This window comes from Marmota flaviventris, chromosome 5 (assembly GCF_047511675.1).
Source record: "Marmota flaviventris isolate mMarFla1 chromosome 5, mMarFla1.hap1, whole genome shotgun sequence".
Classification (NCBI taxonomy): domain Eukaryota; kingdom Metazoa; phylum Chordata; class Mammalia; order Rodentia; family Sciuridae; genus Marmota; species Marmota flaviventris.
The window spans coordinates 5,554,965-5,627,053 of NC_092502.1; the positions used below are offsets into that span (position 1 = coordinate 5,554,965).

General features: G+C 40.9%; 2 protein-coding genes and 1 pseudogene across 2 annotated transcripts; all 3 read left to right on the forward strand.

Annotated features, from left to right (window-relative positions):
* The first annotated feature begins 35,170 nt into the window (after window positions 1-35,170).
* LOC139705861 (olfactory receptor 2T33-like) lies at window positions 35,171-36,097 on the forward strand. The gene has a single exon (XM_071612759.1). It carries the CDS (start codon window positions 35,171-35,173, stop codon window positions 36,095-36,097), a length of 927 nt encoding a protein of 308 aa, XP_071468860.1.
* Window positions 36,098-44,404: 8,307 nt separating this feature from the next.
* LOC139705862 (olfactory receptor 2T33-like) lies at window positions 44,405-45,340 on the forward strand. Its single transcript, XM_071612760.1, has one exon. It carries the CDS (start codon window positions 44,405-44,407, stop codon window positions 45,338-45,340), a length of 936 nt encoding a protein of 311 aa, XP_071468861.1.
* Window positions 45,341-58,618: 13,278 nt separating this feature from the next.
* On the forward strand, window positions 58,619-59,560 carry LOC139705638 (olfactory receptor 2AJ1-like; annotated as a pseudogene).
* Window positions 59,561-72,089: the final 12,529 nt, after the last annotated feature.

A 72,089-nucleotide genomic window follows, 5' to 3' on the forward strand; every position in this document is an offset into this window, starting at 1 on the left:
GTTCAAATCCTGCAGTTATTTATTTGAATGGAGTTTTGCCAACATGCTAAGGGCGTCAATTTGATGCTGAGTCTGGCATTGAACTTGTGAGCCTCCTGACTTGGGTTTTTTTTTTGGAAAAGAAATTTCTAAAAGAAACTCTCCCTACAATGTACTTTATCAGACTTTAGGTGATGGTTGAGTGGGGAAACGATAATTTGCTGTTCTTGCCAGATGCAGGCTGTATGTTTACTTAAATTCTTTTAAGGAATTTGTGGTAATTCTTTCACAGTGATCACTTCTGACTTAGGAGAGTGAGAGGTTGTTTTAGAAAGTAAGATAGTTCCCATAATGATTTTAATATTACATGCAGAAACGTGGATAAGATCTGCTGTGTGCACTCTGGATCCAGTGACCAGGGTCTCACAAGGGGATGTGAGGCCACTGTCCTACGTAAGAGAGGGGCTGTCTGAAGGGCTACTGAAGGCCACACCATGCTCTCTGCTCTCCGCTGCTCCTCATGACTCTTCCTGAGGCTGTGGTGAACTCTTCAGGGCTTTGGGTCATGATGAGTTTCTTATTCTGAAGGTTCTGCTTGTGTTTCAACTTTTCTCTGGAGGTTATGTATGTGGAGCACTCCCTCTCCCTGGAGCCATCGTCATCTTGGATATAAATGACTTTCCTTCTTCACAGGTCAACTGAGTACATTCGTAGGAGTTTATTTTGGGTCTCTATTCTGTTCTAGTTTATGGCAGTCTCTTGGCAGTTCCAGACTCTCGGTTCTGTTCTATTTTATGGCAATACCATGATGGTCCCAGACTCTCGATTCTGTTCTATTTTTTGGCAGTACCGTATTGGTTCCAGACTTCCTTTTCGGTCATTTTGATGTGAGTGTTTATCTTTTTCTTTGCTGCTCATCATTTTTATAGAATTATTTAGGTTTTTCTTCTGTAAAACTAAATTTCCACTGGGTGAATTGATGCATGCTTCTAATCCTAGCAGCTGGAAGCTGAGGCAGGAGGATAACAAATTTAAATGGTAGCCTTAGAAACTCATGAGGCAATTAGTGAGAAAGTTAGTGAGTACTGTCTCAAAATAAGAAATGTGCTGGGAATGTGGCTCAGTGGTTAAGTGCCCTGGGGTTAATCCCTGATTTTTTCTTTTCTCCACCATAATCAAATAAATGAAACTAAATTTCTTGTACATTTCTTAAAAGTGTTTTAGTCTTTCACATTTGGATGTATAATAAATGGACTTTTGTAGAGGAATGTAGTGCCTTTTGGCACCTAGATTCCAGTTTGTCTGGACCATCATTTTGATCTGTCTCTACAACATTAATCTTTTTATGCTGTGAAGCCCAGCCAAATAGTCTCGGTCCCTTGCTAACATCTTGTTATACTGTGCTCTCAGGAGGTCACATGTTTAAGTCCTTGAGTATGCTTGTGTGTCAGGGGCCTAGGCCAGTCTGGTAGGTGATCTTGCTAGCTGTTCCATTGCTGTGCAGACATCATAGCATGCTCACAGATGTCCATAGAGTAGCCTGTTTCACTCCCAGACTCTGTCAGATAATTGAAGTTTCTGGGCTGCAAACCTGCTGCTTTACCACACTCTGGAAGAACTCATGTGTTGGTTTACTTGCACCAGCATTACTACAGGCACTAGGAACCTCTTTCACAGCAGACAACCATCACACATGGGTCACATCCTTGATGAAAGTGTCCTTGAACAGAATATGCCTATGTGGCACATTACTACTTCATGCTAGGGAGCTGGCTGCTCTTCATAAGAGTTTGACAATCATTGGGCATACATTGTTGCCACAGTCTGGCTGGGCACAATATAACCGGGAGGTCATGAGCTACTTGTAGGTTCAAATAGGAACTACTTTATTGCCAGAACCCAACAGGAACTCTCTCGAACTCCATGGAAACTCCGCAAGAACCAACGGGAACTCAATGGGAACTCAACGGGAACTCCATGAGAACTCAATAGTAGCAGGCACCCGAGGTAGCAGGAGCTGCCTTATTGCCAGACAGCAGAGGTTTATATACACAACTGAATACACAGCTTGTTTCAATTTAGCATCATCCAGTTATAGCAATCAGTCATTATCTTAATAATTATACACAGCTTAACTTAATTATCATCATCTTAATGGCTCACTGGCATTACTTCTCAACCACTGCTTCTGGCAAAATGCCAGGCGCCATCTTGACTTGGTTGTGGCTCTCAACACATTGTTGCTATGAGGTTTAGAAAAGTAATTTCTACTGTTGATTAAGGAGATTATGAGACTTATAAAATGTTGTAAGAGTGTTATTTGGACAATGTGACATCTTGGGGTCATTGAGTTATTTCTAAGAAAAATGGCATCTTTCCACTTAGCCCATCTTCTTTGACATTAACCACAAGAAAATATCAAATTTTTTGTGTTTATTAATCTTTGTTCTTATTTACTAGTTGGCTAAATTTGTTCTATAGTAAAGCAGCTAGAAAAGTCTAGTTACTATTTTAGTGTAATCACACAGGATGAGCTCAGTCCCCAGTTAACACCTTGTGACAACCTGTGTGAAAGGTTGCCTAAATGTTGTTTATGAGGGAAGCTCCTTAGTGACCCCATGCCAAGAGGGTGTTTTGGGAGAGCTGATTCTAGGCATTTATTTAAGAATGGAGCAATAGACTTGCAGAAGGAAACAGGAGCTCAGTAAATACCATGTTGTTATCATTAACTGTGTAGGCACAGTGAACCACTGTGGTTAGCAGGATCTGTCCCAACTGATGAGTCTCCTAATTTCAGCAATTTCCTACTCAGTCAAATTTCTTTTCTAAGGATAAGTAATATCTGGGGTGCTAATATTATCTCTGTACTGCACACAAAGTTCCTAGGATGTGTAATAGAGGTGCAAACAACAAAGAAGTTATCAGTGATCAGGAAGCCAGTCTTACTTCCTATGAACTCACCAAAAGAAGAGTGTAAAACACTATACTGTTTGCTTTTTTAGTGGGCCAATCCTAATGTTGGAATGGCTATGTAGAATTAAGTGTAGTAAATATTTGATGGACCAAATCATGGAATTAACTGGAAAGCCAGAGAATCATTGAACATCATGCATGTTGAGTCTAGATTCCTCATGCTGTCAATCTCTCTTGGCTTCCACTACACTTATGTGGGATATCTTAGATCTTAGTGACCCTTAATGATGTGGCTGTGAACTTCACCCAAGAGGAGTGGGCTTTTCTGGATCCTTCCCAGAAGAACATTTATACAGATGTGATGCAGGAAGTCCTCAGAGACCTGGCTTTTATAGGTAATAATGATGTTTTTTATAATTAATCCAATTGAGAACTCCCGTTTATTTTGTTCATTTATGTAGAATGTAAAAAAGGAATCATTTGATAAATTATTGCAGCATGAAAGGCACCTGGAATTTGGCAAAATTTTGCTAGGTCCTAAGAATTTATAATGATTGTTCTGGGTTGGTATTTTTAGGAATCAAATGGGAAGACAAGGGCATTGAAGATCAAATTGAAAGTTCTGGGAGCAATCTAAGGTAATTGTAATCAGAAGTGGAAGCAACACCCTTGAGGGATACTGAGAATGTCATAATTTTTAAAAGAAACTAACCAAAGAAATATGCACAACTTGTATTTATTCTTATAAGATTGTTTACTAGAAACATATACTTAACTGTAACAGATAGTCTTTTCAAAGTACGTGACATGCAAAACATACTATGAAAATGGATATGGACATATCATTATTTGGATAATAGTCATAGGGAAGCTGTTTTGTAAAGTATTGTCTCTTTCAATCTCTTTATTTTCAGGAAATTTGAATAAGTCAGAAAACCTAGGCTTTACCTGCTGTTGGTAGAAATGTTAGCCTAAGACTTATTAATAAATAGAAAATCATGAATGAATCAAGCATTGATAATGTGCTGGTCATTCATCAAAGAAGTCATATGGTAAACTTGAAAGGTAAAGAAGATAGTGTGGGGAAACTTTAAGTGAGATTCCAAATCTTAACCTGCCCCCCCCCCCCAGAAAAAGCAAACATTGTAAATCCATGTTACTTTATGACTGTATTATGTGTGCAAAAGACTTCATATGTCCTTCATTCCTTCATAGGCACATCACATCTCACTCTGGACACAAACAGTACAAGAATGAGGAATGTGAAGAAAATCCATGTGAATTTAAACAATGCAAGAAATCTCTGGTTTCTCTCAAAAATGTACAAACACAAATGTTAACACAAATGGGAGATGAACCTTCTAAAATTACAGTGCGTGGGAAAGTCTTCAGTTGTTCCAGTTGTATTCAAGGACATGTAGAAACTCATTTTGGATGGCAACCCTCTGAAGGTAAACGATGTGGTGAAGCATTTTCTTCTCTAACAGATATTCAAAGATACATGATAACACCCAGTGGGGATAAAACTTTTAAGTGCAAAGTCTGTGGAAAGTCTCTTATTTCTGTTCCTTATTTAGAAGACATGAAAGAACTCATTCTGGGGAGGAAACCCTATTTGTGTAAACAAGGTGGTCGAACCTTTATTTCACTCACAAGTATTCAAAGTCACATGGTCACGCACACTGTAGATGCATGTTTTAAATATAAGGTATGTGGGAAAGACTTTGCTTATCCCAGTTTATTTAGAATACATCAGAGAATGCACACTGGAGAGAAACCCCATGAATTTAAGCACTGTGACAAAGTCTTCATTGAGTCCTCTACCCTTCATTCACATGAAGAAACTCATAGTGGAGAGAAGCCCTATGAATGTAAACAGTGTGGGAAAGGCTACACTACTTCCTCTTACCTCCAAATACATGAACAAATTCATAGTGGAAATAAGCCATATGAATGTAAGCAGTGTGGCAAAACCTTTACTTGCTGCTCTAGCCTTCACTCACATGAACAAACTCATACTGGAGAGAAGCCCTGTGAATGTAAACAATGTGGTAAATACTTTGCTAAATTCAGTTATCTTAAAAAACATGGAAGAACTCATACTGGAGAGAAGGCCTATGATTGTAAACAATGTGGAAAAGCCTGTACTTCATTCAGTCAGCTTTACTCACATAAACGAATTCATACTGCAGAAATACTGTACTAATGAAAGCAATTGGCCAAGTCATCTGTTATTACTGTTCTACTCATAAACATGTAGCAAGGTTACTGGAAGAAAAAACTTTGAATTTAAACTGTGGTAAATCAATATTTTCTGTCAACTTTAAAGACAAGAAAGGGCTTAAACTGATATGTATGTGTGTGTGTGATATGTATATGTGTATATATATATATATATATATATATATATATATATATATATATATATACATAAACATACACACACCTCTCCTATCTGAGTCTATACCCAAGGGTCTATACCCAGGAGTGTGCGGTGTGGCGGGAGACTCCCCTTGTGCTGTAGATTAGTGGTCCAGGTGTGTAAGGACTAGCAGGGAGCTCTCCTGTGCTGTTGAGCCCTGGCACACTCTGCCCCTAATCTGGGTCCCCTGCCAAGAATAGAGAGGGTGGCCTCTAGGAGAGACCTTGTGTTCTGATCTGTTGTAAGAGTGCTATTTAATTGACCTTTCTCTCTGATACCAGGTTTTTGGTGTATCACGTTTAGTGTTCATTTGGAAAGGCAGGTCAAAAGATGGTGTTATGGTGCTTCTGTTTTTAATAATTTGAGCTTAAGCTATCCAGTAGCACTTAGTTTTTAAAGGAGAATTTTGGAAGCTTTCAAGGATTAATGAAAACTTTCTTTCCTCATAATGAGACAGTCTGGCAATTTCCTAGTTTTATTTCTTTGATTCAGTGGAAACATTGCATAGTGGTATGTAACCACTTGACGCAGAGCCAGGATTTATCTAATAAATCCATTTGCCAAAGGCAGGAGTTACAGGTTTGCTACTGGCAAGTGTGAAACACATGAATGAATGCAACTGTCCTGAGGTGGGGGCATGCTCTGTAGGAGTTCAGTCTTAGTGAGTATATCACTGCTGAAATCAGACTCTTAGGAGGGCCACAGTATCTCCTGATAGGTCCTGCCTACTAATTCTGGGCAATAGTGTTGTTGTGTGAGGTGGAATGTGGATGGCAACCTTCTGATATATTGCAGTGAGTAACTGAGCCAGTAGGGAGGAGGTACAATGATTAAATGAGAAATAAAAGATTCTTCACTAATGAAGACATGATTTGGGAGCCAAACAACATATCTAGTAACCTCTTGGACCTTAAGACACATATTTCCCTTCAAGTATGCATTTTCCCACAAATGATACATGATGTTTTTGTGTAATGAACTGAGATTAATATGAAGAGGATTTATTTAATGGTATAGTGTACTGGAAATTTTGAAAACCTACAGCAGTCTGAAATTCAAACTCTTGTTACAATTTTATAAAAGATTGTGAAATTCTCAAAATGCTTACAAATCACCAGGTGTGGTGAATCACACCTGGAATCCCAGTGGCTTGGTATGCTGAGGCAGGAGGACTGTGATTTCAAAGCCAGCCTGTACAAAAGAGAGGCACTAAGCAAGTCAGTGAGCTCCTATCTCTAAATAAAATACAAAAGGGGGCTGGAGATCTGGCTCAGTATTTGAGTGCCCCTGTGTTCAATCCCCAGTACTCCACACCCCAAGAAAATGCATATAAGTCATGTTTGAATATACAGTGGGACTGTCCATTATACCATTTTATTCTTTGGATTCTCAGGAATGGTTTGGCAGTGCAAGAACTCTATACAATTAACAAATTCATCAAAAAGCAAGCATATGAATTTTTGAAATAATGATATAACCAGGCCCATGAGGAGCAGTGTCCTTCTCTAGGAATCCTCAATAATTATTGGTTATCACAAGTAGCCATGGTTTTCTTATCATGAAAAGAAGTTGTGAAAGCCTCTACATTGGAGAAATTTCTGAAGGTGCTAAGAGTGTCTGCCTGTTCAGAGTCTTTGGTGGAAGAATCCCATATGGGCCTGCCCTATTCGTAGACACCATCATCATGAAGATCATGTGAGACTTACAAGTGAGGAACACATTGCAGCTTGGTCCAGTGCAGCCTAAAAAATGTCAGATTTGCTTGTCTTTAAGGAGTGTTTCAGGGATTCTTGGAGGAGGTTGTCTGCAATGTAAGTTCAACTCTCTGCTCCTGTAGAAAGGGGGATGCAGCAAGTCCCATTTCAAGGTCACATGTGAAAAACTGTTGAGTATTCTGAAGAAAGTGTTCATTCCTTTTAGAGGTAAGGACAATTTACAATAGAATGGCAATTGAAATATAGACAACAGAAACTATTAGCCAAGTCTTTCTAATTTTAAATGTAGAAAATCAAGCTATAAATTTTCCTTTCAGAACTGTCTTCATACAATCTCAGATATTTAGTATATTGTATCTCTTCTCTTATTTGTTAAAAAAAATATTTTTTGCCCTTGATTTGTTGTGGGGCAGGTCACTCAGAAAACACTCCAAGTCCCAGTTTTGTCAAATTGAAGAGTCTTTATTTATCCAGCCACCTGCGACTTCTCCCCACAGGACCTATAACTGTTTCTGCAAGCAATTGGAGCCTGAGCATTTTAAGATATTTAAAGACAAAAACCACATCTGGGTTGATGTAGCTGCAAGCAAGCAGGTTCAGAAGCTGGACTGAGAAGTTAGCAAGACAATGCAATGGGTACATTGGTATTTCCTGTGGGACCTATCAGGTTTGCATAGGAGCAAGCAAGCAGAAGGAAGTGGGTCAAAGGGACCCTAGTTGAGTACAAGTTTGAGAAAGGTACTAATGTCTAGACAATCAATATCTGCCAGGGTACATTGCCGAGGAAAAATGGAAACCAAAGTCAATAATTTTACAGTGTATAAGAATTTCTATTTTGTGTTGCCATGTATGTTATGCTAGGTAAGTATTAATGGGTACACAGGCAGAGATTTCCTATGGGAGAACCTTTTCTTACATGATATGGAGTCTCAGGGTAAAATGGAGTCTGTCTGGCCATTGCTCTATAGCTTGTCCCACAACAGATATTTTTATGATTTATTCTTCTTTCAAATGTGTACAATGTAATCTTCAGGTGTTATAATGATTTTTGCTTTTCATCTTGTGGTTTTCTAATTTTATTCCATTGTGATCTGATCAGATGCAAGGAATTATGTAATTTTTGTGTTTGATAAACTTGCTTTGATCCCTAAATCATGATGTATTTTAGGGAAAATTCCATGTGCCTGAGAATGAAGTGAGAATGAGAATGAAGTGAATTTGGATGTCAGAGCATGAACTATTTGATGGATGTCTGTTGGGTCCTTTTGATTAATAATGCATTTTAGTTCTGAAGAGTTTTTACTCAGGATGGCCTATCTAATCGTAATAGAGTTGTCTTGAAATCACTCAGTATTGTGTTCTCTGATTCTTTATATTGAGAAGGGTTTGTTGTATGTATGTAGTTACATGGATGTTTCAAGTATAAATATTTACAGTCCTTATATTTTGTTGCATGACTTACTTAACCAGTATGAAATGGCCTTGGCTTATGTTAAAAGTGCTACCATAAGGAAGGGAGTGCAGGCATTTCTTTGATATAAATAAATTCCTTTGAATATACACTCATTCCTGTTGTTGCTGAATCCTCTGAAAGTTCTACTTTCATTTTCTAAGGAACTCCCCAACTTTTTTTTTTAAATAATGGCTATACTATTTTACATTCCATCCAGGAAGGCTCCTGTCATCCCAGTGGCCAGTACATGAGAATGGTCAACAGAAGTCCATGCATCTTTCTTCCATTTCTTGTAGGACACAGTGCACATTCAAGTCTCCACTCTCCTACTGGGTGAGAAACCTTCATTGGAGTTTCTCACACCTGCTCTCCTCCTGTGTGCAGGTTATGCTGCTGGGATGGAGATTTGAGGAAAAAGCAAAGCAAGTAAAAATGTTGTAACATGGGCTTCAGGCAAGGTACCTACAGCTGTTTCAAGGGATAAAAAGTAAAGTGGACAAATTATCTCAATTTGACTTATTTTTACTTGAAAAATATGTCCTCACATTATTGAAACAAATGCATGAGGAATAAGGCTGCTTCTGTGTGAGTGTAGCCTCTATTTTATTAACAACTTCATATGATAGTTGTATGATTTTAGCAGACTGGAATATGGTAATGAAATAGATGTTGTGTTGGCTTTTATGACACACAAGCAAAGATATCAGATGTATGTGTCATTCATTACTTTTCTTCCATTGTCTTTTTTTGAAAATTTTAAATCAGGATAATTTTGGCCATCACATGGTAGGTGAGTCATGGACAGTTCTGTAAAAAACCAGAAATTATTATAGTATTAGTTGATTTCAAATAGTATGTTTTTACTTTCTAATAACTAAATTACTTAAACATCATGATACATGATGTTATCAGTCTAATCTGCTTGTTTCATGTTGATTTGAAATGGCATTTAAGGGATAATTTACTCTCCTCAGTTTTTTTTTTTTTTTTTTTTTTTTTTTTTTGGGGGGGGAGACCATCCTTGCACATGATTTGAGTTTCCTCCCTGGTTGGGTGTGAGGCACTCAGTCACTTTTTAATGTGGCAAAGAGCTTTCCCCACCCTTCTTAAGTTCGAGAGCTTGTCTGTGTGGAGGTGTGTCTCACCACTGCCCCAAAGGTCCAATCATCACACCTGACCTTGCCATACTACCCCCCTTGACCTTCATTGGATGGGATTTCCTCCAGAATTCTTTGTTCTCCAATAAAAGCCCTCTCCCTAGCATGCTTGCTCTCTCTCTAGCCTCTGCAGTAAATCTTGTTACCCCCTAGGGTAGCTTGAGGCTCAGGATTTGAGGAGCTGATCCAGAGCTGGTTTAAAGGTAAAATGGAGTCTGTGTCTTTAATTTAAACTCCCTGAGATTTTTCCCACGTGATTAAACCATTCACACTCTCTGTGCTGGCTTTGGATTAAATTTTTTCTTTTACAAATTATCAAAGCTCATACCATAATTAAACATCAATTGCTCCATGAAACCTCAGAATTCTACCTAAATTATCTTAAAATACATCTGTCCATTTACATTTAGAATAACTGAAGTTCATTTAAAAGTTTTGGCTTTTATATTAGGATAAAGATACAAAAGATATAATGAAACATTTCAATCATTTTTTAAGTGCATAATTTTGTGCTATTAAGAGAATTCACCATCTTGGGGACAGTGGAGGAGATGTACATCATGAGGGAGAGCTGGCTGAGGAGAAAGTACATGGGGATGTGGAGCTGGGCATCCAAGAAGATGAGGGCAGTCATCCCTGAGTTCCCCAAACAGGTGAGAACAAATATAAATAGGATCAAGTGTAAGAGAAGTAGGCTAATTTAATTTAGAGAAAACAACCCCCAGTAAAGTAAAATCATTTGATGTTTCATTCCATTTCTCCATGAAAATGTACTGCCTTAATTTCCTTTAAAGAAAAGTAAAAAGAAAAACCTAAGTAATAATCATAGTCAAACAGGAAAGGCGAATAATAGAAATTAAGTTTATTAGTGTTTTTTTTAGAGTGAATTGTTATTATTCCTACAACACTGCAGCTTACATTCAATGGATTTTTTTCAAACAAGTATCTTTATGCTTCAGATAATGAATTTTATGTGTAGCAGTAGCTAATATGTTTCTATTTCCATATTTTTATTGCTGCATTATAATTATACATAATGATAGTACTTGTCCACACACAAAATGTAACTATATAATGTGGCTTATATCCCTCTCTGGAACTGTCTCTCTCCCTCCTTGCCTCTCCCACCTGGTCCCTTTCCTCTACTGGTCTCCCCATGATCTTCCTGAGATTCTAACCCCTCACCTTTCTTTCTCTTTTTCCTCTGTAGATTCCACATATGAAGGAAATATATGACTCCTGACTCTGAGTTTGGCTTCTTTCACTTAATATAATGGACTCCAGTTCCATTCATTTCCTTCAAATAAAATGTTTTTGGTTTTTTTTTTTGGCTGAATATATTTCCATTGTGTAGGTGGGCCACATTATCCATTGATGGACAACTGGATTGGTTCTGTACTTTGGCTATTGTCAATGCTGCTGCTATAAGCTTGGGTACAAGTGGGTCACTGTAGTTTGATGGACTAATTCTTTAGGATGAATTCCAAAGAGTGTTCTATCTGGAGCATGTGGTTGCTCCATGCCCAGACTTTTGAGAAACCTCTAGTCTGATTTTCATCCCAACAGTGTAAAAGTGTTCCTTTTTATCCACATCCTCTCCAGCATTTATTACTATATGCATTCTTGATGACTGCCATTCTGACAGGTGTGGGATTAAATCTCAGAATATTTTTGACTGGCATTTTCCTGATAGCTAATGGTACGGAATAGAAGATACAGAGACAAAGCCAGATACCTGTAGTCACCTAATTCCTGAAAAAGTTGCCAAATCATACATTGGAGTAAAGACAGTCTTTTCTACAAATAGTGCTGGAAAAGCTTGTTCCCCATAATTAGAAGAGTAGAACAATACTCTCGTCTCTCACCCTGTGCAAAAATCAACTCAAAGAGGAACAAAGTCATAGGAATCAGACCAGAAACTATGCAATTCCTAGAGAAAACATGGGGTCAACAGTGGAGCATACAGGCACAGGCAATGACTTTTTCAATAGGAGCCTAAAATTCAGGTAATAATGCTAAACGTTTATAGATGGGATGCCATCAAATTAAAAAAGCTCCACACAAAGGAAATAATTACTAATGGTAGAAAATCTTTGCTATGTACTCTTCTGGCAGGGAATTAGTATCTAGAATAAATGAAGAACTCACAAAACTTATTAGCAAACATTAAACAACTCAATTAATAAATGGGCAAATGAATTAAACAGATGCTACTCAAAAGAAGAAACAAATGGCCAAAGAATATATGAAAAAGAATCAATTGATTTTAATATATGAATTGAATGTTCCTGTCTCAGTTCTCCCTTATAACCATCTTAATTCTAAATACAAAGTCTACTACCAGGTTCAACAAATACAAATGAAATGACCTAAGGAGTCCTTCCTAGATAATGCTGGTCAGGAGCATTCCTAGGAGTATTCACCAGACTCAGCCCTGGAGGAAGCCAGGATCCTGCTTTCCCAGCTCCCCAACTCAGCACTCGTGTTCACCACAGACATGGCCTGTGGGGCGCAGAAGTGCCCTGTGTGCTTGAGTCTGCATCCTCAGTGACCTCGCCTCTTCCACACCTTTAGTGTCTGCTCTCCCCTCCCCACTGGCACTTCGGCAGCTGAGTAAGCCAGGGTCTTCTCCCAGAGCTGTGCTGCTCACCTCCTAAACAGAAGCTGCTCTGCCAGCACTTAAAGTGGGCCACCATCCAAAGCATTGTTCTAACACTGTGAAGGTATCATGACTACTAAAAGATCACCCTAACTGTAACATGTTCCTTGGATATTGTTTCTTTCCTAATGAGGTTTCCATCTGAGGAAACTTTACAAGCTTAATATCAAACATGTAGGGTTTCTTATATGTTATCTTTTTCTTCAAGTAAGCAGATTACACATGATGAAATTGACAGAATAAAAAATATACAATAATTACATTCTATAGTCACAGTGGCAAGCTAGAAGTATGAAAACATTTTGAGAGCTGTCAGGTTGACAAGCAATGAGAGTGAAAAAGGCACCATCAGGAAGCCAACAGGAGTAGAGCATCACTGCACCTGAGGAAGTGATGGGATCACAGGTCCCTGGCATCCAGCATGGTGTAGAGACAAATCTCCTGAGCCTACAGAGAAAGAAAACCACGATGTCCCCAGCACTGAGATGCATTCATCCCTTCAAAATGTGCTCACTGCTTCTGTTTTGTGGCAGTGCTGCTGGGGTTGATTTGCTTTAGCAGTTCAAATACACAAGATTTCACATCCTGGAGTTAATCCTTAGTGGATTAACTTAGTGGACACAGACAACAGAGCAGCAGTCACGCGTGCTCTGAAGTGACCCAGCCATTCATATGGGAAAGACCAATAGAGCAGGGAGGAAGGACAGAGGGACATCAGCACTGAGCACCACTCCAAGGAGATGCTGCTGGAGCCCTCAGGCTCTGGACCACTCTGCACAGACTGAGGAGCAGGAGCAGCCCTGGGGGAGCCTGCCTGGGTCATCAGGGCAGCAGCAGGGACAAGAGGGCTCTGGAAGCTCAGGCCACAGGGCAAGTGTGTAGGGAGGGGAGGACTCAGACTCTGTTCTAACCAGATGAGAGGCCAGTGGGTGAGGCATGGGTCAGGTCCCTTCTGGAGTTCACACAGGAGGCTCTGGTTGAGGAGAGAGCTGAGAGGAGGAGCCCAGGGCAGAGACTGGGCAGTGGGCAATGAGGACAGCTGGGGCTACCCTGGGTTTAGCAAAGGAATCCAAGCATGCCAGGGACCCCTGAGGCCTGGGCACATCAGCATAGCTGGGTGCTGCTTAGGAACAGGGTGAGACACATTGAATCCTCTGTGTCTGGTCCCCATCTCAGGGGCTATTGCATCATAGGCTCTCAGCAGATCTGCTGATTAACTAAACCAAATGTGATCCTCAGGGTTAAATTAGCAATATAGATCAAACAAAGAAAATGTGACTAAATAATTTCATAAATCAATCTTTGACATACACACTCTGCAAATCAGGGCATGATAGACTCTCGGGTACTTGCTTCACTCCTCAGTTTAGTCCAAGTTTAACTTCAGAGGATGAAAGGGCCCAGCAGCCCTGGCAGTGCCAATCCTTGAACACACAGTCTGCTATACGTTCATGACTTCCTTGGGCCAGTCATTCTGAAGGCAGGCATTCTGCGGCATAGGATGTCATGAAAATGTGTTGATGGTAGTTACTACATTTTTTTTCTAAGTTGAAATTTTTTTTTTTATTTTGTCAGGTAATTGATGATCATAGTTATTTTCCAGTTCCTGAAAATCTAGGATTTGAAGTTTTTAGGATCTAGAACATTGGCTTTAAACATGGAACCTATTTTCACTGATGGAGAACAACTTTCTTAATTGAGTATGGGTCATTACTTCATGCATCAATATCCCATGAAACAGTTCCCTTTGGTTACATTATACCTTGGAGAATATTGTTCAGTGGCTACAAAGGGGGTCTAAAAATAGTGTTTCCATCAATTTGCCTATAAGGCACATTGCTCAAATATACAGAGTGGGAAAAAAGTCATTAGATAGGGCTTAATATAGTAAGCATAGCAAATGTTGGATCCCAAGTTTATCTTGCAAAGGTAAAAGTATTACCCAGTTTTATAAGTATTATGAACAACCAGCCCAAGTACAATAAGAAAATTGTTTGCATCTCAGCTAAATTAAACTCAAAAACATTTTATGAAAACTCTAGGGATGGAAGTAAGTGGGCTCTGTGTGTCTAGCACATACAGAGTTCTGAATGTGTGCCATTTCCTCTCTTCCTTCTATACTTTAAACATTGAGAATACTCAGAAGCAAAGTAATCACTGCCTCAACTAGGGTTGTACCCCTGGAGAACAGCACCTTGTAGAATCATACCAGGTTTACATCACTTCATGTTTATACTTTTAAATTTTATTTTATTGATTCTTCTTAGTTCTGCATAACATTAGAAACCATTTTGATAGTATTATACAAGCTTGGAATATATCTTATTCTAGTTAGAAATAGAGTGTGTGGATGTACAGTTACATTAGAGCAAGAATAATTGCCTTCTACAGTCTGGTCAGTTTCCAGAGGAAATTGTTGATGTTTCTGACAGAATTATATTATGCTATAAGAAGACACTTTCTTCTATTTGAGGAACAGTTGGTTCATGAAAATATAATGCAGTCAGCAATTTAACTAAAGGGGAAAGTAGACTCAGAGGTCTTTTGATAAAATAAGGACTTAGAGTCAGAGAGAGGAGTCCAGCCTGCCAGATCCACCCTGACTAGGAAAATGTTGAGACTATTTCATAAGACACTAGTTTTTTGCCAAATCTTTAAAACAAGAGGGACATTCTGTGACCTAGCTGGACATATGCATGCCCAATGTCTGCAAAGTGTCTGTTTCAGGAGTAGGAATGGACAGACATGACAATCTCTTATTATCTTACTAAACTACAGATTGGCAAACCAGAGAATGGTACATTTCAGGTTGTTTGGGGTACTTATCTGTGATATGGAGACTCTTATCATAGGAGGAGATGTCAGAAGATAACTTAATGATGTTGTACACATACATATCAGTGACCCATTATATGGAAATATGATGAAGCACAAAACTTAACAAATGAGTTCCATTGCTTCAGATTTCAGTTATAAACACACAGAGATTTTTCATTGCCATTGTTCATCTTTTGTGGATATCTCCTGTCTCCCCCTTATGCAGAGTTGTACCTATTGTGTTTATAGGCAAAACTCCAACCCAGCTAATCCCCACTTACAGCCTGCCACCAGGACTACAGAATCCATATGGGATAATGAAAATGACAGAAGAAGAGTACAAGCCTTACTGATGGATCCAAATTCAAACTTAGGAAAAAAACCCTCACATTTGTGCCTTTGGTGTGTCACGGTTATTTTCTTACTCTCTGAAATCTAGTAATGCAAGCCTCCTCTGAACTCCAGCCCTCTTCCAAGGGCTGGAAGTGGCCCTGCTCTTGCACCAATCCACCCGTCCACTTTTGCAGGGGTCCATCTCTTCATCTCCTCTTTCCAATGTTTCTCAGCTGGACTGTTCTCACAGGTGAGTAAATGTGATTTTTTTTTTAATAGGAAAAGTATGGGTATATGTAATTTAATACTCTTCTTCAAAACAATGTAAAATTGAAGACTTTAAGATTAGATTGAGTTTCCCATTATGTGGAGAAGAAAGTTCTCATCATAAGAAATGATGATTGATGAATAATGGTGACTGTTACCCGTTTTCTTTGAGGACACAGTATATTATTCCAAAGATTTCTGACTTTTAGGTTCTGGGCTTCGAAATCAGTAGAAATTCTCACTGACCTACCTCTAAATATGACCTGCTACTTTTTCTTGCAATTTAAAAATAATAAATCTATTCATATCCTGTTTACTAGGCATTTTAACCAAAGTGTGCCTTGGAGAGGATTTTTTTTTTTTTTAATCTTGCCTATTTGGGGTTCTGCATAGCTCTTGTGTTTGGATTTCTACTTCATTCCTAAAATTTGGAAATTTTAAAATGTTTTTTTTTTTTTTTTTTTTTTTTTTAGTGAGAAATTCATGCAATGATTTTGTTTGTATTTTGGAGTATTCTCCATATTTCTCAAATTTGGATCTTAATGCTATCTCAATGTTGAACACTTTGGTACTGGTCTCTTAACACATTTTCTTTGTTGTCAACTTTATTTTCAAGTTAATATGCTTTCTCTTACAGGCCTGAGAATCTGTCTTCAGCTTGATCTAATCTATCTGTGATGCTTTCAATGGAATTTTTAATTTGATTTTTGGGGTTTTACAGTTCCTGGATATCTGTTTGATTCTTTTTCAGGAATTCTATCCACACTGAAATGATCTTTCACTTCCTATATTTTCTAAGTTAATTTCTTACATCTTTTTTTAACTCATTGAACATTTTAACAATGAATTTTCAGGAATCTTCCTCTGACATTGCCTCTACTCTGTTGTCAATGGGATGCGTTGCTGAAGTCTTGTGAGCTGTTTGAGGTGGTTTGTTTTGTTTTTGCTTCACAATGTCTTTATGTTGACCCATATTTTTGGAAGATTATCACTTCTATTTTTTGTGGAATGAACTATTTAGGGAGTTTCTTTCTATTAATTACTCCAGGCAGGGCAATTATCCAGGTATTGATGTTTGCATTCAATGTGTATCTTCTCCTATTCCCAGTATCAACAACATTTTGAGAGAAGACACCAAACCCTATTGACTGTGAACATTTTAGAATATAATGACATACTCACAAACCTTACAAAACAACAACAACCAAATTTGTTGAAAATAATTTTTTATAGTTCCTCTAATCTTGGTATAAAATTGCAATAATATTCTGGAACAGGTTGAGAAATCATTTAGTAAAGATTATAAATTACCATTATAATATGTAGGGACTGGAAAGGTATGGGGAAAATAACAGGCAAAAAAGAAATAAAAAGTAGAAATTGAGATAAATAATATAAATCAAAGTAAAAAGAAGGAAAGGAGGGGCTGGGGCTGGGGCTCAGCAGTAGAGTGCTCACCTAGTATGTGGGAGGCATTGGGTCTCCACTCTATCATTTAAAACACTAGAAAAAATACAGTCAAAGGGGCTGGGAGGGTAATATCAAATGATTGGGAAAATACCATCAATTCAAAATGGAAAGTAGTATATGCAAGATTAAAATCATAATTAGAATTATTTATAATAAACCATGCTGAGATGCAGAAATTTCTTATTGACTCTTCCTGGTTTGGATAGTTCTGGGCCCACAACTATTCAGCTTTCCCTCCAGGTCTCCCTGAGTGGGGAGATGGTGACCACACCAACCCACCTCTCGTGCCACTCTAGGAGACCTCTTCAGTCTTTGGTGTGTCTAGGTTCTCTCCAGCTTTCTTTGGGGCCAGAGGAGATGTTCCCAAATTGTCTGGGACTGAGAGGCCTGATTATTCCCTGTTAGAGGTTCTAGTCATGTGTGCCCTTTGAAGAATAGCCCCATGTATCCAACCCTATAAAATCCTTGTGGGCTACCCTGTGTGTATTTTGGAATATGTGGGTTTCAGAGGCCTGAAATAGAGGGAATGTAGTTTATTTGACATGTCATTAGGTGGTCCATTGGGGAGGAGAAGGGCTTCTGCCTTCTGCAGTGGGCAGGTGGCAGGTCATCCATTGGCTGGTATGAGGGCTCACTGGTTGTTGACTGGTGTCTGTGAGGAGTTCCTCTGTAGGCCCCTTTGTGGGGTGTACTGTCCTGCATGTGTGTGTGTATATATATATGTGTGTGTGTATATATATATATATATATATATATATATATATATATATATATATATTTTAAAGTTGAAAAAAAAACATACACTCATGTAGCAGACATGAATGCAAATACTGAATTTACTAGAATTCTTAAGGCAAAAATGAGTGGTAATTTTGGTGGTATTAGGAGAGGAAAAGATGTCTTATATATTACACCAAAGGCACAAACAGGAACAATGTTTCATAACTTTTTATTTATTATATTTTGGGTACCAAGAATTGAGCCCATGGGTGCTTAAACACTGAGCCACATGCAGAGCCCTTCTTCATATTTTATTTGGGTACAGGCTTTTGCTGAGTTTCTTAGAGCTTCACCAAGTAGGTGAAGCTGACTTTGAACTCAGAATGCTTCTGCCACAGCTTCCCAAGCCACTGGGATTAAAGCATGCAGCAGCATGCCAGCAAGAACCGAAAATATGATAACGAGTACCTCATCCAATTTTAAAAATGTTCTTCTGTAAACACCATAAACAATACTAAAAGTCTCTAGATTTAAGCATTCCAAAATGTGTGCATACATAAAAACATTATTATCACATAAAATTACTGTTATATATTATAATTATAAATGTAATTTTATGTGAAATTATTTTTACAAACAAGTTGCTCAATAGGAGAAAATATTTCACGTTCCATATTTGATTAGTTTCTAATATCTAGACTGTATAAGGAACTCCAGTGGGTCAGCAATAAAATGACAGTTGCCCAACTAAAAGATGGATTCACAATTGTGAAACCCTCATAGTGGCTGCTGCCTTTCATGGTGTTTGCTGAGGATGACAATCAACAGACCAATGGTTAATCATGGGGATGATCCTAGAGGGAGGCTGCCACTGTCCTAGATCAGGACATGGCCTGCAGGATTGTTTTAACTCACCTGTTTTCCCAAAGATGTTGATATGCTCTATGCAAATATGGGGCACCTCTGAAGCCTGGGGGATCTGAGGTTCTGTCTCCTCTCCCTGCTCAGGTGACACCTTCTGAGGCTAACATGGACTCTCAGAGTAGAGCAGCCATGTGATCCTGCAGGAGCCCGCCAGGGGGCGCCCTTCCCACACACTTCACACTTCTTCTTTTTTCTTAATTAGACCAGAACTGATGGAGTCTGAATCTCATTTATGCTTTCACTGCAAGTGAAGTAAGAAAAGAACCGTAAGAAAAATGAAAGGAGACAGAACAAAGTGCAGATGCAAAAGCAAAAGCTGCTCACCTGAACTGCTAGCTTTGTTTATATCAACAGGTTACTTCAGGTCATGGGCACCATTAGTACATATTGTTCAAGCTATCACCAGGCATGTTACAGACTTAGCAACATCATGCAGCCTATTCCTCAGTCACATACTAAGTTGCAATGTGCAAAGTTAGGAGCTTTGTGTATCTCTCAGGAAAGTCCATTGTATAAAGTTACTGTTATGTGGACAGGTTTAGGCTCAGTGAAACATTGTGGTTGTCCAAGAAGAGAGTTCCTTTATTCCCAGGAGCTGTGGGCCTGAAATCAAGGTGGAGGCTAGTAAGACTCTAACACAGAGCCTTCTCATGATGGACATTGCCATAGCAGCCAGGCATCCTGTGTCTCTGCACAGAAGGTTTCCTAGCAGTCAGGTATTCTGTGTCTTTGCACAGAAACTTCCTAGCCACCAAGCATGCCACAGGCATGAAGCTATCAGTGACCTCAATCCCAAACACAGAACCCTTACAAACACCTCCAAAGCTGAAGAGGATAAATCTTAGTGTCATACTCAACTCTAGCATTAACTAATAATAAAAATTAGGGCTGGGGCTGGGGTTCAGTGGTAGCACACTTGCCTGCCTTGTTTGAAGCACTGGGTTTCATTCTCAGCACCATGTATGAATAAATAAAAAATAAATATTTATCAACAACTAAAAAAAATAAAATGTTTCTCACCTTTACCAGAATAAGAGGAGCTGGGGAAGGGCTGTCAGGGATGCAGGAAAGGGACAACTGCTCTTTCTGTAAATTTCCTGGAATCCCAGTAAGAGGCTTGCCAGTTTTCCTATCTTGTCAGAGCCAAAGGGGCTGATTGGAGCTCAATGGGCCCAAGATTCCACCTCCTGCTGACGAAGAGGGTGCCCCTGACCTTGTGTGAGGAGGAGGTTCTTCCACTGAAAGGGCTATGACCTGCAGGCCAAGAGGCTGCACAAAAGGTGGGGTCTCCACAGGGCCTCCCTCAGAGCTGTAGGCCAGCCTCCTCACCCACGTTGCCCAGTATGATCCAGCTATGGTCACTTGACAGTACACACATGTGAGCCTGTCATATGGAAAATGTCCCAAGCATCATATGCACACACGTGAAAGATGCCACAGAATCTTTTAGCTTGGGAGATCAGAAGACTAATTTCCTGAGACTGAAGCCATTTTTTGTCTGTCGAGTAGTCACAAAAGCTGGTAATGACCACAGAATGTTATATGATCTGCCCTTATAGCCTCCCTGGATATGGATGCTTTGGGGTTTCTACATTAGCAAACCCAAACCATATTCAGAAGAACTTAATTCTAAACTCTAATTGACCTCAAACTAAGGACTTTCTATCTTTCTAATAAAATATTTTGGTTTGTTCCAGGCATGTTCATGCATGCTTGTAATCCCAGCCACTCAGGGGGCTGAGGCATGTACATCTTGAGTTCAAAGCCAGCCTCAGCAATGGCGAGGGGCTAAGCAACTCAGTGAGATCCTGTCTCTAAACAAAGTACAAAATAGGACTGGGGATGTGGCTCAGTGGCCGTGCAACCTGAGTTCAATCCCTGTTAACCCCCTTCCCCCAAACAGAGGCCCTCCTTCCCTCTGATCGGCAGAATCACAGCATCTGGGACAGAAGCCCCTGTGCTGCCCCTTTACGAGCAAATCACTAAAAATTCTTCTACCTTTTTTCTCAAAGCTGAGTCCTCATTATTGGATTGGCATTTGGTGCAAGGATGGAGCTTTCAGTAACACCTTAACTTCACATTTCCAAGCCTCACAGCTGTTATCTATCAGTACATTTTTGACTTTGAACTATTTTGCCTGATATTTGGAGAGGAGCTGCAGACAGCTCACTCCTGCTGCCAGTCTGCATGGTGGATGGTTCACACCCTTTTGTTCTCAGTCTCTTTATACATTTGCCTCCCAACAGTGACTCCTGTAGATAGCACAGAAGTAGGCCTTGTTTTCATTCTGTCTGATGACCTCTACTTGGGACAGAGTCCTTCAGTTCACATTTAACATCACTGTTGATGTAGTGAGGTAGGTCAGCTGCTTTACTTTCTCCTATTTGCTCATGGATTTTTTATTCCTCTATCCATCTTCACTGCACATGTTTTGTTTTACTGGGTATTGAGCCCAGGCATGCTCTAACACTGAGCTACATCCTCTGTCCCTTATAAAGTTTTATTTTGAGAGAGGGTGAGACTAAATTCCTGAGGCTGGCCTAGAATTTCTGATTCTCCTGCCATGGTTTGCACCACCATTCCAGGCTCCTGCTCTGTTTTTTTTTTTTTTTTTTTTTTTAGCTCGTTGTTGATTGCTAATGAAAAATGTCTTCAATGAATTTTTTCCTAGTTTTTTATGTACTGGTGTAGTGATGAGTTACCATGTGTGAGAAATGTGCTCACTGTTTAAACCTAAACAACAGACTTGTTACAGAGCTGGGGCCTTACAAGAAATGGAGGCATTGCAAAGACTCCCTTCAAACTCTGATTATTGCAATCAAATCAGAAAGAGTTCAGACATGTTGCCTAGTAATAGGAATGAACTTATTGAAGAGATAAGAAAAGGGAAAGGGGCACCTGAAGTGAGAGAGTGGGTTCTCTCAGAGAGGAGAGGACACTGGGCTTTTCATGCACTCCAGTTTTATTGGGGTCCCAGAGAAGTTTTCAGAGAGTCCTACCCAGGTCTGCCTCTTGACTTTTGACTGACAGCATGGTGCTAACAGACTTTCAACTTCTCAATGTCATGGCAAGTCTATGTCACCTTGGCCCATGCTGAGCAGTTCTAATTGGATTCTTTACAAAATTATCCTTATCTTCCAAAATCTGGCTTGTGAAAATGTTCACTAATTCTCTCCCTGCAAAATAACATGGGTTCCTACTGCAGTGTTTCCTGCCGCATTTCTCCTGCACATAACAGGTAGTTTGCTGAGGAATGTGACATCTCCTGTCCACTTAGGTCAGGCAGGGCTGCAGTTAAATTGCTTTATGGCAAAGAAAGCGTGTGGGGGTCAGCACATGGGCCTATTTTATACAATTATTCTTTTAACCTTGTGTTCCCACCATTGTCATCTGTCTGTCCCTTAAAACACTGAGAGACAAAGGTTCAGAAAATTCATGGCTTTTACTGATGGTCTTACAAAATGGAACATCTGAGGGATCAGGCACACCCATGGCAGTTATGATCAGCATTTTATCCTCTGGCGCACAAGGCTCTCTACCCACCCCAGTTCCTCAATGGCTAAAAACTATGGGGTGTACCACCTTATAGACCATCACCTGGGTTTTGCTGTCATTTAAATATGCTACTGGCACAATGGCACATGTCTGTAATCCCAGTGGCTTGGGAAGCTGAAGCAGGAGGATTATAAATTCAAAACCAGCCTCAGCAATTTACCAAGGCCCTAAGCAACTTACCAATTACCTGCCTCAAAATAAAAATAAAAAGAACTGAAAATATGGCTCAGTGTTTTAGCACCCCACAGTTAAATCCTTTGTATCAAAATACTTATATATATATATATATATATATATATATATATATATATATATATATATATACACACACACACACACACACACACACGTGTGTGTGTATCATTACTTGTCCCCACCACCCTTTCTTCCCTGTGGCAGGAGAGCCTTGTTGGATTGAGTGCATCTTGGCATGTAGACAGTTTTTACTTCACCTTAATTAACAGATGTTTCCATCTCTATTGGTCAGGTTGACCCCTCCCCCACCTCCTGTGTGTCAAGGGGGGTTAAGATGCATGGACTCTAGATCTGCCATATCTACAGGCTGTGGTGCTGTTCCTGTAACCTCCCATTCTTCTCTATTTCCCCTCAGATTGCTCTTCTTACACCACAATGTTACATTTAAGGCTAAACACTGTATTCTGAAATGGATCTCTCAACTTTTTGTTTCTCACACCATGAACCTCTTATCAGAATCATCCACACTTTCTTTCTAACTACTCCAGATAGAAAGAAACATTATTCTACATAGCTCTATATTCTTCTACATATAGAGCTGTAAATCCTTTTCTACATTCCATTTTGGCATATTATTTTGATTCATATCATATCTGTAAAAATTACAAATCAAACAGTAACTGTCTCAAGTAATTATTGCACTGTGTAATTCTATGTCTTTTGAGGAAGTTAAAGAAAAAACAATAATATAATTAGATTTTTTTTTTCTGTACCAGGGATTTAACTCAGGGGCATTCCACCACTAAGCTACATCCCCAACCCTATTTTGTATTTGATTTAGAGATACAGTCTCACTGATTTGCTTAGAACCTCACTTTTGCTGTAGCTGGTTTTGAACTAGCAATCCTCCTGCCTCAGTCTCCAGAGCCACTGGGATTACAGGAATTCAACACCATGTCTGACCTAACCTTCTTATTTGTCATTTTCTTCATTTGATTGATAATAGATTGGAGACACCACCTGGAGTTATTTTCTCAAACCCATCACAGATATGTTCCACCCACCTTCTTTTTACCACAATTAAAAGAAGGTGGGGATGCAACTCAGTGGTAAAGTGCACCTGCCATGGGTTCAATCCCTAGCTCTGGGGAGAAAAAAATAATAACTATGGCAACAAAAGCACCTAGAGGTCATCCCTCATCCCTGGCAGATATGTGGCCTCTGCTCCACACTTGTGGGGATATGAGCTCCCCTTGGCTCCAAGTGGGAGGGTGGGTTGTTACAAAGCAGCACAAATGAGGATATTCTGAGAAAATTATACAGCATCTCTTTCACTGAGAGAATTCTAGGATTGTATTACAACTAGATAAAAAAAGCAAATGTTGAAAAGGTCTCAGATACAGACAGAGAAAGTACATTATCTAAAGTGGTGGAAAGGAACAGAAAATATGGGAAGCAGCCAGTGAACAGAGAAAGAAGGAGATGGAGGGGATGAGGAGAAGGAAGGCAATCAGAGGACACCAAGCCCATAGGGGAAGACAGCAGACATTCCAGGTTTCATTCCTTCCAGAGACTGTAAGCACACTTCAGGACCCAAGGAAGAGCAAAGGGTCTGGACTTAGAAAGACAACCATGCAGGACATGAAAGGTAAGATGGGCTCATCACACAGGCACTAGCCCAGCAGCTAACTTCGTAGCCTCAGACATGAAGCAGAATGTATTGTAAAGCACATACATTGCCAGATATTAACTGAATCTTATCAATACTGTAAGGCAGGTGTTATCAGTCTGCCAGCTGTCCATATGTCCGTCTGTTTTCAGATGGGCTTACTGCTCCCCTCCAGATGTGCTTTCTAGCAGGTGACAGATGACATGTGATACCCATGACCTTGTGACAGTTGTCTGTCCTTATGACATCCCAGTGCTGGCCCCAGTGATGGGTTGGAAGCTCTGCAGAGCAAAAGTCAAACAGATCCTCAGTTTCTTCTCTCTCTCTGCTTCAGTGGGGGATGTTGGCAGAAGCTGAGACTTCCAATGATTCCAATTCCCATGAGAAAGACTCGCAGCACAGTCGCAGGCCTCAGGCCTGAGAGGCTCAGGAGCCAGGCTGCCAGTGCCCCTCTGCTTCCCAGGCCTTGAAGCTCCCATGCTCCTTGTTCCTGGGTGAGTCACCTTGTGTGGCTCCGTGGTCCTCATGCCGCCTTTTAGTCTCTCTCCTACCCGTGATTTCTCTGGGTTTGAATTCCCGCGTGCTTTTCAGTCCCTTGACCTGATTCTGGGGGAAACATCCTAATTTCACCATAAGGAGACCATGCGTAAGAATGTTCAGGTTTGGAAAGACTTGAGCTGCCCAGGGGCTTTTTTTTCCCCTTATGCTGAAAGAAGCAGGAGGACAGTCAGAAGGAGCATCTCTGCCATCCCAGGCTCAGGACTTGTGGGAACACTGGCCCTCAGACCCAAGGCTCTCAGACCCAGGCACAGAGTGTGTGAGCAGATGCCTCCCAGGAGACCAGGAGCAGGTAAAGCCCACCTGGGAAACATGGCTTACCAACCACTCACCGCCCATGGGCCATGGGGGCTTGATTCAGAAAATGACTTCACAGCAAGGAGAGCATTTTCCATAATTGTCCTGCAGATAAGGTTTAGAAAAGAGAGACTAACCCAAAGGAAACAGCCAAAACAATGATGAAAATGAAGGTGGGAAAACTTTTCCAAAGAAGAAAATACTGTCCTTATTTTTGACATTCCTCATTCAGAATGCAGAAGGTGTTCACGTATTCCCTCAGGGATCTGGGACTGGGTAGCCATGATGTGCGGGTTTCCTGTTCTCACGTTTCCCCAGGAGTGGGTGCTGCTGTCGAGGACTCTACAAAAGGTGCCTTGTGTTTGGTTGTCACAGAGAGAGCCCCCAGCAAGCTCCACTTGGGGATCAATGGCCAGAGCCAGGAAGCATTAGGCTTCTCAGCAGGTCGGTGCCACCCCTGGGTGATGGTGGGAAGTGGGAAGAGGCCACGGTCAGGAAAGGGGAGAAGGAGCAGTGTGGACAGATGGGATGTTAAATGTGGGGGAAGGAGGAGAACTCATGCTCAGGGTACCATTTTGCCTGAGTGGCTGACAGGGTGGAGTACTGGTGTAAGCCAAGACAGAAACAGTCCCATCATGTGGTTCCCTGTGGACCTTCCTTTGTAACACCTGTGCCAGGAAACAGCAATCATCATTTTGACTTCATCACCATTGAGCAGAAATGCTTTTGCCTTTCTAGCTTCTTTTCCTCAACCTGTTTATAAAATTTTACATGCTTCATATTTTCATATAATTATTTTTTAATGATTAGCATTATACTACATGAATATATAAAAATCATTTTTATTCTGACATTGAATATTTGTGACTGTGAAGAAAGTAACTGCCATGAAGATTTCTATGGTGACCGGTTTTGCTTTTTTTTCTGATTAGTGGACATATAGTCTCAGTCATCCTGGATATATACTTGTGACTAAAATTGCTTGGTTATGGGTAATGTCTACTTTTAAAAGAAACAGACATTTTTCCAGAATAGCTTTAACACCTTATATACAAATCAATGATGCATCAGAATTCCCCAGTGCCCAAGCACAATGATAAGTCAGTACTTTGCTGAAAACACTGGAGTGAAGTTGTGCAGAGTGTGATCCAGCAGCTAATAAGCCCAACCTGGCTGCAGTCACAGGGGAGAAAAGACACATTTGGTGTGAAAAGTTCTGGAGAGACTGACAAAACCTTTATATCCACTGTCAATATTTTTACTCATGGGCGTGTGCAATGGCCCCGCCTTAATTTTTGGTTGAGATACTTGTTGACCATGAATGGCTCACACTGGTAACAGCTCCTAACATGATGTGCAACAATAGACCTGGCCCCCACCCGAGCAATAAAGCTGCATGGCTGCTCAAGTCCTGCCACTCCTCACATACCCTCCTCAACCTGCCTCTTCATTCTGAATTTCTAGTTTATCACCCTATGGCCATAAAGATCTGCAGAGAAGTGGGGATTAGCCCAAAGTGTGTCCATGAGGCACCACTGAACACACAGGGACTGCTCCCCATGGTCGGGCCAACACTTCCCGCCCACGAGAATCCCCACCTTCTCCCACTGTCCACCCATTCTTGCTTCCTGCACAGCTGTGATGCTTATAGTGACACACTGGTTGACTGAGCCTGTTGCTGGAGTGCTGGGCATGCAGCACGTGTCTTGTACTTCTGTGCGCCTCGGCCTCCCCAGCTGTTGGTGAAGTCTGTCTGTGGAGCTCTTGTAGGTGTGGCCAACTCATTCCCACTGCTGTCTTGTGTGTGGAATCCTGTTCCATGACTCATATGACTTACCAGAGCTTCCCCTTGTGACAGGGACAAGCTGCTCCTCTTTGGGACACCTGCAAACACTGGTAGTGTGAGCACTCCAGCACTCGCCCCAGGGCACACATATGGATGCATGTCAGATTGGCATTTGCTGGAGAGTAGAACAGCAAGATCCTGATGTCTCTGAACATTGGGATGGAAAAAAAAGGGTCATTCAAACCATCCAAGAAATGGAGATTAAAATAAGGTAATGTAAAATTTAGAGAACATTATGAGCTATATGAACAAATATTAAATTTATATTACCACCAAATAACAATTCAGAATTATGAAAGTTCTACATAAAGACCTAAATCTTTCCTAAGGAAATATTAATATTGCTGAGAAAAAAATGAATTCAATCATAACTAATGGAGAAACATAAATTCCCTATCAACTATACAATTTTTTAAAAAGGGGATTTTTCTCCAACTTAATTCCTAAATTCATTCAATATTACCCTCTATTAAATTCCCTCAGTAAGTCAGTGTGTGTGTATACACGTGCTCACTGCAGAACTTTTAAGTATGTTAGAGAACAAAGTAGTTCCAAACAGACTTCATTTTTCCAGTTGTCTTCCAATTCCACCAATGAAATTGTTTGTGCTATAGAGTAACAGAACCTACTTAAAATGTGATAATTATGTAATTATTATTGTTGAGCAAGTACAGGTCATTAAAGCAAAATAGGGCAACTACAATAGAACTCATACCCTGATTACTGACTTAAGACAAAGGAGGATGTGGGAAAGCTCTTGTCTGCGTGGAAAGCGGCTGACTCAATTGAATATTCACATACACTTAAAGAGACTTATTTTATAGCTAATCTCTAAAACCAGGTAGCTTTTTATCTTAATATTTAAGGTAAAGCAATAATTTCAAGAAGATAATGTAGGCAAATGTTATCAGGGTTTAGGTAAAGAAGTATTTTATATGTGAAAAAAAAAAACATCTTGCCAAGCATGAAGAAAAATATTGATTAGCTAGAGAAAGATTTACTTTAAACTATACAATACATTGAAATGCAAGCAGCTCAAACCAGCTGAAATAGCCACTTATCTATACTGTAAAAGAATCCCTACATACCTAGATAATGTCCCAGAGCTCAGTAAACAAGGCCAAATGTCTTTTTTTTAAAGAGAGAGAGAGATAGATAGATAGAGAGAGAGAGAGAGAGAGAGAGAGAGAGAGAATTTTTTTAATATTTATTTTTTAGCTTTCAGTGGACACAACATTTCTGTTTGTATGTGATGCTGAGGATCAAACCTGGGTCGCACACATGCCAGGTGAGCGCGCTACTGCTTGAGCCACATCCCCAGCCCCAAACGACTTTTTAAAAAAAATTTTAATGTAATATATGACATCAGAATGCATTAAAACTCATATTACACACATAGAGCACAAATGTTCACATCTCTAGTTGTACACAAAGTAGAGTCACACCATTTGTGTCTTCATACATGTACTTAAGGTATTGTTGTCCATCTCATTCCACTGTCTTTCCTACCCCCAAGCTCCTTCCCTTCCCCTCCATCCCACTTTTCCCCTTGCCCTATCATCCCATGCTCCCCACCCTCTTATGGCCACCACAGCCTTAAATCACAGAAAACATTTGGCATTTGTTTTTTGGGGGATTGGCTAACTTCACTTAGCATTATATTCCCCAAATCCATCCATTTACTTGCAAGTGCCATGATTTTATTCTCTTTCAATGCTGAATAATATTCCACTGTGTGTGTGTTTGTGTGTGTGTGTGTATACACATACCGTATTGTCTTTATCCTTTCATCTACAGAAGGGCATCTAGGTTGGTTCCACAGTTTAGCTATTGTGAATTGTGCTGCTGTAAACATTGATGTGGTTGTGTCCCTGTAGTATGCAGTTTTGAAGTCCTTTGGGTATAAAACCAAGCAGTGGGATAGCTGGGTAAAATAGTGGTTCCATTCCCAGTATTCCAAGGAATCTCCACACTGCTTTCCATATTGGCTGCACCAAGTTGCAGTCCCCCCAGCAATGTATGAGTGTACCTTTTTCCCCACATCCTTGCCAACACTTATTGTTGTTTGTATTCTTAATAGCTGGCATTCTGAATGGAGTGAGAAGAAATCTTAGAGTAGTGTGGATTTGCATTTCTCTAATTACTAGAGATATTGAACATTTTTTCCTATATTTGTTGATTGATTGTATATCTTCTTCTGAGAAGTGCTTGTTCAGTTCCTTGACCCATTTTTTGATTAGGTTATTTGGTTTTTCGTGTTAAGATTTTTGAGTTCCTTATATATCCTAGAGATTTATATTGTATCTGAGGAGCATGTGGTAAAAATTTGTTCCCATATTGTAGGCTCTCTATTCACCTCACTGATTTTTTCTTTTGCTTAGAGGAAGCTTTTTAGTTTGAGTCCATCCCATTTATTGATTCTTGGAATTAATTCTTGTGCTTTAGGAGTCTTATTAAAGAAGTTGGGGCTTAATCCTAGTCCAATCATCTTGAAGTGTCACTTCACAGCATTGTTAGTGTTGGAAATTTCCTCAGCCTAGCAGACTTGAGCAAAACTCAAATGATGTCCATCATCACTTACACTGCAAACTCAGAAGGTCTCAAGTTAATAAGAGAAAATAACAAAAATTGTCCCATACATAAAGGAGAGTCTTTTACAGCTGGTTGGGAAAGCCATTGTAGGAGACATTTTTGCATTATCTGAAAAATTAAACTCCACATTCTCTTTGTCCTGCCAATTTCACTTCTAGGTATAGATGCCCCAAATTTGCATAAATATTTACTGAACACATGCACAAAAGAGTCTGGAGAGCATCATTTCTATTATCACAAAAATGAAAACTAGTCTCTAACATCAACTAACATTGGAACAGAATGAACAGGTAATTTTGCACCAAATCTAATATTTAGGTACCTACTATTATATGGATGAATTTCAGAGATACAATTCTGGAGAAAATAAAAGTAAGACAAATGTCGCACATGCTGTCTGATCCCATTGACATGTACTTCACCTTATTAGGGAAACTGAAGGAATAGTTAGTGCTTGCATTTTAACAGGAGAGGCAGAGTTCTCAGAGGTGCACTCATTACCCTCCCTGCAGCAACCACCAAGGACATGGCAGGGATTGACCGCCATGGCCTGGCTCACCTTGGGGTGAGCAGGAACACACAGCACAACAATAGGGTGTGGGGGTGCAGGTCTCGGTAGGAGGGCTTGGGAAAGATCAGGAGGCCTGAGCACACAATGTGGGGTGGTGGTGGGAGGGTCACGGTTCCTGCAGTCAGCAGACAGGAACAAGCCTATGAGGGATCTTCTCAGATCCCATGGACAGGGAGGGCACAGGAGGTCAAAGCTAACAGTAACTGGTGTCAGAGTGACAGCCGGGAGTGTGCTGGCTTAGAGCTCTAAGACTTGGCACGTGCCTGGGTTCCTCTGCCCTGACCTGATTACAGAGGGTCTTGTGTTGTGTTGGCCTCTCATGGTCAACAGCCATCCTGGGTGTGATGCTGATGGTTTGTTTCCTGCTGATGCTGTAACACTGAACACACCCTCAGTGACTTCAACAGTTCAAGTGCATTGCCTTCCTTCTGGAAAACATAAGTAAAAATCAACCTCAGGAGACTAATAGCAGGCTACCTCCTCCTGGAAGCCCTAGGGCAGAACTGTCCTTTCCCCATCCCACCTTCTGGAGACCCCTAGAGCTCTGGCCCCTGGCCCCCTTTCTCCATCCCCATCCATTTTGGGAGTATTGGGTAAAAACCTCATTCCGGCATTTCAACCATTCTCTCTAATGCTTCCCTCTCACTTTTAAGCATCCTGTCATTACTTTGGACTCACTTATATAATCTATATTTTAATATCAGCCTATTAGAAGCTTTACTTCTGTCTGCAAACTTTTCTTGGCCTTGTAAACCAACACGCTGACAGATTCGTGCGATTGCTACATGGAAGTCTTTATGAAGCCATTTTCTGCCTACTGTCTTGACATTAAGTTATACTTTGCAATTTTAAATAAATTCAAGGCCAGTGTTTAGCAATACCAAAGCTCAATTGCTAATCCCCCCTCAGCTCTGGATGCCACAGGCTGTGTTCTCTAGCCACGAGTACTCCATTTCTCACCTTGACAATCTGTACAGCAATTGGTAGCTAAGTTTACTTTGGCATATGCAGTTCACTATAGCAGTATGATTCTTTCATTTCATTCATTTATCTATTCAATGAAATTAAAATTGAAACTACTTCAATAGCTATTTAAAACATATTACAAATATTTCAGCAGAAATAAGAAGATTTGACTTTAAAAGTAGACTGTACCCATGTGCTCTATCAATCACATTCTGTGTCTGTTTGGGATTGGACACTTTGCTAAAAGTCAACATCTACAGACAGGAAATGTGAGAGCTCTCCCCAGCACTGTTGCTGTTATAGTGGATGTTGTTACCTAGACACAAAAATGCAAACATACAAATAAAATAAAACTCTCTTTCATAAATGCAAATTGGCACCTGTACTTTAGCATTGATTCTCTTAAATTTAGTTAAAAAGGGGCAAAAAAATTAGCTGAATTCTACCCTTTGCTTCATTTCATTCCAGTTATAGTTTTTGACAGTGGTTGGTGTCAGTGGTTTAGTTTTTAATCTTCTCTTCTATTGGAATTCAGAAAAGAAATACTAGGATCCTATAACTTCACCCATAGATGTGTTTTAAAATCATGACCTTTTCCCAGGACACTTATTTACATTTTCTTTTTACTCCAGAATGAGCCTCTATTATTTTATGACTCACAGCTTTCTGAAGCATACAAAGTAGGTCAGAATCCTGGGAATCTTTAAAACACCCCTGAAATCCAACCTCTCTGTCCCCTGAAGTGTCACGTCACGTGGCTCTGGCTAATGAGAGTGCTTCCAGCCCCTGTGGGTATAGGTCACACACCCTGTAGCTGTGCATGGGCACTGATATACTCCAGCTGGACACAGCAGCAGCAAGTCACTCCTGCAGCACGAGGGGACTGCAACCATGCTTCTCACAGAGGACGCAGATGCAGCCTGCTGCAGTGAGTGTCCCCTCACATGGGTAAGGGATGCCAATCCTAGCACTTCATGCTCAACAAGTTTGAGAAAATCCTCTGTTCCCTGTTGTGCTTGTTATCCCCGGAGAGCTGCAGTGTATGCTTAGCTGCTGCTCACCAGCTGGATTCTTTAACAGCCCGATTCCCTCAAATAAAAGGTCTGTATGATATTATTTGTTACAGAAGATCATCTCAGTACACTGGGTAAGAAACTTAACATCTTAATATCAAATTTTGGCAATGAGTCTGGAAAAAAGTATAGAAAAGAAAATTACAGGCACTTATTTAAATTTCCCATGATTACCCAAAAGCTTTTTAAAAAGGAAGAAAGGGCAGGGGAATGCTGTGCTCCTCACAGCATTGCAAAGACATGGGGAAAACAACCGTTTTCAAATCACTCTAAGAAAAAGCTGTGGAAGCATATGGAAATGTAGGTAAGAAATCTCCAAACCCATGAAGTCAGAGGGAAGGAAAAAAAAAAAGAAATCTTTGTTTTCCAGGATAATACATTTTCCCAACCCTGGGATTTGAGCTTCCTTTCCTCCTTTTAGTGGCATGTTGTATTTTATTTGTTGTATTTTATTTACTCTTTTAGCAACACTTTGCATCCATGATCATTGTTCTAGAAATGAATCCCAAATAATTCTATTTGCATAGCTTTGCAAGTATTTTTGACTAGTGTCAACTTACTGAGTTTGTGTAATATAAATATATAGATAGTGAATTTTAGTAAAGTCAAGCATTATCATTTCTTACAAAAATAACTAACTGGGAATTATTTTATTATTTGGAGAATTAATTTGCTCTTTCTTTGAATTTAAATGCTATGTAATGCTGAGTGGAAAATTACATTTGTAATGGCAAATCACATTTATATACCCATTCTACCTTCAAAAAGTATATACAAATACCTATTTCCTTTGAAAAGTTAAGTGTTAGTGATTTTTAATTTAAAATGATTTAAACACAAGCAGAAACTTTGTAATGAATTGAAAAGTCATGGGAGTTGTTGAATTTATTCTCTAAAACCTCATAAACCTCCCTTGCATGACTTAAGCAAAAGGATTACTGAAGTTGTCCTATTTCATGTGTCATCTTATCACTTTATGAAAGAAAAAGCTGTAATTTCTGCTGTCAAATGTCCATTAAAAATCACATAAATGCTCAGGAAAGTTCATGGAAGTGCAAGGCGGCCACTGATGTGTACAGAAATAAGCAAAGTGTGCTGTGCACAGCCAGTGGGGCACTAGTGACCCTCGAGAAGGAGGGACTCTGACACACCAAGCAGCACCCATGCACCCGAGTCAAGGTCATGGACAGCAGGTAGTGCAAACAGACAAGGACAGGAGTGACTTCCTCCAGGTGCACTTCCTAGAGTCACCGATTTATAGAGGGAGAGAGAATGGAGGCTGCTAGTGGCCTGGGAGAAGCACGGGGAGTTCTCTCTAATGGTGCATGGTTTCATTTTGGGGAGATGAAAATAGTTTTCAAGGTAGACACTGGTGAGAATTGTACCAATATGTGAATATACTTAATGTCACTGTGTCACTGTTCACTTAAAGATGTTTACAGTGTAAAAAATTAAACGAACTTGCCCAACATCCTAGAGTTACTGAATTACATAATGATTTCTAAACAGGTTTTAAGCTTAGTCCGTCTTTAACACTGAGAAGCTGGAGTAGGGAAGAATGGGTTAGGGTTTCCTCCAGTCTTGGGAAGGCAGTGAGAGCCATGGCCAGGGTTTTCATTTGGTCACCAGGCACACAGATCATGCTTCAGAGATTCATGGGTGTGCAGAGCACAGAGGTTGGCAGGTGAAGACATATTTGACAAAGAAGTATGTCCACAGGGTGGAGCAATCCAAGGCAGGATGCTCTCCAGCCACGACTAGCATTTGGACTTAGAGTAGATCTTGGCACTCCCTAAGAGCTGCACACCTTCTGCCATGTGAGTATGATGAAGCAGGCAGCATCCCTGAGGACAGACTAGTAGCCATAGCTGTACAGTTCTGGGCTTCTTCATCCAGATCTAGCAGGAGAAGATCAAAGACAAAAATTGATTTAAAGATTTTGGTTCTATGGGGAATGAGGAAGAAATTAATGTTTCTGCACACATTTGTAATAAACAACCAGATTTTTTCCTTACCCAGTGAATAGTGCATCTTTAAATCAATACAAAGCACTGTTGAAGGATTAATGAGAGAGTGAATTGAACAATAGAGCTCCACACTAACTAACAAACTCAAATAACACTGATTACCTTAAGTTTAAAACTGTGGAAGTGACTAAGGTACTACCAACTTCACATGAAGTTATGCTTCTGTCTGCAGACGCTGTCTTCCTGCCTTCTAGATCTGAGAAGATAAGCCCTCCAGTTTTAGAAAAGGCTTTCCAGATTCAGTCAGTGTCAGGGAAAACATCATGATTTTGGAAGTTTAACCAATTTTCACGTGTTTTAGATTTGGAATCTTCATTATTAAGTACATAATTTTTTGAAAGTAAGATATGGACAATTCATCTCTAAGATGTTGATCATGCAGGACACGACTAAAGCATCAATATGAATGACACATGTACACCATTTCCTGCTCACCCATTTATTTGGGCACCAAGTAACTAAAAAGTCTCTCTTGTATGTCAGTTGCAACTTCTCAAGAATTAGGATTTGGTATGCCAATTAATCAACACTCAACCTAGGAGGCATTTATCATGTGAAACTTCAAAATGACAAAAAAAAAAAAAACCCTTTAAGTTAATTTTATCTTGATTTAAACATGCTTAAAAAATAGATGAAGCCAGGCATGGTGGCACATGCCTGTAATCCCAGCAGCTTGGAAGACTGAGACAGAAGAATTGCAAGTTAAAAAACAGCTTTAGCAATGGTGAGGCACTAAGGAACTCAGTGAGACTGTGTTTCAAAATAAAATACAAAACAGGGCTGGGGATGTGGCTCAGTGGCCAAGCACCCCTGAGTTCAATCCCCAGCACCAAAAATAAAAACAAGAAGAAAAATGAGAGATGAAAGATTTGAAATAGGTTTCATTATTACACATGTGATTATTTAGAAGGATATAAATAACAAGGGGCATTTAAAAAATTAATCTCTCTCCTATGTTTCCACTGACAGTGTCTCTTCTGCTCTTTGAAATCATGGAAAGTGGGAACACCAGTTCCGACTTCATTCTCCTAGGTCTCTTGGGCCACTCCAGAGCCCAACAGTTTCTCTTTGGGATGGTTCTGACAATAGCTTTTATGGCTCTAGTGGGCAATGCTCTCATGATTCTCCTGATTCAGTGGGACCGCTGGCTCCACACGCCCATGTACTTCCTCCTGAGCCAACTGTCCCTCATGGACGCCATGCTGGTTTCCACCAGTGTGCCTAAAATGGCTGCTGACTACTTGACTGGAATCAAGTCCATCTCCCTTGCTGGCTGTGGCTTGCAGATCTTCTTGCTTCTCACTCTGGGTGGTGGGGAGTGCTTCCTCTTAGCAGCCATGGCCTATGACCGCTATGTGGCTGTATGCCACCCTCTGCGCTATCCCATGCTCATGAACTGGCCACTGTGTCTGAGGATGACCATGGGGTCCTGGTTCCTGGGAGCAGCTGATGGGCTGATGCAGGCAGTTGTTGCCCTGAGCTTCCCGTTTTGCAGCAGGCGAGAGATAGACCATTTCTTCTGTGAGGCCCCTACACTGGTGCGCTTGGCTTGTGCTGACACGTCTGTCTTTGAGGATGTCATGTACATCTGCTGTGTGTTGATGCTCCTGGTGCCCTTCTGCCTCATCCTGACCTCCTACAGTCTCATCCTGGCTGCTGTCCTCCACATGTGCTCCACAGAAGCCCGCAAGAAGGCCTTTGCCACCTGCTCCTCACACGTGGCTGTGGTGGGGCTCTTTTATGGAGCTGCCATTTTTATCTACATAAGACCCAAATCCTACAGGTCAGCTCACCACGATAAGGTGGTGTCAGCCTTTTATAGCATCTTCACCCCTATGCTGAACCCCCTCATCTACAGCCTGAGGAACAGCGAAGTCAAGGGCACCCTGAGAAAGTGTGTGGCCAGTGTGTGGCCTTGAGGCTTTATTAACAATACACTACATTGCCCCAGATTTTGTGGTTGGGCAGAGTGACTGGTGGGATTTTTAGAGGGGTAATTACAGGGTCCCCTCCTTATGAATTACAGACACAATCCACATTGCCCAGGGGATACCTGGAACCACTGATGCTCTCTTTGAAAACATTGTTGACCTTAGCTGAACACTGAGTGCTGTGGCCAAAACTTTTGCAACTTGAGGTTCAAGAGCAAAAGTAGCATGCTTTTCTTTTTCCTTCTTTGCAGTTTCACATGTATATTTACTCTTAGCAAAGATCTCTGCAACCTCTGCCTATAATTCTTTTCTCATTAAGTGGAGAGGTTCATCTTTTCAGGTCAGACTGGAGCATTGCTGTGCCAGATTCTATACTTATGGATTATGTATTTCTGGATTTTTAAAATTCAGGTTTTCAGTTTGCATTTGATAGTAGGTAACTGAGTCTATGGTGCACAAAACCAGAGATAAGGGAGAACTACTGGATTCCCTTGGATCTGTATATCTGCCCCCCGACATTTTACTTATCAATGAACCTTCATGTTTTAATGAAATTTTACTCCAAAAGTGAATTCACTATTCCAGCAATTTTGGGAGTATTATCTATGTTTCAACTGATATACTTTTTAAGAAGTAGGATGCTCACAACCCAGCCTTTTCTTTCAAGCAATTTCAATAAATACTAGCCTAAGACTCCACACTGTTATCAAGAAAGGCTACATGCACTAGCCTCCCAAGTCCCTCCACCACCAGTGAAGCACCCTCAAGAACGACCATGGATCCGCTGTTTATCCCATCATTTAGTTTGGCCTGTTCTATTCTTGTCCTTGGAACCCCATGATGAATAGTCCTAGATCCTGTGTTTTTCTCTCAGTTCAAAGACTCCTCTGCAACTCTGCTCTCACCAGTTCTTCACCCCGTTTAATTCCTTCAGGTCTTCTATTGTCTAAAATGTCACAGTATATTACCCCATGTGTTTTGGAGGATGTCTGGACTATGTTCAGTTTGGATCTATGGAAATTAAAGTTATTTGTGGGATCAAAAGTTGTTGTTGTTGTTTTTAATAACTATTATTTAGGTAGATGGATGGTGAACTTTTTCTTGACTTGTTTGCTGAAACAGAATGTTAATATGACATTTCCACCACCACAGTGCTCAAGATTCTTTTGCATCCATTGTTTTCAGACTTTATTTTTTAGAACTTCTAGTGAGTGTTTTGGTAACTTATTTTGTTTTTAGCTTGGCTTCCCCTGATTGCTGTGAAACTTCTATATTTTTGTATTATTTTACTGTCTGATTTTTTAAAAAATTTTGTTAACTGTATGTTTTTATTCTTGGAAAGAAATAATAAAGCATGTAGTCTCCCCCAATGAGCCCAACTTGGTAGTTCATTCATGGACCATATATGACATTTAAAATGCTATATTAAATTTAGTATAAAAGGAAAAAATGAAATTATATATTCAGTTGTTTGTTGTGTATTTTCAAACACTCACTTTAATTGAATGGCTGAAGATGAACTGTTTTTACTAATTGTGTATTTGTGTAATATATCTTCATCCCCTTTCATTTTACTTTAAACAATAAAACTTACATGTTTGGTTATACTATGCATTTTGTTTTGTTCAGTATTTTTATGTTGTGCTAGGGTTAAAACCCAATGCCTCATGCATCTTAGGCAAGCACTCTACCACTGTACCACAACCCCAGCCCTAGAGTAAACCCTTTAATACAGTCTTCCATTTCCATTGGAAGAATAATGACATTGAGAATCTGAAATTTTATAGAAACATTTTCTGCTAAATTATAAAATATTAGATAAAAATGGTAAAAATAGAATTTCAAAAATGATGTTTCAGGTGGTGAGACTATATGTTTTATCTTTAACTGGTGAATTTTTATAAAACTATAATAATTTCCAGGGAAGACATGTGGCAAACTTGCAAAGCTCTTAATTTTAAAATAAAATAATGAAACATATTTATGTGTTGTGAAAATGTCTAGATATTATTTGTATAAAAGTCAAATGAAAAAGTAATTAGTACAAATTCAACTCCAAGAAAATAAAAATAATATAATCAGAGATTAACTATTTTGTTTTTTACTTTGACTTATTTTGTTCTCATCTGAATTACTTCTTTCACAACTTTTTATTTTCTTGAGTAACATTTAGTCCAAATTTTGTTTTCCACTTTAAAATAACATATTTTAGAGCAAGGTATTTCTAAGACACTCTATCCTCTGTAACTTTCAGATCTTTATTGACACATGGATATTGCTAAAGTACAGGCCAAAAGACTGGATTGCATTCCCAGTAAAGAGAGAATTCATTTACAATTACCATCTCATTTATTGTTGGAAATCTGCCTCCTTTCCATGAATCATATCCTGGTAATAACAGTGCACTAGCCCTGCAGGAAGTTTGCTTCAGGGATCCAATATTCTGGGATTTGAGAATCATCTGCATTGAGCTAATAAGAAGAGAAAATGTCTTGTCACCCCATCCTACTGAACATGCTGCTGTTGAGACTTCCTAAGCCTGATGGTAAGGTGCTCTAGGACTTTGGATGGGTGCCTCTCATTTTACACAAGCAACAGTGCCTTTTATACAAGTACAGAGTAGTCCAGGGCGAGAGCCTGGGAGCTCCGGGCCCTGCACAGTGGCTGCTCAGGAGGCAGGTCAGTACCAAGACTTAGCCTGAGTGCTGGAAAGAGATAGTGTTCTCTAAAGCTTACATTGCTGTAAATTTTTTTTCATATTTTTAAGGCCTGTACCTAATTTTAAAATCAAGAATTAAAGTATCTTGATCTCATCCAATAATCTCTTATCTTTCCTTTTACTCTCTGCAAACACATTTTGTAAAATTTGCAAAACATAACTGTTACCTCTGTCAAATATCATGATCATTGTGACTGTTGCTATGGATTCCCTGGTAACAATTTCATAGTTGTATAATAGTTCTCATTGTCTATTGAAAAGGAACTTAAAGAAGCGACAACTTCAGTGTACTCAAGGTGCTTTTCCTTCCTTTAGGTTGTTTCCAGGTACAAGGTTAGCTCTACATTTTCACCCCACGTTAATGAACAAATTATATTTTTAAAATTCCCACAGTGTAGTTGATAGTAAGCTATTCCACAAGGCAGTGCATAGTATCAGGAGAAACTGAAGTCTGAATGTTTGTGCATAAATACAGTAATTGTATTAGACCTGTCAATTTCTACAGAGACTACATATTTTCTATGCTTACATTAAATGATTTCAATTTATCAAGTTGAAATTTGGCAAAAAATATTGGTGATGGGGAATTCAGGAGCAGTGAGAGATGCTCAGGTTCAGCTCTGGGTTAGATGAATGCAGTGAATCCTCTCACTTAAACCTGTGCACCTAACTCTGGGAGTTTTTGAGTAGATGAGAGCAGTGGTTTCTATGATGAAGTGAGCGCTGACTAGGAAACAGTAACAGATTAATCACTTTATCTTCACTCCTGTGTTTTCCTTATGACTTTGGGGTAAGGTTTCTATCCACATTTCAAAACACCGACTGTAGACAGGTGTGCCTACCCCTCAGGACCTGTCACTGCCATAGTAGAAACCAGTAATAATGTCATGCACAAGCCCACCTGCTTGCCCTCAACCCACTCCTGTGGAATGGGGGTTCACTGCAACACACTGACCGGTTGGCTGGTGATTAAAACTACAAGGGGGACAGAGCCACTGCTTCCCATGGATTAGGTCAGCATTCCTATAGTCAAAGAGTTTTCATTTGTGGTAAATTAATAAAATATTTCTCACCTACTTACTTTGTGCAATAAGGGTGTGTGGGGCACTGCATCTGCTGAGAATGACTATCACAGTGGTGTGCCCTACTTGAATTAACTTGTCAGTTGCCAGAAAGCTTATCCTTGGAGCAGACTAAGCCTTGGAAAGTCCATTATTAATTTCATGTTATTTGATTTATTCAGTACATGAGTCTTGACACTGTTGTAATTGCAATGAAACCTGGCAATCAGGAAACCTAGGAGTACTCTCTCAGGCCTTCATTCTAGAGTCATGTTCTCTGGTTTAAGAACAAACATTTCCCTTTGATTTTTCAGGAAACTAAAAACAAACAAACAAACAAAAAAACATTTTCTAAATACTCTCTTTCTACATCTGCAATTCTCAAATGTAAGCACAGTCTGCTTTATTTATCTGTTGTAACATTTGATAAGACAATCCTTGATCAAGTGGGGCTTAGGGCGATATTTGCCACAGCTGTTATCATCCATGTTGGACGTGAGCTACCAGTCTGTCCTTGGGAGACCTAGTGAAAGGTGCTTTATGGCAAATTCTGTGATTGATTGAAGAAAACTACCCTATTCAGGACAAATCTAAGTATTGGTCAGCAAGATATGTGACATGCACCTTCGGTGGAAAGATTGTAGCTTTTTTCATTCTGGGGAGCCACACTGAAGTGGGTGGACATACACTGTAGATGTAAGAAGTGAGCTCTCCATAATCACAAAGCTTATGTAATTGGGAAATAATCAAGAGCAGGATGTCATTGTTTTCAATATAAGAGGAAAAGGGCAGTGAACTGACAATTCTTTGTCCCCACAAATGTTTATTGAAATTAATTGTATGGAGGCATACATAATTGTACTCATTTGGCCACAACATCTATTTTTTGTGTGTGTGTGTGATGAACACATTCTAGGATTTTATCATTTGACTTAATGCTTCCAAATTAGAAAAAATTTTTGTGAAAACTATAGTGTACATGAAAATATCCATGATATATTAACTCAAAATAATTCTTTAGCTTATTAATTTTACTAATTCAATTCTTTAAGTATATTAATTTTACTAATTAAAATTAATTTGCTAATTTATGAAGAATTTCAAGACTAATAATGAAAGGGCACAATAGCCGTACAATGATTAAATTAGCAGTGCTCTTGTGGGACTGTTGTATATTGAAATAATTTATGAAACTTGGACAAAGTTCAGAGTCCAAAGTGATGTTGAAAGTATTGTCTTTTAAGTATATACACACACACACACACACACACACACACACACACAATATTATAATCCTAAAGTACTTATTTATTTTTCCAAAATATTTGGGCAGGCAGTATCTATTCATGACCAATTGTAATAATATTCTAAACCTGATAATTATGGGCAATATTTGTGGAACTGAAGGGTCATGCATGCTACAATGTTTTTGCATGAATTTTCTTTTGTAATAACCAAACAATGGAAGAAGTGCATACTGTCCTAATACATATTGTTAGGCTGTCCAGTCTGTACAGAATAAAGTTGAGGTGAATATTGATTTAAGTTTCCTAATTTTATCCATCTACTGGTAAGATATATAGATTTTTAAGGTTAAGTCCCCAGACCACAAATCTGTATTTCTGTATGCACATTATTAAAAGAAATGATTCTATTGAGATAAGGAAAGGAAGACAAATGCATATTAGTTCTTTAATTTTTAGAATTTGTCTTAACAACTCACATAAATTTCTGGATTTTCGGTGTCCACTTGTTAATATGCATACATTCCACAGGATACTTCATGTGGAAATTTAAATAGAAAGGAGTGTTCAGTGAGTGAAAAGTTCATCAGATCACAAAAATGTTTTGAAATACTTTTAGTGTCAAATGATTTTCTTCTTCACATATGAATAGAGAGTGCAAATTACATTGAAGTATTTTATGCTCTGCAGATTTTGTAGGAAGCTGGTGTCTGCACAGCTGTTGCTGCTTTTATAAAACACGGGTCAGAGAGTGAATCCACAGCAGCAGGAAGCCGGGGCTGGAAGCCTACAGGGCAGTGTGAGGTTCTCCCAAGTCTGGGACCTGCCGGGGCATGTCTCAGGGGGCTGGTGACCTGCCCCACATCTCAAACACCTTTTCTGAGTAGATTTGTGCAGGACTTGGATGCTTTCCTTCCACTCTCAGGCTAATTTAGCTACCCATAATCACACCTCTGTCCACAGTACACTGTGCTGACTGGCTTAGCCACAGCAAGCCCTCCTTCATCTGTGGTTGAGCCAGTCACAGAGCACAGCCTTTCCATCCACACCAAGCAGTGGGAAGACAAGCTTGGACCAGTGCATTTGTAAGACTGAGATATATGATAGCAGTATTTGCTAACAGTGAAAATCAATACCAAACTCACAGTGATTATGAATATAGTTTACATAGCAATCAGTGGCACCTTTATCCCAAAATTATGCCGAGCATTCAGATTTGAAAAGCTACTCACATAATGCAGCCCATCCACACATGAGTAACAGCATGTAAGTCCACCAACATGGGTGTATATAATGCAAAGTTTGGTCCTAAATAGTGTTATAAAATTTTGGATTCTATAAAATAGTTCAGGGAAGATATCTACAATATATATAAATGATAAAATACAGCAATTGTGTATAAATAACAAGATGTGTAAGAAGCATTTTCAATAGAAAGAAGAGGAAAATATTTTAAAATGAGTTTGCAGATTAATCCAGGCGTCAAGGAGTAGAACAGTTTCTGCCTTCATATCTTGGGAAATGTGACTCAAAACTTATTTTCACAGTAGGTATTATGACTGGCAAATTATTACTGCTCCTGAAAATACCTAACAACATCACAGCTGCAGGAATTGAAAAAGATTGACAGCTGAATATAGTGAGAAAGTAAGGGATTCATTTATCCTCAAAGAATAAAGGCAACAATTTAAGATTGATTACTACAGAAACTCTTACCACATATAAACGACTTAGATCACAATATGAGTATTAGAGAGTTACCAGGCACTTATAAGTATAATATGCTATATGCTTAATGTCTAACTGATGCAGCAGTGATTAAGAATTGGTAAACTGGATGTATATATACATACATATGCAATTAAGAGAGCATGATAGTAATATGTTCAATATTATAACAATAATGTTAAATATTATGATAATTAGAACAATGGCTGTTTTGATAACAAGAACATCTAAGTATTTAAATTTAAAGAGCATTGTTGGCATACTACATTAGTCACTATAGCTGCAGTGTTTATTAGAGGTGTGCTGCCCACTTACAAAATTTATATTGGGTTTTAATTAAATTGAAAAAATGAATCAGAAATGGCCTGCTACACATAGATTATGACTGAACCCATGCATTTTTATTGGTAGTCATTAATCTATTATTCTCTGTACAAACTTAAATTTATAAGGAGAAGATAAATCTCACTGAGGTGTGAGAAGAGAGCCTTTCACCCATGCAGGACATCATGGCAGAGAAACGCCATCTGGAGGTTTCAGTTACACGAGAGCCATCTCTATGATTAACAGAGAGGCTCTGTGTCCTGTTCGTAATCCACACTAACTTCATGTGAAGAAGCTTGTTTGGACCAGTCTTAATTAACAGACTGGCGCTTGTCTCCTACCTGTGAGAACCTAGGATTACTTAAGTGTGAGAGCCTGCAAGTAGCACAGTTTGTTTCTTCATGTTATTTAAGTTCCTCTAAGAAATTATCAACTTTTTAAATAGGAATTTTCAGTCTAACATAGCAGCTCTTTGAGTACCTACTAGATGTGGAAGACAGTTGCCCAGAGGGTGTTGTACTGACCAATGGCTCCTGATCAGGAGGAGAAGTGGTGACCAGGTGAGGAGGTGGGCGTGCTGGGGCACACCCCTGCCTTTGTGGAATAGAGAAATTTAGTCATGTTTTCTTTCCTAAACAGCAAAGTCTGATTTCAGTGGTTATACATTTTTGTTTAGATTGCTTATTTAAATTTTAAATTTCAATTCATCCTAGCATTGAAGGAAATCTCCAGAAACTCCCTTAAATACAAGTGTGAGAAAACTGAAAAGTTACAATCACAAGAGAGTGCAACATCCACTAGTCTACATGAATTCAAAAGTCCTCCAACAGGGAGATATTCCAATGTAGAAACGTGGGATTACACAACATGGCTTCTTTGGGCCAGGATGACATGAAAGGCATCACACTGGCAATCAAAGGCCACACATCAGCCTTCTCCGACTAGCACTCTGCTGCAGCCTGAGAGAGAGCCTTTTATAAGGCCGTGTATACATTTTTTTCTAATTTAGCTGGAATTGAGAATATACTAAACTCCTGGCAGCTATGATCCGTGAATGCTAAGGAAAATGTTTTGCTGGAGAGAAGAAAATTAAATAACTAGGCCTCCAGGATAAGGCTTTCTGTCAGGTGACCAAGCCATTTTAAGGAACTTCCAGATCCTCATTTTAACCAGGCCAAATTCCTCAGACATTCTCCTGACTTCCAGTTTGCCCATTGCCATGGACAACTCCACTGACCCCACAGCGATGAACTTCATTCTCCTGGGGCTCTTTGACTACACAAAGACCCATCAAGTCCTGTTTTCTCTGGTGTTCATGACCTTCATCGCCTCCCTGGTGGGCAACATCCTGATGATCCTGCTCATCCACACAGACCCCAGACTTCACACCCCCATGTACTTCCTGCTCAGCCAGCTCTCCCTCATGGACTTGATGCTGGTCTCCACCATCATCCCCAAAATGGCAGCCAACTACCTGCTGAACTCCAGATCCATCTCTCCTGCTGGCTGTGTTTCCCAGATCTTCTTGTTCCTCACTCTGGGAGGGGGAGAGTGCTTCCTCCTGGCAGCCATGTCCTATGACCGCTATGTGGCCATATGCCACCCATTGCGCTACCATGTTCTCATGAGCCACAAGCTGTGTTCCCAACTCGTAGCAGGCTCCTGGCTTTTGGGAGGAATTGATGGGCTGATGCAAGCCAGTGCCACTCTGAGCTTCCCCTACTGCCATTCCAGGGAGATAGACCACTTCTTCTGTGAGGCACCTTCGTTGATGCACCTTGTCTGTGCGGACACCATTGTTTTTGAGTTTTTCATGTACATCTGTTGCATCCTGATGCTCTTGATCCCTCTGTCTCTCATTGTGGTCTCATACAGTCTCATCCTGGCTGCTGTGTTAAGAATGCATTCTGCTGCAGCCAGAAAGAAAGCCTTAACCACCTGCTCCTCTCACCTGGTTGTGGTAGGGATGTTCTATGGCACCCTCATGGTCATTTACATGAGACCCAGGTCCTACCACTCAGTGGGCCACAGCAAAGTAGTCTCTGCATTTTACACCATCTTTACTCCTGTACTGAACCCCCTCATCTACAGCGTGAGGAATAAAGATGTCAAGGGGGCCTTCAGAAATTGGCTGGGCAAGACACATGCTATGTGATTCCAACACGGGTATTTACTGAAATGGCACCTCCTAAAATGTACTCATGCTGTCATTACAAGTTACTAGTTTATTTGCTCTATTGAACTGCTGATTTTGTGTTCTTTCAATTGATTTTGTTTTCACTTTGCCATTTTACCTTTTAAGGTATTTCTGTGCAATGTTTGGTGAATAAGGTAAAAATTTTATTGTGATAGGCCCAGTCTGATTCCCTCTTAAAATTGGGAGCCATCTCGCCACACAAAAATCTAATTTTGGCTTTACTATAAATTACTGCAAATTCTGATCTTGCTTGGAATGCCTGCCCATGCCTTGAACTCACCCATGCCTGCCTCTCTCTGACCAGATAGCAGCCTTCTCTAAACTTCAATGATGCTTCATAAATCTTGGCATTCCCTGGCCAAGATAAGGACCCTGACTGAGGCTCTGATGACCTTCATAAATTCTGATGCCAGGGCCAGCAAAAATGTAAACTAGTATTAGTGTTATGCTCCTCAGAATTTTGTTATCAGTGACCCCCCTTTGTGTAACTTTCTGCGCTATAAAGCTGGGCTACAAGAAAGCTGCAGTGCTGTCTTGTTCCTGCATTTTTTGTTGGGAGAGGCAGCCCGGCTGGTTGAAATAATAAGCTTGCTTTAATTTGATTTTAGTTGGAGTCAGTGGTCTTTTCTTTGTGTCCTGGTCTAACACCATCTCCTTGGGTAGATGCCAGAGTCTTTGGATAAGAACAGGTTGGGGGCCATGTTCTTGCCTGCCCACTGCATCCACTTGGTTTCAGGTGCAGTTAAACCCAGGGATGCCCTGTTGGATTTCTGTCTGGTTGAGGTTCCCATTGCTGAAGGCAGGTGTTGAATGTGCCTGTCATTATTACACTGCTGTCTCTGTCCTCACAGCAAAGAGTGTTGCTTTATATATTGGGTATGTTTTATTCTCCTGCTGAATCATCTCCTGTATAAATACAGGACTTCAACTCTTTTTTCTTTCAGCATCAGTCATTTTATTTGAATTCAAGCCTAGGTGGCTGCTCTCTTTCGCTTCCATTCATCGAATATCCTCTTCTTTCCTGCACTTTCCTCTGTGTGTTCTCACATGTGAGGGGTCTCTTGGAAGCACATGGGGTTGCTCTTTGGTGTTTTTAACCATTCAACTGCTTAACATTTTAGAATCAAAGAATTTATTCATTGTATGTTAAATTTATTCATTTTATGTTCAAATGATGTAATTATTAATAGGTAAGAACTTATTACTTTCCCTTGTTTTTTTTTTCTATTTTTGCTGTATATTAATTCTTTTTTTTCTTACTGAATTCCATGTAGTTAAGCAATTTCATCTATTGTTATGTTTTGAATCTTTGCTTTTGATTTTCATTGCATCAGGTTTTTTGCTTAATGATTACCACAAACTCTGTAGAGACTATTTTACAGTAATATCAGGTTATATTAATCAAACAGTTACTTAATTTTGATTACCTTCAAAAAAAAAGAAAAAAAAAAACTATAACAAGACAGGTGTCTCTCTGTTGTACAGCACTTGTCTAGGATGCATAAGGACCTGCACTCTGTCACCAGCCCCACAAATATAAATACATAAATGTGAATACTCCATTTTAACTACACTCCCTCCTCATATTTTCAAGGTAAGATGTCATGATCTATAACCTTGTTTCTTGCATACTTTTGAACAAATGATGGTTATTTTTAATAGATTCACGTTTCAAACTTTGAACTAAGGAGAATCAGGGTACACACCCAGTTGTATTGCTGGTGCTTTGATTGTGACTTCAGACTTCTCTGTTCACTGGGCTTTGTTCCTCTAATTGTCTTTCTGATGCTCAGCAAGGCCTTGTCTTTCCTGACCCTTGACTTGGCGCCTGTGTTTACTGGTGAATGCCGTGTGGTGACGTAGGAGCTCTGCTGTTCCCAGCCTACTCTGTGAGCAGTGTTCTGCTTGATGTGGACCCTATTTCAGGAATTCACGTGCTATGAACAGCAACTGCCCCTTCACTACTCCAAGGGGAATGATGTACAACACAGGGAATCAACTTGAGTGTATGACCAGCTAACTGTGCAGTTGTGGGAGAGAAGTGAGTCAGAATTCTGACAGTAAGACATTGTGTTTGTCTTTTCACATTGTGTCAAATGTGAACTTGTACCAAAACACAGAATGGAAAGTACAGATTTATCCACATGTGGTGTCTTCCTATATGACTGAGGAGGTGTGATCACTATCTCTGGAGACAAGGGGAAGATTTCCCTTGATGCACCATGAGCAGTAAACCTTTTTCTTCCTCTTTGATGTCAGCGTCACTTCGGGACTCATGCTTGCAAAAGAAAAGTGACAGAAGGTAGGGTTCTTGTGGAATCAGAAGCTTTGGGAGACTTCCTCTTGCTCCTCATTTGCTTGTCTGCTGTGGTTGGGGCATAGCCTTCCTAGGGGCCAGTGAGTTTGCAGCAGTTTAAGTGGAAGGAAAGTTCCTGTGGAGCAGAGGTGAGGCGCACTCACACTCACCAGGACATGGATGGGGCATGTCCTGCACTGGGCACCATGGAGATCTGGGAGTGACACACCCACCTCCCAGCTCCAGGCCCACTTCAGGTAATGTCTGGCTACTAGCAGTGATCCCATTCCTCTCGATGATGTTTACAGAAAAGAGTTCAGCATGCATTCCAGTTAGACCAGATGTACATCTGTGAAGACAACTTCAACATTATTTTGACAGTTTCTTGAGTAGAATCTTATAAATACTATGAATTGTATATATAGAATTAGGAATGTGGCTCTCATTTTTTAAAAGAAAAACACTCACATTCAAAAAGAAATTGTAACTCTATAAAGTAGAGAAAGGTGTAAAAGTAGATTTATTATATTATCAATCTATGCTGCCCCCCTCCCCTGACTCAGGCAAAGGCAAGGCCCTACTGAGGTGGATAGTGCAAGGCATCCATCCTCTGTAGGAGTGCAGTATGTTTCTGGGAATAGGCTGGTTTGTTTTTGTATTCCTGCTAATAAGTATAGTTGCAACTTCTCATATGACCATTAAGTATGAAGGAAAACACATGACTTTCCCAATTAATGCAACCACTTCCAAAGAATAAATCTGTTTGCTCTAAATGCAAGGATTCAGCTGTGGAATGTAAATTGTTAACGTTTAATGAGAAACCCCCTTTAGGAAAAACACTCAAGTAAGTTTTTTAGAAATTAAATTAAAATCCAGAGAAGAAAAATTAATATTAAGGTGACAGATTAGTGCTTGGTACTGGCCAACTTGTTCTTGTTCCTGTGCACAATGGTTTGGTTTTCTTACTCTTGTTTGATTGAAATTAGTAGCCTCTCTTTTCAAGATAACCACATGCCATAACCGTGGTGCCAGTTCTAGTCAGTAATTCAAGAAAGAATAGTCAAGGTATAGGCCAAAAGTCTGGGACATTTCTAACTATTATTAAAAGCTAACTAAGCAGAAACAGCTCAAAGCAAAATGTGAACTGAAAGTAAAAATGCTTGCTTATGCATAAGCCAAGATATATTCTTTTTATCTAATTGTAGCTACGTAATACTTTGTTTCTTTGAATAATGATTCCTGATTTATAACCACAAAATATTGGGAGCCTGCCAAAATGAAAAGTATATATGATTAACTTCACAAGTAAAGATTGGGATTCAGCACCTTCACTTCATGTCCATGTTGTTTCTTGGTCACCTTTCGCCACCTCCTCACCATCCATTCCTCTCCTGAGACCCCTTGCCAGAGCTTGACTCTGACAAATCTACTAAATTAAATGTGCCTCACAGTGAGCAGAAAACCTTCACCTGAAATTATTAGGTGTTTGAGTTTCCAGGGTTTTTGTAGAGGGAATTTTTTATACAAATTCAACATTACTGAATTAAAGCAGAGCTGCTCCTCTGGCACTGCCGAGCATATTGATGTAGCTCCCCTCCCACCCATTTATGCCACATAAGCAATGGTGATGGTGACTGGCTTGGAATATAGATTTGCTCTTGAAGGCATGGTCTCCAGCAGGGAGAGGAGGGACCATATTCAGGAACAGTGGGCCTATTGACAGGCCCATTAGGTAAACACCTCTTTTCATTCCATCCTTGTTTAAATGTACCCCTGTAATCAGCTCTACCAGAGAGTTATTTCCTTTAAGTGATGAAACATCTTTAGCACATATTGTTAGAACTGTACAGTATCAGTGATAACATAAAGAGATGCTTAACATTATTTGATATTATTGCCCCAATTTATTTTCATTCCATTTTATTTTCAGGCCCTATTTTTCTACATAAATCATATGTGGCACAGTATTTATTGCAAGATATCACCAAGTTATTGAGTTCAACATTTTTATACCTAAAAAAAACAATAAATGCAACGATTTTTTCCTAGGCAGACACAACTATTCACAATCAAATATAATTAATTCATATTCTGGGTTTTGTCCATATTAATGTAGACTAAGTGTCAAAAAATTGAAGAGGGTGTTCATCTTTAAAATCTCAAACATCTGTGGACAAATTATCCTGATATTTTGAAGGCAATATTTATTGTGTTTAATTTGAGTTTCCACCCAATGGCCACAATTCCACCTCACTCATAAAATCCAGTGCTTCTCAGAGGGATTCACAGGCTCTGAGATTTTGTCCCAGGAATCTCTCTGCTCTCCTCCCCAGCTGTGATCCCTTTGCCCCATGCCAGCTCTCCAGCTCCACTGTCTAGGGCCTGCTTTGTCCTTTGCAGGAGAAGAATTCCTCCTCTGAGCACCAAACTGCTTAATGTCCCCACCCCCTCGCATGGCTCACCTCCCTCCTCTAGAGCTCTACTCAGACATCAGGTCCTGCACCCAGGTCTCACTCAACCAGGCCGTTCAAGATGGCACCTCAGAAGTGAGCACTGTTTCTGTTCTTTTCACCTATCATCCACTTTTACTTTGTATTTGTTTTTTATCACCTGTAATAATATGGATTTATTTGTTCATTTATGTATTTTCAACCTTTCCCCAGAAGTTTCTTGTGCTAAATTCTTAAAATGTTACAGTGCCAACACTTCCTGGGATGGTTAATAAATTGAATGGGATCTAAGATGAAGTCATAAAGTCTATATTTTTATACCCATCTAGTGTTCCCTCATTGTGGAATGTCCCATATCATGTGTGGGCCCCGTCAGCCTCAGAAGTTCCTGTTATGAGGTAATGAATGTAGCATTGCTATGTCATATGCATTGACACTTGTGTCCCACTTCAGTGTGGTCTCTTGGGGCATCTGGTTGGTTTTCTGTGGCTGTCCTTGCTTATTGACGGTTACTATGAAATAATCTGTAGCCACCACTTCATTCTCAATATGTGAAAGCTTTGCAAGGGAAAAAAAGCAGGGGGTGGGAATAACCAGAGAAGCCTCTGTGTCATCACAGGGCCAGCAGCTGCTCAAAAGTGATAGTTGGCTCAAGGCACTGACAGGAGCAGAAGCAGCATGGCCAGAATGTGTGTCTTTCTGTCTTTACTGTGGTACAGGAAGTTGGAGGCTTTCAACTTTCAGCTCTATTTTATTCTGTTTCCACAGAGTTTCCTCCTGATGATTGTGAATTGTGACATATATTTTCCATCCAAAAATACTAGAATGCAAACGTGCATCCTTTCCTTTTAACCATCAATATCCCATGAGCAATCACAAGATTTAAGCAACACCTTAATTGTTTTCTTTCTGCTTTTTTATCCCTCTCACTAAACTTTAACATTAAGACTGCCAATCTTTCCCTCAAGAGTCTAAAATTTTAGTCAACCTGTCCTGTAAAAAGTGAACTGCCGGTGCCTCTTCTGTTTGAAATCATGGCAGGTATGAACATGAACACTAGCTCCACCTTCATCTTCCCAGGACTCTTGTGCCACTCCAGTGCCCAACAGTTTCTCTTTGGGATGTTTTTTGACATTAGCTCTCACCTCCCTAGTGGGCAATGCCCTAATGATTCTCCTGATTCAGTGAGACCTCCAGCTCCACACGCCCATGTACTTCCTCCTGAGCCAACTCTCCCTCATGGACGCCATGCTGGTTTCCACCAGTATGCCCAAAATGGCTGCTGACTACTTGACTGGAATCAAGTCCATCTCCCCTGCTGGCATGGCTTGCAGATCTTCTTCCTTCTCACTCTGGGTGGTGGGGAGTGCTTCCTCTTTGCAGCCATGTCCTATGACCGCTATGTGGCCATATGCCACCCTCTGCACTATCCCATGATCATGAGCTGGCCACTGTGTCTGAGGATGACCATGGGGTCCTAGTTCTTAGGAGCAGCTGACGGGCTGATGAAGGCAGTTGTTGCCCTGAACTTCCCATTTTGCTGCAGGCGAGAGATAGACCATTTCTTCTGTGAGGCCCCCACGCTGCTGTGCTTGGCTTGTGCTGACACATCTGTCTTTGAGGATGTCATGTACATCTGCTGTGTGTTGATGCTCCTGGTGCCCTTCTGCCTCATCCTGACCTCCTACAGTCTCATCCTGGCTGCTGTCCTCCACATGCGCTCCCCAAACTGCTGGATGAATTTCTTGAAGCACAGTCAGAGGGGGAGATGTGGGAACAAGTGCCTGGTTTACTGCATAAATGGCATATGTAAAGGGCCTCTGAGTGGCAGGCCACTCCCCTGTGCTAGGCATGTGAGCAACAAACTATTGACCCCATAAGCACAGCCCTGGGTGAGAGGCCATGTGCTACAGTCCCTGTGCTTGCTCCATGGCCCACTCATTGATTGGCCACTGAAAGGACAGTTAGCAGAAATTGCATTGGTGGCTGCCTGTAATCTGCTTAGCTACTGCCTGAGTATATATACATGGTAACTGCACACTAAAATCAGACCTGCTTCCTGCTTGCTCTCTGGAGGTCTTGATTAGTTACTCCGCAGCCACACTCTCCTCTACCTTGTTCAGAGTACCTTCTCGCTGGAATAGCAAGCCCATGCAAATAATGACTAAAAAGTCATCTACTTGCCCAAACAGGAAGGCCTGTACAAAGACCTTGGTATTTCTTAGGGAGAAGGTATTTAACTTTCATATATACATAGATATAGATATAAATATATTTTTTCTGCTTTACTCTGGATCATGCGTGAAGGTCCACACTTTGAGTTTGTTTACTGAGCTGTCTTCAGCAGGTCAAACTGTGGATTGTTAAAACTCTGTCAGTTAAAATTTCAGTAACATTTCTATGTCATGCACCACAGTGGTTTCTTTTTTAAATAATGAACTAAGTGTCTAGTGATTTTGAGGACTGAGTTTCTTTGCTGCCGGTCAGTGTATGATTTCCACAGTTGGGTGTTTAGACTGCAGGCATCCTCTTCAGAGGTTTCCTCCAGTCTCTGCATTCGCAGCTCACACCCACCTCAAACAACATGGCCCACTAAGGCAGGAAGGCAGAGCACCCCTTGGGACAGGACCTGGGCCCGAGGCAGGGAGGCTGTGCCATCCTGGAGGAGACATGGGCCTGGACAGCACCCTTCACTGCCCCAAAGGCGTCAGCTGTGGGGCTCTGCCTTAATGTCCCTTCCCCTCCCCCAGCCATGGCCAACCGCAGAACCTGTAAAGCGCTTCCTACTGGACAGCAGAGCCTCGTCCCAACCCTGGTGCTAATGGAGGCTTGGAAACTAAAGGAAGCTTGGAGTTTGAGCTCCTGAGACAGGAGCCCCCAGCCAGCGCATATGGAGCTGCAGCGTCGCAGGACGGCGCCCCCTGTCAGTCCTACCAGGCTGCGCATCTGCGTGGTTACCCTGGCCCTGGGCGCAGCAGATCTGCGACTGTGTCTAGAGGCCAAGTGGCTGCAGGTGCTGTCTCTGCCTGGGTGTTTCCCTCCAAGGTCAGGACGCTGGTCAGAGTCCCGTGTTGCACTGTCGGTGTGTCTACTGTTTTCCTGGCAGTGGTCCTCCCTGGCTGGAGCCTTTGCGTTCCTCGGCCCATCGCTTAGCGGAGAGGCATCTGCGCGGTGTGCAGTGCGAACCACCATGACTTGGCTGCCTCCAGCCTCTCTATGTGTCACGTGCCTCTGTTCCTCTTGGAATGGCGGTGACTTACTCAGCCGCTTTTCAGAGCTTCTGCGTACTTCAGCCAGCAATGAACACGGATCCCAAATGTTCCCAGTATTATGGAAACTTTTCCATTTTGGTCAATTCTTGTGAGGCTTTTCATTTGAATTTTCCTGATGACGAATGGGCCTTGAGGACTTGCCATTAGCAGATTGTCTATGTGCTTATGTTCCTTTTTGTCTTTTGGACTATTTCAGTTTTGGAAAAGGAGTCTGTGGATACTTCAAAACCAAACACAGCCATTGATTCCATAACAGAAAGTATAGGGCACTCAGAACACTGTTGGGAGTTTTAGAAATAAGAGTCATGTGTTATGAATTTTCTAACATATCTTGTAATTCATTGCCCAATTTAATTGGAGAGAGAGAGAGAGAGAGAGAGAGAGAGAGAGAGAGAGAGAGAGAGATTTCTCTTCCACCTCCTCTGTTTTGCTAGAAACTGTAACTTTATTTCTTTTAATTATGATTTCTTACAAACTACTGGTCTTACAATGGAGGGCAGATTCCACTGAAAATCCAAGAACTTTTTAAAATTGGGACTTGGGTGTTTTGGAACAGTCTTTGTTTAACAAATGATTACATACAATAATTAATAAGGAATAAATTTGACACCTTTAAACAAATTGTTGAATTTGCAAAGAAAATAAATTTGGCTATGCATTTTTAATAGACCTATCTTTCACACATATTTGTGTAATCTTCAAAGACAAAGCTAGTGAATTAAAAAAAACATCCCAAGGCTGTGGTTTAAAATACCACCTACAGTGTTTACTGTTGTGTTTCTTTTCTCCTCTTCTGATAATCTTGTCCAGATCTGGTTCCCCTCTTCACCACCTTTTCTTCTCTTGACTGAGGCTCAGTGGTTGTCCCTGGTCAGGTGGTGGAAGCTGCAGAGGACTCTAAGCAGAGCAGGAATAAAATATACTGAGGAAACAGAGCATGGTGGAGAGGCTAAGGAAAACTTTATTTTTCCTTTTAAAAACTTTTTTTTCTTGATCTTTTTTTCTTGTTGTTATCATCATTACCATAAATTTAATTCCACATGATTAATTGATGGCAAAACAGTCCATCCCTTCTCCCCTGAGAGCCAGCCTTGCCATTGCTCCCCCCAGAATGCCAGGGCTGCCCTAGGTGTCCACCACTGTCACCATGATACTTAGGCCTGCTCCCACCCCCTCCTTCCCAGGCCATGCCATGCGAACTGGCTCCTTCTGCTGCCCTATGAAAAGACCACTGTTTTCTCCCTGAGGCCACTTGCCACAGGGCTCCAATTAAGACCTATCCTCTGTGCTTCTGCTTGCTGGTTCCAAATGACTCTTGTGCAGTGCACTTGCCAAATCCATCCCATCTGAAGGAGTGCCAAGTCCAGGCAGCTCTGGTGCCCTCAGCCACTCCCTTGGATGTGTCTCTTTGCACAAGCCAGGGCTCAGGGCCATTGGGATGAGGGTGACTGATGCCCCAGTGAGCGGAGGAGGCTAAGTGAGAAATGCTGCCTGTGGTGTTTACCTGGTGAGGTCCAGGGAGGTGGAGGCGGCCCTGCAAGTGCAAATGTGGGACTCAGGGCTCCAGGGTGAGCCTGCAGCAGAGCGCACATCCACCTCAATGCTTGACCAGTGCACTGGGCATCCATCCTGCCAGGCCTGCCTGGTTCTAGGGGACTGATCTGTTTGTCAAGAGCATGAGATCCAGTGGAGGGGGACTTTACCACTGAATATGGAGAACTGAAGATGTTGAATCCTCTGAGAGTGCTGGGTGGAGGGTGTGTGCTGCAGAAAGCATCCAGGCTTGGAAGGGAGGCAGGTAGGTAAGATCCACCACCCAAACTCTCAGACTCCAGTGGAAGGCCTGCAGACCAGGACTTAGGAGGAGTGAGGGAATGTGATGGAGCAGAGTGGTGTGTACTTAAAAGTGAGTTCCAAGTGCTGGAGATATACCTCAGTTGGTAGAGTGCTTGCCTCACATGCACAAACCCTTGTGTTCAACCCCCCTGCACAGAAAGAAAGAAAGAAAGAAAGAAAGAAAGAAAGAAAGAAAGAAAGAAAGAAAGAAAGACTCAAAAATGAGTTCCAAAAGAAATGTCTGCATTAGGATGAAACTGTATGTGTATGTGGCAAAACTTACTACTTTAAATTTCTATCTCATGAAATGGTGAGTGCTCAGCATTTTGAGTAAAAGGTACTAGAATTATCCTTGGTTGAAGATTCCCCAAATTATAATTTAATAGAAACTTTAAGAGCAGCCAACTGTCATGAGAGGCAGTAGATTTTCCCTTCCCAGATCTCACTTGCCAAGTTAGTGAATTTTGTTTTCATTAATATGTTCCTGGAATAAATTCTTATTTCAAAATGTATAATATTCTACAATGATTATATGTATATATGTATGTACGTATGTATGTGTGTATATATATATATATATTATGTATTATATGTATCCATCCATACATAAAATTCATGAAAAAATTAAAGTCTGAAACTCATGTGGAGAGCATATTTTGGGGCCAGCTTGCAAGATTATAGAGGAGAGGTGGGTAGGAAGTCTGTTTTGCGTGTCTCTCCAACATTAACAAGGATTTGTGGAGTGAGGTGGGGAAACAGACTTCACCCTGGGAAAGAGTTGTGTATCCAGAGGAGAAGCTGCCGGGTGTGTACCAGCTTCTTTCTCCCTCCTTACACATTAACTAGCTTGCTGCTAGAGCACTCATCTTTGGATTCAGGTGTAGCTCTGCTTGTCAATCCAGATGGCACTGAACAGCACAGAAAGTATAGTTTCATTAATAATCCTGGCATCTTAGGAGTGTGCTCCAGACCTGGGGTGATGGGTGGGCAGAGTCATGAAATGTGTCTGTGGAAATTCTAGGTGCCTCATAGAAGTTGCCCCCAGAGGTAGATGCAGGACACCGAGGGAGACAGGAGTGAGCGATGTTGGCTTCCCAGGGCTGCAGGGAAAATGTGGATGTGGCTGTGTAGACTCAGTGAACACCACAGGAACACAGTCAACTCAGAAATGCACAGGAGGAAGAACTTAGGAGCAATTGAAAATATTTGATGTTGTAGTCCATTTAAAAATTCTGTGTGGGAGGCCATCCTTGCACGTGATTTGAGTTACCTCCCTGGCTGGGTGAGAGGCACTTAGATACAGCTGTGTCAGAGCTTTCTCCACCCTTCTCCAGGTCCAAGGGCTTGTCTGTGCAGAGGCGTGTCTGACCACTGACCCAAAGACCCAATCGTCGCCCCTGACCATGGGATGCTACCCCCCTTAACCTTCATTGGATGGGATTTTCCCTGGAATTTTTTGTTCCCCAATAAAAGCCCATTCCCTGGCGTGTTCTCTCTCTCTCTCTCTCTCTCTCTCTCTCTCTCTCTCTCTCTCTCTAGCCTTTTCAGTAAACCTCGCTACCACATTAGGTGGCTAGAAGCTGGAGCTAGGAGAAGCCGTCCTGGAGCTGGTTTTAAAGGTAATTAGAGTCTTGTCTCTTTAATTTAAAACTCCCTAGCGTTTTCTCACAATTCGAACCTTCTTTAATGAAGCCAGTGCTGGTCGCTGGGCAGAATTCTGTCTGTGGTAAGTCTTTAATGGCACCTGCAATGGGCACGGGGTCTGCTAAACACAGGGATCTCAGTAGTAAATGGTCAGGGGGTGACTTCAATAAAGTGGAAAATTGAAAAAGCAAAACCAGAGGGAAAATATGCTTCCAGAGACACAGTATTGCTCAGTTTGAGTTGTGAGTGATTTTCACTGATGTGGGAATGTTTGTGACCAGCTAGCTCACAGGAGGCACATTGCCTGAAGTCTCCACCTGAGTGTGTCATCAAGGCTTCTGAGCTGTGGGTCAGAGCCTTTGGAACAGCCAGGACAGGGGCACAGGCAGGGTCCCAACCCTCACTCAGAGCTGGTCTTCTTGACTCACTTCTAGGTCATTTCATTAAAAAAAGGACCACAGCAAAATGCTGCTAGCAGTCCAGGGAATTAGAAATAAGGTTAAGAATTGATCTAGTGCATGATACAGAAACAACATTTATAAAAAATATATGCAAGGCTAAATCATTTATGCACTGTTAGTGACTTAATTTTCATATATGCAAATATAAAAATTAATTATATTTAAGCTCAATAGTAATTATCAATGAGATGATCAATTTTTTGTTGTTCTTAATTATATATATCAATTATATGTCTCTATATATTAATTATATATATTAATCATAGATATATATATATATAAAATCTCCATATTGAGGTAGAGATTATATATACAGAACGTTACAAATAAGTATAAAATAAGGATACAAGTAACCACCTTCCAAGTATAAATAAATAACATGAACACCTATGACTTCCCATATGTAGAATAAAAAAGTTATGATTCAAATTCTACACATTAAGAAAACAGAGAAAAGTAAAATATATTTGTAAAGATATGTTGTTGATTTTGACTACATATAGCTTTCATTTCTTACATATCAACAAGGAAAATGTTTAAAATCATCCTATATTTCATCCTCTATAAGTTTTATCTACTTAAAATTTTATTTAAAATGAAGTTTTATTGTCATAATATTTATGTGTCTATTTGTGTATTTACTCATTTGTTCATGGGCTGCTGTGGTGCATGCCCTTGAGAGAGGACTCTCACATACCAGGCTCATGTAGAATGGTCTCTCTGGCATGGCCCATGTATGTTAGTCATGAGCTCAACACCCATGATTGAGCAACTGCTGAAGGCCAGGTCTGTCCTGGGCAGTGTCCATCATGAGGTTAACCCTGGTGGAGCAATGACAATGAGTGGTGAGTGGAATTGACCTGTTCATTTAATAAACAGAAGGCCAGGGTGGGCTGCAAACCCCACACAGCAGAACAGTAAGGAGACCAGAGGAGTCCGGGTTCAGCGGGAGCATTGGGATTTTAAGAAGTCTGTGCAGGGTAGGCCTCCTTGAGAAGGTGAGAGCTGACCAAGGACTGGACTTAAGTTCGTTACATGGAATAAACTGACACTTTGAGACCCAACAGAGACTCAAAGGCCAATTGAGCAAGCTAAGCATGATTCAGGAGCAGATCAAGTGCAGGCCCGCTCTGTGAAACAAGCCATGGGTCTTCGTGACAAAACATGCATCAGTAACCTCACTTATCCGGCAGACCTATGTAAGTGACATCGAGATGCAGCACTGTTTTCTTTTTCTAATTAATTAATTATCTCTTTTTAGGAAAAGCAGAATCGAGATGAGGCCCGACAACCACAGTGCCAACACTGACTTCATCCTCCTGGGACTCTTCTCCTCTTCTCACTCCAGTCTGGTCTTCTTCTCCTTCCTGTTTGGCCTTTTCATTGTGACCCTAACAGAAAACGCCCTCATGATCCTGCTCATCCGCAGGGACCCGCGCCTCCACACCCCCATGTACTTCCTGCTCAGCCACCTGTCCTTCATGGACATCCTGCACGTTTCCAACATCGTTCCCAAGGTGATCGCCGACTTCCTGTCAGGCCACAGAGCTATTTCATTTACAGGCTGTGGGATCCAGGTATTTCTGTCCCTCATGCTGCTGGGTGGTGAGTGCCTCCTCCTGGCTGCCATGTCTTGTGACCGCTATGTGGCCATCTGTCACCCCCTGCGCTACCCAGTGATCATGAGCGAGAGGGTCAGTGTGCTCATGGCTGCAGGGTGCTGGCTGGTTGGGACCCTCAACGCCATGGTGCACACAGGGCTGGCCCTCCACTTCCCCTTTTGTCGCTCTAGGGCCATGGATCACTTTTTCTGTGAAGTTCCTGCTATGCTGAAGCTGTCCTGTGCAGACACTTCACACTATGAATGAGGGGTTTATGTGAGTGGCATTATTTTCCTGCTGATTCCTTTCCTCATGATATCAGTGTCTTATGTGCAAATTCTTCTCACCGTCCTCAAGATGAAGTCATCAGAGGCCCGGAAGAAGTCCTTTTCCACATGTTCCTTCCACATGGTTGTGGTCATAATGTACTATGGGCCCTTTATTTTCACATATATGAGACCCAAGTCATACCACACTCCAGGCCAGGATAAGTTCTTGGCTATATTCTACACCATTGTCACGCCCACGCTCAACCCTGTCATCTACAGCTTCTGGAACAAAGATGTCTTGACAGCCATGAAAAACGTGCTCAGAAGTAGCTTCCCATATAGAAAATGAACAGGAAAAATGCCTGAAGTTAGTCTTCTTTCAATCATGAAACACTAAATGCTCTGTCTTTATGTTTGTTTTTAGATTAATCTCAATGTTTTATCATCTTGAACACTATGTTGAAATAACATAAACATGTTGGATGAGTAAACCCAGGCAAAAACTGTGTCTGCCTTACCCTTAATGATTTTTATCCAAGAGCTCAGGAAAGACTACGTTCATGTCAGCAACCACATGGCCTTAGGTTCTTCCAGTGCTCCCAAGAAAAAGCTTCCCCGGTTCTCCCAGTGTAACTCCCTGTACAGACTGCACTACATTCCCCTTCTGTGTGGATAGGTATTTAGACTCACTTATTGAGATGCATCATGTTCAAAAATAACAGCGGGCAAACCTTACTGAGGGTGTTCAAGGTTGTTACAGAAGCTAAAGAATAAGATCCAAAGAGACTGTCACTTGAGGACCCTGGACTGCTTGGTAACCATTACCCTCAGCTTGCAGGTGGCTTCCGAGGCTGGCAGTAATTCTGCAGTATAGCCCTCTGCCCTGCTGTGTCCTGCCTCCTGGTGACTCTCACAGGAGCAGGTTGCCCTTGTGCCCCTTCAGAATAAGTCCTATCTGTGGAGGACACAGGGTTCGGCCCTGACACGAGCCAATCCACATCTTGAGGAGTAGGAGATTAGTGGTCAGTGTGGACTGCGGATTTGTGAGGTACTGTCCTCACAGCATAGCCTCTCAGAAACTTTGCTTGCAGTGACTCTTCAGTGACAACTCACACAAAGGATTGCAGTCAGTTTTCACTATATATTGTCTCAAATAGCTTTTCAGACCTGTCTCTCTGTCTTCATATCACTGATAAGGTATAGAATACATGAGGGAAATTCAGGAGTGAAAGCTTACATTTCCTATGAAAGAAGAAGCTAGAATTAGGGCTGGTTTTAACCCTAATCTGTCTTCAGCACATTTGTGTGCAGTGAAGTAGAAAAAACTTAATCTCATCCTAAAATACCAGCTCAAAGAATATGTTCACTCAACCACCTCCTTCGTGGGTAGAAATGATACCACCAGTTACCAGTTACCAGTGATGAGTTCTGCTCCCTCACATGTTGAAGTATAGCATTAGAGAAGCTTGCCGCAGCAAGCATAAAATGCAGGGTTTATCTAAAAAGGGGGTCACATGGACTTCTCCCAGGAGGGAGAAGGGGGCCATAGCTGGTATCCTGGTATCTCAAGAAGTGAGGTACTTTTGGTTTTTTTAATATGTCTCAGGCTTCCTTTGTTCTCCTGCTCTCTTCCATTATCTCTCTCCTTCCTGCATATGTGACTAGGCACAGGAGATGCTCAGGTGTGATGGCCCAAAGGTGAACAGAAGATGGTCTGGAGGGGCCAAGATGGAATGATCTGGACAGGAAGGAGGGCATAATTAACAACTTGTATAACTCGCTGTATGGAGGGACAATCCCTGGGACAGGTTACCTTAGCAACAGGTTGGAGCAGGGGCAGGTTATTTGATAAGGGTGAAGGAAGGGCTCTAAAGGCATTTCAGTGCCTCAGGGAACAGTCTCCAACTTCCCGGACTCACTCAAATTGGCCTCCTTTATCCGACCTGACTCGATTTTCCTATCTATCCTGACTTCTTGTCTAATTCTGGCTTCAGAAATAGGTCTCTTCATACTAATCTGCTCATCCTTCCATTGCACTGCCTCACCACTATGGTGGGGGAGTACTTGGAGGTAAATTATTGACAAGAGCCAACACAATCTAATGGCTTTCAAACTCCAGGACCCACATGTTTGGAAATTCAAATTGCTTGTGTATTAAATAAGACGATTAAGGCTGTGTCAGCAATCTGGTGTATCCCACCATGTGCTGCTCATCTCTTTTCAGCAGAATCAGTTGTGAAAACTCTTGAAACCATGAAGAATTGCAGGAAGAATCCACGAAGGACTTGGTACAGCTGTGCTGGTGTACAGCACAGGGGACATTCCTCTGACCGCTCCTTCTAATTCTGCGAAAGATACTCAATATTGTCAGTTCTGCACAGCAGGTGGCAGTACAAAATGAATTCTTTTTTTCAGACTAATGTGTGAACAGGCACTATAAGAAACTAATGTGAATTTATGTACCCCAAAATTTCAAAACTCTCTTGGGAAAACTGGCCTCAATGTATAATTAAACAGTTGGTTCCCCAAACACATAGGAAATTAGTGTAGTCATTGTGGAAAGCAGTGTGTGAAGGTGCCTCAAGCAACTAGGAGCAGAACCACCATGCCCCACCAACCCCACCCTGTATATCCAAATGAAATGACATTAGCACATCAAGCAACATTGACACTGCTGTGTCCATCCCAGCAGGGTGCCCAATAACCAAGAAATGGAAGCAACCTCCGAGTCTATCAGTTGAAGAATGAGAGAGGAAAAGTGTACAGACACACAAAAGTCATACCATCAGACATGGACACATGTGATTCTGTTATTCATGACAACACAGATGGAACTGAAGATCACTCTGTCACATGAAATAAGATGGGGACAGAAAAATAAGGGTCAATGCTCTCACTCAAATTTGGAAAAATAATCATCTCATAGGCAAGTGGGATAGTGGTCACCAGAAGGTGGGGCGTAGGGAGGTAAGGAGAGATGGGGAAAGGTAGATCACTGGTAACTAAGCTGTAGTTACAAGGAGAAGGAATTCTGGTGTGCTATTGCACAGTAGGGTGACAATAGGTGACACGATGCATTGCACATTTCAGAAAACTAGAAAAAAAGATTTAGAAAGTACTCATCATAAAGAAGTGAGAAATGCTTGAGGAGATGGACATGTTCTGGCTGATTTAAAGATTTCACAATGTAGTCATTTGTTGAACACCATATGGAACCCCATTAGTATGCACAGTGTGTGTGGTTTTATGTATCAGTTAAAACTAAATTTAACTAAATGTAAATTCCAGAGAACTGTAGGAAATTGTGTTAGCCTTTCATCACTGTGACCAAAACACCTAACAAAAACTATTTAGATGAGGAAAAAATTATTGTGGCTCATAGCTTCAAAGGATTTAGTCCATGGTACGCTGGCTCCAAGGTGAAGTTCTGTAGCAGAAGGGCACAGTGGAGGAAAGCTGCTCAGCTGATGGCAGCCAGGAAGCAGGGGGGGGGGAGAGGGAGGGAGGGAGGGGGGGGGAGAGAGAGAGAGAGAGAGAGAGAGAGAGAGAGAGAGAGAGAGAGAGATGGGGGAGGTCCAGGAACAGAACAGTCCCCAAGGGCTCTGCTTCCTCCTTCCTCTCCCTTCCCCTCCACCTGCCTGTGTCCACTCAAGTCACTAGACCATCACTTCTCACTCATCTCACTCATGGTTCTTTGCTGAAAATAGCAAGTGAAAGAGCAATATTTCAAACTTTTCTGGGATTTTATATCTCATGCAATACATCCTTTGCCTTCTAAGGCTAAAACAGGCAGCAGAGTAATATAATACCCTGATAATCACCACATTACACACCTCCCTAGGTTCTCAGACTTCCTTGAGTCTTCGCTTAATTTCCTCCACCAAAGCATGGAAATAGTTTTTAAACTCTATTGTTTGTAATTTATAGTGCATCAGAGAATTAGGTTTTGTCATTAGTATGAATGACCTCATAGAAATTTTTTAAAAAGAAGAATAAGCAAATGTGCTTAAAGATTAAATTTAATAAGATGATGTTGTATAAGGAATGTTGTTTAATGACTAGATTTTAGCTCTTTGTTTCACAAAAATAACAATGTGATGACATATATTTGTAACCATAGGTGATGATGGGAATCAATCTGCCCCACTGCTGTAGCCACTTCACTATCGATATGCACCCCATGTTATCATGTTATAAACCTCAAATATACACAACTGTAGTTATTGTAGAGAACTAAGAGAAGGGTCATTCTTTGCTTGTCCCTCAGGGACGGGGCAGATTCTGCCAGATGGAAACTGGGCTGGTGCCTCATCATCAGCAGTACGTGGAGGTGCCAGCTCTCTCTTCCTCTGAATCCCCAGGGATGGTCCTGTGACACAGCACGTGAGGAACCCAGGATAAAGAGGGGATGGGGGCTGTGTTTCCAAGTCCTCCCGGCTCCTGGGCTGAGATCGTCCAGCACACAGCCAATCCCACACTATTGGCTTCAAGGATGCAGAGTAGTCCTGTCCCACATGCGTGGTGCTGAGCCCACCCAGGTTCTGTGGAATTAAAAGAGAGGTGGAGAAGGCATGCCTTAGAGCCACCACAGCAACACAAGGACAAAATAGAGGAGAGACAGTAGCTTATCAGAGACATTTGTGTTGGAAGAGTGTATAGCCGATGGTGCTTTGTGAGGAATGGGCAGCAATGAGTGGTCGAGCTGGTGGGCTGGTTTCTGGCTTGACCTACTGCACCTGGTGGAAACCTTCACTGTCAGAGGGCACACTTGGGCAGGTCCATGTCAGACCTGGTGGAGATGATGTCCCTGTGACACCTGATCACAGATTCCCATAAAATGCAGTGACAACAACTAGCAGATGACAGATGGTCACCAGTCAGTGATCTCATGGATTAAGAAGCAGTGCTCTGAAAATTCAGAGGGACAAACTCAAGGAGTGGTTGGTATAAAGTGGGCCTGTAGGTTCAGGTGGTTGACTTCACGGGAGGAGCATGGCCTTACCCTCTCACCACTCACCCTGAACACATGGGAAGCCACAGCAAGCATTCTGACCCAGGTGCCCCTGCTCCTCAGGGGCAGATGAGATTGAGGGGCCAAGATGAAATGATCTGGGCAAGAAGGGGGCATAATTAACAACTTGTATAACTCCCTGTATAGAGGGACAATCCATGGGACAGGTTACCTTAGCAACAGGTTGGAACAGGGGCATTAGAGAAGAGGTCAAAGTGGTTGACCATCTTCCCCTTTAGCTCAGGACCACAGCAAAATGTGAGCAAATTTTGACCCATCAGTGAGCACAAAATGCATTTCTCCTGCATTTTGGTTGGCTCAGTCACATTCTCTTATATCTTAGATCACTTTATAAGGGTCTCTTTGAAGCAGATGGAAGCCATGGTGACAGGATAGTGGCATTAACAAGGACACAGTAATCATAGAGACGGCGATGGTGAGCACAAACCCTGAGCACATCCTGTGGCAGACTGTGCTCCTTACTCAACTCTCACATTATTTAATATGGCTTGTTTAACCTTCAAAGCAAAATTGTGACTCACTGCATTTATTAGAAATTTATTGCAGATGTAATTTCATAGGTGATTGTGCACAAAAAGGCCCCAAATGGAATCTTTTCTGAAACTACATATGATTAATTTTTCTTCTTTTTTTCTTTTCATAGGAGATAGAGTTTGTCCATTACTATTTTTTCATAATTACTTGTGCCAAGGGCGTGCTCCTACCTAGATAAGGTGGAGGATTATGTCTTTCTGTAGTCATTTTTCACAAGACCTTTTGTAACACAAAAGGGATCACATCTCTTCCATCTTTATATTGATTCAGCATCTGACTGCTGCCTATCGGGTGAAAGTTCAGTGTCATTTGATGAGTTATGAATAATAACCAGCTATTTTCAACCAGCTGGTCACTAACCTGCTAAGTCCCCTATCTCAAATTTTTGATATGAGTTGTAATTATGATGTCAACTGTGTCTCAGAATAATTTGTTATTTTCTTATAGTAAAAAATCCAGACTCTCATGTCAGACTTAATGTTCACAAGGTTTTCATATCAAAAACACTTGTCAAAATGAACATTTTTCATGAAGAGTTAATAGTGTTATTTTTGTCTTTTTCTTGTCTTTGGCTCAACAATATAATGTCAACAAATAATGCTAAAAGGAAAAAAGGTCCACATGAGGAAGTTACAAGCTACAAGGTGAGTGGGGCCAGAAGAGGTAGGGATCCAAGGAAAGTGACATTTTCAGAAGGGGGTATGGGGAAGGGGGCTCCTGAGAAGGTTACTTTGAAAAGAGACTATATTTTGAGAAAAATTATGGAATTAATAAAACCTTGAGACTCAACATGGCTTGAAGGTCCTTTGAATATGGAAAATATCATCATTTGATTCAAGCAAGTAAAAGATCTTCCTGAAAAATGTGGCCACTCTAAGCCCCAGCAGAGAGGCCCTTGATGTTGATTAGAAAACATGCCTTACTAGCTCAGATTGTGTTACAGAAACACAAAAAAAATTAACTACTTTTCTTTTCTTATCTTCATAATTAAGTAATCATGTGTTTGATAATTTATTTTTATTTTTAGTTTGAATATGGACACTCAGTATGAGACCTACGATCCAATTTTATCCTTACATTCATATTTACTTAAGTATTTTAATCATTTATTTGAAACAATCATTCTGTATCAATTCTAAGGAATAAAATAGAATAAAAGAAGCATTCAAAGTTATTACTCCACCTTTCTAGCTACAGACAAGACGACTTTTGAGAATCACATTTCTGTTCACTTGGTCCATTCATGTCATGTTGTATGAGTCATTTGTACCCAAGCTGGTTTTGAGGAAGGCCACTGTGGTTTTCTATATGTTCCAGCTGTCCTGGAATGCTCATCTTCAGCACCACACTTGACAGCTTCAGATCCAGAAGCCTCCGCCACCCTGACTTTAGCTCATGTGGATGGTGTGACTTTCAGCCAAGCATCTCTGTTGCTTGCAGCCGTGCTGCAGCTGCAGATCCTGGGATGTGCTGTGGTCCAGCTGCATCAAGGTCCCCCACCGCATCAGAATGTGGCCCTGGAAGAGCTCCCTTGCTGCTCTAGACACTGTGATAGCTGTGTGGGCTGCTCCAGCTAAGATGCTCAAAACACGTGCAGAATGTAGCCTAATAGTTTCCTAACTTTTGATAAAAGTGAGTCAACATAATGCCGATATTTGTGACATAGTAAAGGAAAATGTACTAATATTCATGATTTCATTTGTTCCTACTTTTAAAAATCTTTTATGTGGAAACATATGAATATGTTTAGAAAAATATGAGAGGAACTGGGTATGTGGCTCAGTGGTATTGCCTCTGCAAGAAATCCAGTACCTGTTGTACTTTGAGGCTCTCATCCACACAGAACAGCTGGTGATTGATTGCTTCAATGATGGGTTAGGTTATGACCATGCAGGTTTTTATTTTTACTTTGTTGAAGTTGATTTTATTTGTATTTTACTTCCACTATTTTACTATTCTGATGGGTCAGTTTACTTTTTTGTATTTGAATTCATCTGAATTCAAGAGACCATTTTATTCATAGTACAGAATGAAAAATAAAATTAATAAGCTTATCTCTCCCAGGTGCCAGAGGCACATCTGGATTGACAAGTGTCAGTGCAAGCTTCATACTCTGCTAAATGAAGGTTTCACTGTTTTTCCTCTTCTCCTCACTCCCTGGCACTTGGCGAAGAAGTGGAAGTGGCAGGTGTCTACAGGGACGTGGGGCTGTACCTGCACTGGGGGCTTCATCACATGAGCACTGACCAAACGTTAGGACTGCCTCCAGTAGAGATGCCGAGAGTCAGGGCTGCAGGAGAGGGGCCACTGAAGATTCTGAAGTGTCAGGTGTGGCCCCAAAGGGATGCTGGGCTTCTCTGCAGGAACCCCTCTACAGCTTGGCCAGTGTGATGACGGTGGCACTACCCAGCTATCAGGAAGACAGGGAGGCTCTGGTTCCAACCATGTTGTCACAGAGAAGCATGTGACTGCATTAGCAGAACTGTGATTTCAGCTTATGAAAAGTCACCCTCTATAAGGTACTGGGATAGAAGACCTGCAATTTACAGGTCTCGTTAGTAAGTCAACTTCAAAATGGATATTTTATTTTAATTGAATGCATATAAGTGCCATATACAGTCCTTCAATTGAGCAACTGGATGGCTATGTGTGTGTGCTTTGATATAAAGTTTCCTGTGTTCCTTAAACATACCTGTCTCCAATTCTAGGGAGAGCTTTTGTCCATTTGGGCTGGTCCAGCAGGTGCACAACCCAGGGTGTGCTGGAGAGGAGAACTGAGAGACGAATGGGGTGTAACACACTGGAGGACACGGGAGAGGAGCTCCTGGGGTGGGGGAAAGGAGGCTGTGAGGGGTAATACTACAGCCACGTGCTGACGCCCAGACGAGAGCCCAAGGTGGCCTCAGTCTGACCTCCCTCTCGGGACACTGAGGTCGGTGCCCCTGTGATCACACTCACGTCCACTCCCCTTCCTCCGTGGGGTCTAGAAATGGCTGCTGGGGATGCTCCAGGAGCAGGGGTCAGGTCAGACCGGCAGGTTGAGGACCCTTGGGCTGTGTGCGCTGCAGTGTGCGGCAGAGCCATCCTTGGAGGTGCAGGTGCGTGGTCCGCCCTGAGCCCACGGGGCGTCCGGGGGCGGCTCCTCCTGACCAATGCTGCCCGGGAGAGCGAGCAGCCGGGAGGCTCAGGTCCAGAGCTCAGGGACTACACCGAAGTCCTCTCACTGTCCTGAGCGTGTTCCCTGGGTGTGCGGCTCAGCCCGGGACCCGGACTTCACGCCAGGGCCAGCTGCTCCTGTTAACTTCCGGAAAATACCTGAAAATGTTCTCTTTCATTATTTTTCTAGGTATCTGTCAAGACACCCTAATCAGCATTGCTGCTGCTGCTTCTCTCCCTCCTCGCTCTGGTCCTCCTCATACCTTCTTCCCCTCTCCTCCCTCTCCTCCTCCTCCTCCCTCTCCTCCTCCCCTTCTCTCTCCTCCTCCTTCCCCCTTATCCTCACCCCTTCTGTCTCCTCCTCCTCCCCCCCCTTCTCCTCCCTCTCTTCTTCCCCCTTCTCCTCCCTCTCCTCCTCCTCCCCTTCTCCTCCCTCTCTTCCTCCCCCTTCTCCTCCCTCTCCTCCTCTTCCTCTTCCTCCTCCTCGTCTCTCTTCCCTCTCCTCCTCCTCCTCTACCTGTCCTCCCTCTCCTCCTCCTCCTCCCCTTCTCCTCCCTCTCCTTCTCCTCCTTCTCTCTGCTTCTCGTTCTTGCCCCTCATCCTCACCCCTTCTGTCTCCTCCTCCTTCTCCTCTCTCCCTCTCCCCCTTCTTTTCTCCCCTCCCCCTTTCTCCTGTTATACTACTGCAGTGTAGTTGTACACAATAGCTGGGTTTCTCTGGACATGCACAAAATTTTAGGACTCAATTTCTGTCCAAGTTGCCCTCCTCCATGTTTTCCTCCCCTGTCTATTCCCCTATTCTTCTTGCTCTTTCACTTATTTGTTTTCAGTTGGTGTTTTATAGCTATACATAAAGGTGAAAATCACCTATGTATACATGCACACAGTGTAATGTTGTCAAATTTGTTATTCTTTCCTCCACCACCACCCCGAACTCCTTCTTCTACTCCCTCTATCTTTATGGTAGCCAACCCTTCCTTTTTTTCTACCTGCCTTGCTCTATCTTCCACTCCTTAGAGAAAATATTCTATCCTTGACTTTCTGAGTCTGGCTTATTTCGTTTAGCATGATGTTCTCCTGTTCCACCCATTTACTGGTGCATGCCATAATTTCATTCTTATTTATGGCTGAATAAATCTCCATTGTGTACATATACCACATTTTTTTTAATCTATCCATCTATTAATAGGCATCTGGGCTTATTACATAACTTGGCCATTGTGAATTGTGCTGCTATAATAAACATTGAAGTGACTCTATCACTGATTTTAGTATGCTAATTTTGTTCTTTTAAATAAATACCAAGGAGTGGGATAGTTAGGTAATAAGAGGTTCCATTCTCAGATTGTTCAGAAATCTTCATATTTCTTTCCAGAGTGTTTAATACTAATTTGCAGTCCCACCAACACTGTATTAGCATAACTTTTTTCCCACCTCCTTGCCAACAATTATTATTATTTGTGTGCTTGATAATTGTGAATCTAATTGGAGCGAGATGGAATTGCAATGTGGTTTTGATTTGTATTCCTCTAATTGCTAGAGATGTGGAGCATTTTTTTAAAATATAGTTGTTGGCCATTGATATTCCTTTTTTGAGAAGTGTCTGTTTACTTATTTTACCCAATTATTGATAAGGTTATTTGCATTTTTGTGTGTCGAGGTTTTTATATATTCTGGATATCAATCTCCTGTCAGAGGCATAGTTGGCACAGATCTCCTATTTTGTAGGCCTCTCTTCATGCTCTTAACATTTTCTTTGCTGTGCAGAAGCTTTTCAGTTTGATGGCATCCCACTTATTGATTCTTAGTGTTATTCATTGAGATTTAAGGGTCTTCTTGAGGAAGTTGGTACCTGCACCTGTAGGAGGGAATGTCACCTTATGTTTTCTTCTAGCAGTTGCAGAGTTTCTTGCCTAAATTATGAGTCTTCAATTCATTTTGATTTCACTTTTGTTCAGAGTGAGAGATTAGATCTAATTTCATTCTTTTATATATGAATATGCAGTTTTCCCAGCACCATGTTTTTAAAAGGCTAACTTTTCTCCAACACATGCCACCTTGTCAGGTATCAGATGGCATGGCTATGTGGGGTTTTCTCTGTGTCAGTGATCATGTCATTATTCTTTGTAGTGATGTCTTTCTTAGAGATCATTCTTTTAGTTATTCCTTATAAAGGTAAGATTTTATTTTTTCTTAGATTCTGATAGATAATTTTTCTGGATATAGCAAATATGGCTGGCTTTTTTTTTTTTTTACAGATTGGAATATTGTCCCTCCTTCTTTTTAGGGTTTAAGTTGAGAAGTCAGAAGTGGCCCTTATTGCTTTATCTCTGAAATGATCTAACTTTATTCTCCTACAGCTTTTCATATTTTTTCCTCAGTTTCTATATTAGATATTATGATTGTGTTGTGTCCTGGATAACTTCTTTTTTAATCTTTTCTACTTTGTGTTCTTTATGCATCCTGTATATGTATATTCATTTCATTTCTAAGGTTTAGAATGTTTTCTGCTATTATTTTATCAAAAAGGTTTTTAATGACATCTGTCAACATCTCCATTTTCTCTTCTATCCAAATGACTCTTACTTTTATTCCCTTGACCTTGTCCCTGAGTATGCTGCATCTTTGTGTGCTCAAATTGTATATGAAATTTCTGATCATAGCCTTTCAGTTGTTTTTATTTTTTCATTGCATACTGAGTGTTTAAGTTCAGATACCCTGCCTTCAAGACCTGAAGTTGTGTCCTCAAGGCCTGATTGTCTATGTGATCTTATCTGTTGGAAATACTTTCAAGGGGATTCTAATTTGATTCATTGTGACTTTCATTTCCAGGAGTTCTGATTGGTTTCTTTTCAGAATCTCTATTTCTTTATTAGAATTGGTTTTCACTTCCTATATTTGTTCTCTTAATTTGTTCTTTTTATTATCTTATTTTTGCTCACTGAACATTCTCATTATCAGTTTTTTATAGTCCTTCTCTGGAATTTTATCCTTTTCTTTTTGAGTGGGGAAGGCTTCAGTTTGGGTGATGAAAAATATATAGGGGTGTATGGTGTTGATGGCTGTACCAAAAGTGAGTCTGCTAAATGTAACTGACTGATGCAGCAAAAATTGACTATCATTATAAATTTTATTTAATGTATATTTTACTACAATTAAAAGGTTAGGAAAAATAAGGTAACCTGGACCCCGAGGACCTCCTTCCCAATAGAAACATACCATTGTTTGTTTAATTATGCCATTGTTTGTTTAATATTTAATTTCTGACATAAGAACAATTTGAAATTAAATGTTACCAAAAGCAAATTAAAGACTGTACCCCAAGTGTCTAATGTTCTAAGAGCACCTTCTAATGTGTTTATATTAAATTTACTGCTTTCCACTGTGGTGAAGTAAATTTACTATCAGATGATTCAGAACTATAATTCTCATGTAGACACATTATGATGATGAACTAAATGAATGACAATGCATAAAAAGATGCACTAAATTAATAACAATACATAAGATACTTGAGTAAATGCATTTGTTTGTTTTCCATTTGAACTGAGCATTAACACACCTAGGATACATGTTTAAAAAAAAAGAAGAAGAACTTGTTCCCATCTTGGCAAAAGGCCAGTCAGTGCTGGTTTTGACTAATTTCTGTCAGCAATGTCTCAGTGGAGATTGCTCACAGAACTATACACGCACACACGCGCGCGAGCACACACACACACACACACACACACACACACACACTGCTAACTCAGATCCATGTAAAGTTGGGTGACTCATGGTTGCTCCTGAGTCTTCCAGGAAACATTTCAAAAGGCAAATAAAGAGATAAGAAATGATTATGGCCATTAGTTTGAAAAATATTCAAAATATTTACTCAGAAAATGAATTTGACAATGAGAACATGCTAGGAGCCCTGTCAGCTACCCAATCCAGGAACTTCATAAAAGAGGACTGAGAAGAAAGGAACATATACTAAAGTTATTTTTATTGATATAATTAATATTAGATTATTCCATTATTAGATTAATTAAAAGCTGCCATTTACAAAGTACTAGAGTAAGCAATTTGTAAACTTAGAATTTCCTTTCACCAGAGAACTTTTAAAAACAATTGACTAAAATGGGATTAAAAGTTACATCCATAGTGATAAGCCCAC

What these genes read in the sequence shown, in the direction of transcription:
- LOC139705861 (XM_071612759.1), top strand. Translation starts at nt 35,171, where the DNA reads ATGGAAAGTGGGAACACCAGTTCCGACTTCATTCTCCTAGGTCTCTTG.
- LOC139705862 (XM_071612760.1), top strand. Translation starts at nt 44,405, where the DNA reads ATGGACAACTCCACTGACCCCACAGCGATGAACTTCATTCTCCTGGGG.